Source organism: Centroberyx affinis, unplaced genomic scaffold (genome assembly GCF_046629955.1).
Source record: "Centroberyx affinis isolate AG114_WGS23_722 - 3 ecotype Tasmania unplaced genomic scaffold, CSIRO-AGI_Caff_v1 ptg004428l_1, whole genome shotgun sequence".
NCBI lineage: Eukaryota > Metazoa > Chordata > Actinopteri > Beryciformes > Berycidae > Centroberyx > Centroberyx affinis.
The window spans coordinates 28,891-90,185 of NW_027282104.1; the positions used below are offsets into that span (position 1 = coordinate 28,891).

The window sequence follows — 61,295 nt, forward strand, 5'->3', positions numbered from 1 at the left end:
ACATGAAATTTAAGCAGATTCTGTCAGTATAATATGGTATTTATTATGTTTTAATAATAAAATTGGTTGATGAATCCCAAAATGGAAACTGTGTTATGGAATGAAACCCTTCAATTCTTATCTCAGTAAATTGAAGAGAAGTTTAATTAATTGTCAATTTAACAGTAAACATGAAACTGTACAGTCTTACAAAACAAAACAAGTTGTCAGAAATGCATATTCAAACTTTATTTATATTAGAGTATTTTATTGCGCGGCGTCTTCCTTTAGCCAACATATATTTACATCAGAACGGTTCAGTAACATGTACAAAAATACAAATATGTCTTTTCAGGAAAAAAAAACAAAAAACAGAAAACAGAAAAAAAGACCCAGTTTTCAAGAAAATCCAAAACCTCAAACCCAGAGACCTGGACTCTGTCCAGACTCTGTAGAAAAACCCAGACAGCGTTTCAGTCCGAGCCGCCGGAGCTCCGCCTCTCTTCACAGGAAGCAGGAAGGAGAAACGTTTTGTTTCCTGTGGCGGTCTGAGTCTGAACACTGAGCCGGTGAAGGAGTTAAAATGTCAGAGCCGCTCTTCACTCTCCTGGGTTCAATTACACTTTTCCTATTAATCTCTCTGGAGAGTAAAATGATCCACCGCTGAAACAAGTGAAACCCGCTCTTATAAAATGACATTAAAACAAATAAAACAAATGTTTTATTAAAAGATAGTGTTGAACTCAAGTCCTCGGTTTTACATCCCGGATCCTCCAGGTTTTACACAGACTGAATGATTCAGGTATTATTTAGTTTTTCTTTTCCAAAATTGGAAATAAAGCATTTTGGAAATGAAACTCTTCAATCTTCTACTTCGACCTGTTCCAATACTTCAAGTTTGACATCGGTTATCAAGTCATACCTTTCTTTGTTAAATGAAAGCATATTTCATCAAGCAAGAAAGTAAATTTTTATCTGTCTGAGGTTTGTACACGCTGCCAGACGATGTTCAACTGATTTTCTCAATGAAAAAGAAATTAGAAGTTCACTCGTCTTCTCACTGCAGGAATCAACATTTTGAAGCTTTTCGGTGCATTTTGACGCCTGGAAATCGATTCTGACACCAGGAGTCAGAAACAGTTTGATCAGATGTCAGTTTTCAGCTCCCAGCCTGACCGGAAGTAATCTCAGTTTCAGTAAGACGGGGTCGGCCCGTCAGACACGACTAATCACTCACAGAACAACATCTCACAGAACAAAGGAGTCTAGTTTAGTTGAAGGTAGTTTGTTGTGTTCGCAGCGTCTCTTCTGAAGAAAGACAAAAATAAAAAAACAGAACAGAAAAGGTGAAGAGTCGAACAGAGGCGGGGCCGTCTCCCAGAGCAACAGACTGCCGTTTACATTACTGACGTCTTTACACACACACACACACACACACACACACACACACACACACAGACACACACACATACACACACACACACACACACACACAGACACACACACAGACACACACTTTTCTTTGGATATAAGAGAGGCACTAGATGAGCGCTGCCCTAAGAAAAAAAAAAACAGACAGAAAGTGACGTTAAATTTTTCACATCAGTTGTCTGATCCCTGATTGCCACATGAGAAGGTGCTGACAACAGTTAGTGTGGGGATAATCAAGGCAATTTTTTGGGCAATGTAGTTGGGCAATGCCCCCAGCAACAGGAAACAACATGAAACAGAGGGTCAAATATTTCCTGGCAACAAGATGTTCCTATGGGATTAAAGCCACAACACTGAGGCAACTCCTTGGCAACTGTTGCCCAAAAGTTGCCCTGTGTGTTGCTGCTTCTGAGCCACCTGACGGAGCGGATGGAGCTGAGCTGTTTCTACACAAAACTCATGTGTTAACTCAGCTGGAGAGGACAGAAGAAACACAGAGAAGCAGAAAAATAAATACATGTAAAAACAGAAGTGAACATGCAGGTTCACACTCGTCAGTAAACCAAAATCAGGCTCGTTGCTGAATTTCTGCCGGTCTGTCACGGTGGGAGCAGCGTCAGGTTTAACTTATTTAACTGACTCAACTGTCAACACACTGAGAAATGAAGGAATAATAATAATAATAATATGAGTAAATGAACACAGACTGTAGTATTGCTCGCGAGGCAGCTGCACCTGAACATGAACCGGTATTAAATCAAATTCAAAAGACACAACAAACTGTAGTTTCGTGGGCTGCAACAGTCCAGTACAGTCCAGTACAGTCCAGTACACATCGCCTCTGCTGGGTGAAAAACTTGCATCTCTAAAATGTCGATTTTTCAGGAGTGAAGAAGAAAAAAAACAGCCTCGGGGTCTGAGCTGAACCACCAAGCGTCTTCAAGTCGATCCAAAGGGTTTTGAAGAACTTTCCTGACCCATACAGGACCGAACCGATCCTTCAACTAAAGTCAAAACATGAAAATGACCATGATGGTCTTCTCCTCCAGGTGGACCAGGTGGATCTAGGTGGATCTAGGTGGACCAGGTGGATCTAGGTGGATCAGGTGTGCTGGTTGCTCCTCAGGCCCAGAGGAACCAGCCTAGGCATCGGTCTCCAGGCCACGCCGCCCTCCCTCCCTCCTGCTTTCTCACTGCTGGGTTCCACCGCCGTGGCTCCGCCCCCTCCTCCGCCCCCGCCCACCTTCATCTGCAACAGCGGGGGCGGGGTCAGGGCGCCGCCTTTCGCACTGCATTGTGGGTTTTGTAGCTGACCGCATCCGTCGGCAGGGCAGCCGGATCCTGGCCGTTCGGTCCGAGTCTCCGTGTGACCGTTCAGCATCGCCTCCTTCTCTGCGGCGCTCCCACTCAGGTCCTCATCCAGCTCCAGGAGCAAAGGACTCTGGGAACGCCCCGGCTCCTCCGCTCCTCCCACAGAGTCTGTTCCTGGAGAAGCGAGAACGTCCCGGAGGTCCGGGACAGGGGCCCGGCCTCCTGCCGCCTCCTGCCCCGGCGGGGCGGAGGGTTTCCGGGGCGGCGAGGCCGGAGCTCCGCCCTCCGCCGCACAGATCTGCTGGTTCAGGAAGACCAGCTCGTTCAGGAGCGACGTCAGACTCTCTGCATCGCTGTCCTCATGTGCCTCCTCCTCCTCCTCCTCCTCCTCCTGCTGGGAGGAGCTGAGCTGCTGACGGTGAGAGGAGCCGAGGATCTTCTCAGACGCCGTCACCTCCTGCTCCTCCTGCTCCTCCTCTTCCTCTTCTGGAGGTCCTGCTCCAGGAGGTCCGGCCCCTCGTCCAGCGCTCTGGCCCAGTGAAGGTGAGGGTTCGGTTCCTGGAGCGGAGGGGCCAGACGGTGAGGAGGTCCCAGGTTTGTGGACTTGTGTCTGGGACAGAGGCTCCTCCTGGTCCTGGTCCTGAGTTGGGACCTTCTGGACCTTGATCAGAAGTTTAGGATACATTTTGAGAGTCTTAACAGTCTCAAATCCTCCAGACTCACTGGAGGCAGAATGGGGGGGTGGCGGAGGTTCTGGTGGAAGTTGTTGTTGTTGTTGCTGTTGCAGTTGTTCTTGTTGCTGTGGTTGCGGTGACGGAGGTTGAACCAGATGCAACATGGTGGGGAAGTTGCGGGCTGCGGGTGAGAAAAACATTTAGATCAGCTGCAGTCAGGAAGCGTCTGCAGTGCTGAGAACAGGAAGGAGAAAACACCAAAACACCAAAACACCAAAACACTCAAAGAAGAAGAGGAGCGAAGGATCCTGGTTCAGTCTGGTCTGGAAACGTTACCATGCCACCTAACGGCCACTAGGGGGCAGACAGGCCGACTGTGAATGAATGAATCAATCAATGAATCAATCAATAAATCAATCCTCATAAAGCTATGGTTAATTTATTTTTGCATACTTTTCAGTCTTACATTTCTAAGTGTTTACTACCTCTCATTTCCTCGATTCTTAATTATATTCTTTTTTTTTTTTTTTGCTGCTGCAGCGACCGGATTTCCCCACAGGATCAATAAAGTTTCATCTGATGTGATCTTGATATTAAAGGAAGGTAACACCACAAAAACAACACACACGTAATATAGATTCTTAGGTGAACGTCTGAGTTGAAATACAAACTCTGCGGCTGTTTTTTATCCATTTTTTATTTCTTAAATCTGAGTTTAAGGATCTGCGGCATCATGAATGTTAGAGCGAGGATTTTGAAAACTTTATTGATATTAAATGTGTGTTTTGCAATAATGAGATTGAACCTGTATGACATTTGTTTTTTTGAACATCTTATTATTTTGCACAGCACTGTCTGTCTCAGGCACCCAAGAGTTTATAAATTTTGTCTTAGATGTTTATTTTTTTTGTTTTCTGCGTTTTTGTAAATTTTTTGATATTTAGAAACTTTTCATTTCATTATTTTTGAAAGCATCTTCACTTTACAGAGTTTTGCACAGTACTGTAAAGCAGCAGATATGGTGGTCTGCTGGGTCAGCATCAGAAACAGCTGCAGTCTGTAGAGTTTACAGAGAACACGGCCTGTTAATGAGCGAGGTCAGAGGTCAGAGGTCAGAGGAGAGGAGGACAGACCGGTTCAAGCCAACAGAGAGACAAATGAGATTAGAGTTGTTCCGATATCAGTATTGGAAATGCCCCCGACGCCTAAAATGGATCGGGTATCGGCGAGTCTATGCACCGATCTGATATCACGTAATTTATTAGCCCTGAAAAAAATCCACTTTAAAGTAGTTTCACCAGGATAAAACGGCCGTTTTCCCGGAAATCTGTACTTATATACTAAATTTATACTGTTACTGTACTATTTAAAATTTTAAATGTCTTTTATTTTACTAAATTGTGGCTGCACTTTCACAGTTTTTTAAAGGAATTGTTATTTATTCCTAGATTTATTTATTTATGTTCTTTTTCAGTTATGACTGACTGTCAAACTAGATAATAAAGTTCTATGGCGTTCATTCTCTGTATGTATTTGTTCATGTTTTACAAAGAGTCTAACCTGAGCCAGGCCATACAACAATGATAGCAATCATATCACATCCATACAGGGTTAGTAGTATACTGCTGTTAAAAAATAATATTAATATATATATTTGTTTTAACGCACTGGTATCGGCCGATACGCAAGTTCAGGTATCGGAATCGGTATCGGGAAGGAAAACTGGTATCGGAAAATCTCTAAATGAGACTGAAGCCTCATCTGTATGAGGTCGTCTCTGTATTCAGATCGTATTTCTGCAGAAGCGTCTCAGTCTGACGCTCTGGACGGTTTCAGTCTGTCCTGCAGGAGTCACATCCAGAGCGCCAGAAACCAAGATGGAGGCGAGGCATCGCTGCAAAGCATCACTGTGTTTCTCTCTCCTTTCTCTCTCCCGGCCGAGAGACCAAACATCTCCGTTCTGCATTTGCAGATTTTTGTTTTGGTTCCGTATTTGAATAACAGTTCAAGTCAGTTACCGTGCGTACACGCGCCTACGCCGTTCCCACGGCAACCGATGCAGCTAGCTTAACGCCGCCTGAACACGCAAATCCGACCTGATCGCTTGCAAATACCAGCGTGGACAGTCAGAACTAAAGATCGGACTGGAGAAACAAATCGGATTTACCTGCAGTCTGAACAAAAGCCTCTGTCTCAGCAAGGAAAATAATCAAAGCACAAAGAAGAACCTCAATACTCAAACTTGCACACATTTTCTTTATTGTTTTTGATCCAAAGATATACAGATGTAAGAGATACAAAGAGATACAAGCACAGAGTCTCAGCATCCGGTGTGTCATGCCTCCGAACGGCCACTAGGGGCAGGCAGGCTCACTGTGAACGAACGAATGAATGAATGAATGAATGAATGAATGAATGTGTGTGTGTGAGTGGGTTACTTTCTGGATCCACGAGGAGCTTTGCACCTAAACATTTTTTACATTTGAAGTCCATACTTTGATTTACAACAGCATCACACAACTATGTACAGTTTTACACACTTTTAATTAAGAGTGTATTTTTTTTTTTTAAATAACAAGTGAACAGAGTCGGACCGGCTGCAGCTCAGTGAAACTCTCCTGGCTAAACGTCACGCTGTGTTTGATGCAGAAATTCATTTTGTCAGGTTCGTCCAAAAAAAGGACATTTTGGTTGTAAAAAGGAAATCCTGCTTTGGCTTTGGACTCCGATTTTCTGCGTCTTCACGATAATAAAACGGCGTCTAAATCCTCTGATCCCTCCTCCTGCTTCCCTGTGAGATTCTGTCTCTGCTCCTGGTTTCCCTCGGTCATCTTCACCTGCCTCCATGTAAATAAGCAAATAATATGAAGCCAGAGCAAGTTGTAATTTCATATAACTATATAGACCTATATGTCTGTTTTTATACTTATTTATGAACTTATTTATGTGAAGCTATGATAACTGCCATCAAACATAACAGCAGATTAACACCTACAGCGACTTCCGGAAGAGTTCTGCTCAAATCTCCATCGTCTTCAACTCGAGCCGGACTGCAGCGTCCCGGGTCGGTGGATTCTGGAGGAACGACTGGTACCTGCTTTGCTGCTGTGTGGGGAACATCGTGCTCAGGACTCCAGAAAACACCTGGAATTAAAATAAAGATTGACTGAAATCGTGAACCTTTAACCGTTTCAGAGTTTGTTGTCTGGATTAGTCTGTTCTGAGAAATAATAAGGACACAAACATGTTTCTTTCAGAGAATCTATTCGGAAAAACTGAAACTTACTTCCAAAATCCTTTGTGTCGGGCTCGCTGGCTCTGACCGGGTGTCAGCAGGTTTGGGTTCCTGGACCCCCGACTGGGCCCCCGACTGGGCCCCTGTGTCCGCAGGCTGGAGGGTTTGTGTTGAGCTGATGTTTGTCCTCACTTCTGTTTTCTACAACAAAAAGGAACCAAGGTGAAGGCAAGGCAGCTTTATTTGTACAGCACATTTCATACACTGAGGCAATTCAAAGTGCTTTACAGAGCAATATAAAATACAGTAAAGGTAAAAAATTTACAATTAACAAGTGCAAAAGTACAGACAAGAGATCCACAAGATAAAAGACTTAAAAAGTAAACTAGTGCAGTTCAAATCAAGTGAAATGAAAGAAAAGAAAAGACAGTGCAAGAGGATTAGAAAAGTGAAAAGTGCATTAAAATCACATTTCAAAGAAAATGAAAAAGATATAAATAAATAAATATTACAGTGCAGATGAGTGTTGCCCTAGATTTCTTAAAAAGCCCTGGCAAACAGAATGAGGTGAGGTGAACTTTCCTTTGAAAATGTTACGTAGCACAACAAAGCTCTGGTACGTAATGTTTCCTAATGATAAATACAGCTAAGTAACTTTCCTCAACATATGTAAACACAACATTAGTTAGCTAAGGTTACAGCTAGCGGTTTGTCACGGACAGGCAGGCGGGTCAGCGCTGACTCATTTACCTCTCCAGGCTTCTCTCGTGTCTCTGCCGGTTTCTTGCTAGAGAACTTCTCCGTTTGAGACAGACCGGCAGTTTCTGCAGTCAGCTGCGTCCTTTGTGACTGAACTGAACGTGGAAACACAGATGAAACCAAACGGTCCTTTAGAGAGTCTGCGCTTCGATCCACCGAGCGAGTCCGCGCTGAAATCCAGCGGACGATCCTCCGGTCGAAGGTGCGGCTGGCGGCGGCGAAGGAGGCGAGGTAGAGGTAGAGGTCTTCACGGGTCCATCATTTTGGACCCGTGAAGACCTCTAAACTAATTTTTAAAAATATATATATACCGACCCGTTTCTGCCCGAGATATTACAGACCCGACCCGGTGCATGTCCGAGAGGAGAGAGGATCGGGTCTGGTCTATTTTATGGACCCGACAAACCCGGTAATTAAAATTGCTGCTAAAAATGCCGTTCTGCTGCTAAAAGCGTTTATCATGTCAAATACAACATATGGTGCCTAATGAAAGGAGATCAAAACAACAGAAAGACTTGCCAAGTTGTGCCGTTCTACAGTTTGTCCAGTAGATGGCAGTGAGACTCCATCATGGATCTAGCAGCTACAACAGAAGAGGAGCCGCTAGGTTTGACCTCTATATATACATTTTCTTTTATCTTATTTTTCACCTCAGTGAAGAAGGTTTCCATCTTGCTCCTTTCCTCCGCTCCGACTCGCTGGCGCCGCTCAGCGTTTTTTTCACCTTATTTTCGCTCTTGTAATCTGATCCTAGGTCAGCCTAATCCACTCGGGTATTACACATAATGATAAACAGACCCGGGACCCGCGGTAATAGAACGGGACCCGACCCGGACCCGATTGACCATAATACAACGTCGGGTCGGGTCTCGGATCCTAGGGTCCGGGTAGACCCGTGAAGACCTCTAAGGCGAGGCGACGCCGGGGGATTCGTCTACTCCTTTATCCAAGAGGATTAAATCAAATTTTCCCCCACATAGAAACTCAATAGGTTGCTGATCCTGATCTTGACTTTTAATGTGAAAAAGATTTCACTGCGTTCAAAGAGTACGGCCTGTTTCCTTGAGTCCAGCATGCTAGTGGACCAAAGGGGACAGCAGCACTGGGATGAGCGATGAGCGCTTCACGGTTCCCCACCAAGGAAAAATAAGAACAAAAAATGTTTTGATTTTTAGAGGAATACAGAAAACTGTAAATACAGTGTGAAGCAAACATTAAAGCAGGATTGAAGAAGAGCAGGTAATCTGTGTCCCCATCTTCCTCCACACTTGGTTTACAGTGGCGAGCGACATCACCATGTGCAGAAGAAATATGTCAATAAACTAGCTATAGGTAACGTTAGTCTCCCTAGCTATTTTAACACTCATGTTAGCTAAAGCATAAGCTAAGATGCAAGCTAATAGAGAGAGAGGTTCAGTTAAAGGAAACCAGAGAAACCAGAGGGAGGAGACAGAGGACAGCAGTCTGCTTCTCCACACTGTAAACATCATGAAGGATCCTCCAGCTTCACATGTAAAGACATGCAGAGCAAGATCTAGGAAGAGCCTGCTGTGTTGATTAATGCAAGACAGAGACAGACAGAGAGAGAGAGACAGACAGAGAGAGAGACAGACAGAGAGAGACAGAGAGATACAGACAGAGAGAGAGACAGACAGAGAGAGAGACAGACAGACAGAGAGACAGACAGACAGAGAGACAGACAGAGAGAGACAGAGAGATACAGACAGAGAGAGAGACAGACAGAGAGAGACAGACAGACAGAGAGACAGACAGAGAGAGACAGAGAGATACAGACAGAGAGAGAGAGAGAGAGACAAAGAGAGACAGACAGAGAGAGACAGAGACAGAGACAAAGAGAGACAGACAGAGAGAGAGAGAGAGAGACAGACAGACAGAGAGAGAGAGACAGACAGACAGACAGACAGAGAGAGAGAGACAGACAGAGAGAGAGACAGACAGACAGAGAGAGACTCCTCACCCCCCCCCTCAAAAAGGGATTTTGATGTAAAATTACAAGAAAATAAAAATGTTAATTTTTTGGCATTTATTGTTAAATAGGGGGACATTATGATAGAGAATTAGCTAACATGGTAAAAAAAACATTTTTCATTTCATCATAACTTTAACTTAGTTCCGCGTCAGCTGCACCAGAACATCGCCCCCTAGTGGGCGTGAATATGATGGCAGTTGGTGTTCATTGATTAATTGGATAATGGCGACCTGAGTGAGACGACATGCATCAGCTGATCTCTGTGAATAAGGCCAATGAGTCAAAGGCCAAATCAGTGATTTGTTTATGGTTTGATTCATCAGACTGAAGACATTTTTCACCTTCCTGTGATGTGTTCCTGATCAAACTACATTAGTCATTAGAGTTTTAAATACATTTGAATCTGTATTTGGTTGATGAGTTGAAACTTTATTGATCCCACTGGGTTAACTGGGTAAGATGGTTTATGAAGAATGAAGCAATATTTTGAGTCGTGGTGGAATATGAAGGCAGCAGGTCCAACCTTACAAAGTCCTGAACATTTACTGTACATCCATTAAATGTATATATACACACAAACATCTGATATCTGATCTATTAGCTATATCTAATCAGCTCCAGTTATTTGGTGTTAGCATGCTGTACGTCAGCTGATTAGCTGGTCAGTCCATTTGTTAGTTAATTATGTAATCAATTTATTAGCTAGATGCTCTGTTAGTCAGTCGTTTAGTTTTTCACTTCATTAATTAATAGTTTGTCAGTCTGTTAGCTTTAAGTTAACTCATTAGTTAATTAGCCAGTCAGTCAGTGAGTCAGCTAGCTAGTCAGGTTGTGTAGTTATTGAGTTACCTGTGAGGTTAGTAGCAGTGAGCAGTGCTGTGCTGCTGTAGATCTTACCAGGCGGGGGGTGGGGCAGCGAGGTCAGATGGATTTGCTGATTGGTCAGATTGGAGATGTTGAGGGTGACCGACGCCACGCCTGCAGAGTCCACAGAGGAAGAGCACATGGCTTTACATTATGCCAAAAAAAATTAATACTTGGAGCTGCTGAAAAGTATACAAGAATAATTATACAAGTAATTTAGAGTCATGTGGGAACCGCTAAACAGCATGGCTGTGTGAAAAGGAGCTTCCCAAAAACTCCCTGAACTCTCCTTAAATCAAATCAAAACATTGTCTTTTCAGTGCTACAAAGTGTGATTTGCTTCTAAAATATTTTAGATCCAAAGAAAAGTCGGTGAACTTGAAGGAAAGGCGGATGGCGGCTTCAAACTATTCCAAAACCAGAGCTGCTAGCAAGAACGCTGAACTATGCTAATGCAGCTAGCAAGTTACAAGAAGTAAGTAATTTAGATGTTTTCCCATAAAACTGTGAATTGTTTTGAAGTGGGGGAATTGAAACTCCAGAAACAGTCTCCTGTTGAACACTTAAAGTCCCGTTCAGAAGTGTTACACAGTGTGCGTCCGGCTACCTGCCATGTGTTTGGCTAGCATTCAGCTTCCCTCGCTAGTCACATGGCTGCACCCCGAGTGTCTGTGTGACCTCCCCTGGTGTCAATACGTTTCATGAACAAAGCTCTATATTCTATACAACTTTTATTTGAAAGACTATAGGAACAAACGTCGCAAAAACAAAGCTTGGAGAATTTTTTCTTGATGTTTGATTAAGCTACCTAATTAGCGGTTGCTAGCTAGCTGTGTGAACTTGATAAAATGTAATATTATAAAAGGCAATACCAAAACAGGGAAAAATACATGATATACTTGAAAACACATGAGATGTTGTCTCTTTTATTGAGACTAATGATGATCTAAAGTCATCTGGAGTATTATTTTCTGGTCAAATGTAAACTTAATCTGTGTGTAAAACTGTTTTTTTTTTACAAGCATTTACATTTGTAAATTTCATGCAGACTGACCATAGTAAATACAAGAGATACAACAAACTTGAGTATGGGATTTGGAAAATAGTATAGTATTTATACAGTTTGTACTTTTTCAGTACCAGTACTCAGAGTGTAAGTAGCTGCACTGAAGCAGTCAGTACCTGGTGTGGGAGAGGTCTGAAGCAGGGTCGGACCCGGGACCAGGGGGCTCAGGGTCAGGACCTGTTGCCCCGGCAACGAAGCCCCGACCAGCGACAGAACCTCAGCCGGTACCAGGGCCTGGATGGACGGGGGGTCGTCTGGAAAAAACACAAAAACACTACAGTGCATCCCCAGTTCGGCTCGTTTTTCTACCTGAAATTCATTAGTCGACATTTCAAAAGCTCAGATTTGCTTTAGAGACACTGATTGTCTGCGGCAGGGAAAGCGGAAGAGGAGGAGCTTTTCACTGGCGTCCAGGATACTGATATTATGTGTGATGTACAGACAATTAAATGAATGCTGTGGCTCCCTTCGCCCAATTAGTGCAATTTTGAAAATGCCGAAGCAAAGAGACACATCCTTAAGTTTTGTCAAAATGTGATCAGTGGCGTCGGACATACTGTGTGTGACGGACGGACGTCCACAGTCCCTCATCGTGGGGGACAGTCCTCCCCTGATTCGGGGGTCTTACCCTCGACAGGCTCCGTGTGCGGGGGGGGAGGAGGCGGCGGCTTCCTGCGGGACAGGATGTTGGGAATCGTCCTCGGCCTGTCCCTCACCGGCGATGGATTGTGGGATAGACTGGGAGGGGCCAGGAGGGGCGTCGGTACGAGCACGACCCTCTGGCTGTTCGTATTGGACGGCTGGGCGGGCGGGGGGGCGGAGGTCCGGCTGGGGGTTACAGAAGCCTGCTGGGCCTGCGGCGGGGCGGCGGCCGGAGGTCCGGGGCTCGAAGCGTAGTGACTGTTGGCGCCGCCTGGAGCCTGACTGGCTGCTCCGCCTGCTTGTGTTTTTTTAGCTGTAGCGCCTTCTGGTGGTTTGTCAGCTGTAGCGCCCCCTGGTGGTTTGGCTGTAGCGCCCCCCGGGGGTTTGGCTGTAGCGCCCCCCGGGGGTTTGGCTGTAGCGCCCCCCGGGGGTTTGGCTGTAGCGCCCCCCGGGGGTTTGGCTGTAGCGCCCCCCGGGGGTTTGGCTGTAGCGCCCCCCGGGGGTTTGGCTGTAGCGCCCTCTGGTGGCGGCCTGACGCTCTCCTGCTCCTGCTCCAGTCTCCTCTGCTTGGCAGACAGAAGCTGAAGCTTCCTCAGGATTCGCTGCTCGCTCTTCCCTGCAGGACGGACAGAAGAAGTTTTGCTAAACTTTCCTAGTTTGGTGGCAACTTCTGGATCAAAATCACTGCACTGGATCTTTAGTGATTAAACAAGTCAACAAATTGTCCCCCATGTAGTCACACTGGACATGTTTCAATTAGACAGCCTTCATCATCATCATCGTGGAGGTCTAGTTGAAACGTGTTCACTGTGACGTCTGGATGGAGACACGTCAGTCAGGTTCTGCTGGCCTGGTTCCTGGTTCTAGATGGCGTTCCTTACCGGACCGAAGGGAGATTTCCTTGATGTAGGCGGCTCTCTGCTGGCTCAGACAGGACTTCAGACTCTCCAGCCTTCTTTCCTGATTCTGCAGCAGCTGGATCTCCTTACAGGCCTGAAAGGCAGCAAACACCAAACACCGCTCTGTCTTGAATTGTTCAGCTCTTTTTTACCAATCCACAGCAAGTGCTTCAGAAGATTAGAATTGCTAGTCTTTGATGTGGATAAAGTTTTCACACCTGCACATAGACTACAGCTCACCACTATATTTTTGTCCTTTATCTCAAGGAGGGAAAAATAATGTCTGTATTTCCAGGACAGTAAGCTCGTGCCTGACTGAACTGTCGGCCATTGTGTGGCTAAGTTACCGGACTGGTAGTCTGTTGATTCACTTGATCATAAACCGGATAATTCCCAACACTGATTATACTCATCGGTAACCCCTCCTGGTCTTACCTGGTCCAGGAGGAAGACCTTGGGAAGGTGTTTAGTGTTGATGTTCAAGGCCGAACTCAGAGCCTTGAAACCAGCTGCCATCTGCTGGTAGAAACTCTTCTTCACACTCAAACCGCTTCTGCTGAGAAAATAAAGGACGAGGAATTTATTTCCACCGAGTCAGACTGCTGAGGCTGAGATGCTTTCATTTGGGGTTTTTTGGTGTTATTTGGCATAATGGCTAATGACTGCAACAGTAGAATGAAGTTCAATTCCTACATCACCAACATTACAAGCAACCAACAGTAAGCCGGTCAAGGGTCAGAGGTCAGAGGTCACAGCACCCAGACAACAGATGGAACAAATATTTCTGTGACCAGAGAATGATCAAGATGATAGAAAAATGCTGGAGAAAGACAGACGATCAGGATCAATATTCCCCAGAGGCGGGGAATCGAATCACATGACTTGGACTCGAGTCACAATTGTAATAGCTTGAGACTGGACTTGACTTGGGTTCTGGTGTCTTGGGACTTGACTCTGACTTGTACTCTGATGACTTGAAAAGGTTTCTAAAGTCTTGACTTGAGATCTTGTGTTTGTGTAAATGACTTAGATTGAAAGTGATGAGATTTGTTCCAGCAGACGACTGAATTTAAATTCTGTTTTCTGAATTTGTATGGAATGATTGAATTTATTGAAGTTGAAACTGATTATAGAAATCAAACTCATGATGCTCTTACCGAGTTTTTATCCTATTAAAACCATATTGCATTGAAAAGTCCTAGATATTTAGTTTTCTTTAAGATATTAAATTGATACTGGACTCTTGATTTGTCCTGACTTGACTTGCTGTTCTACATTTAGACTTGAGACTTGACATTAATGACTTGGACTTGACTTGGACTTACTCTGAGGTCAGGCTCTTCTTCATCAGCAACAGCATTTTTCTCTGAGCCGGGTACAGCTGATCGCGTTCCTCCACCGTCTCGATGTCCACGCTCTCCACGCTCTCCGCGTCGCTGACATCATCATCCTGCGACAAAGACAGGAAGCAGAGTGAAGCAACATGGCTACCGGCTCCGGAGGTCCCGGTGTTTGTTGGTGGAAAACTTTGGATGCACTGGTTTTGTTTGGTTGGTGCTGCGTTCAGGTCGGATCAGGAGAAGTGTTTTTTACTGTGTTTTTGTGCCCACTTTCCCTCAACCTGCCTCGCCTACTTCTACTGTACTTAGTGATTTCCTACATTTCCCAGAATGCCTTTTGACAACCCACAGACAAGGGATGTGAATTTGTTGCTTTCAGTCAAACCTGAAGTTACGGGCAGATAAACAGCTTCTGATCATTCAGCTGCTGGTTTAGCGGCCGCCATTACACAGCCTGTCTCTCTGCTGCAGTGCATTCTGGTCGCTCTCCTGCTCCTGCAGTGCATTCTGGTCTCTCTCCTGCTCCTGCAGTGCATTCTGGTCTCTCTCCTGCTTCTGCAGTGCATGCTGGTCTCTCTCCTGCTCCTGTGGTGGAGAAACTGGTCTCTCTCCTCTTCTCTGATGGATCTCTCCCTGTATGATTGTTGAACGTCTCTTGGTGCAAAATGGCGGCTCTAGAAAGAAGCCCTCGCTCTTTGATCCTGAGGGACTGACACCAAAACCTGACGTTTACCGCTGAGGTTTTACATCTTGAAACATTTTCTCATATCAGACTGGAAACATCTGGAGGTGACGTCACCTCGTCTGTGATTGGCCGGTTATCCACCAAGAAGAAAAACACAACAGACGACTGGATGGAGCCAGAGATGAGAAGAACATCAATAGCCGATGCTTTTAACAGCTGGAGTTTTCCTTTTACTCACTGGAAGAGTAAAACACACACATACACAAACACACACAAACACACACACACACACACACACACACACACACACACAGGTGTAATCCTCCTTACGTTGCTGATGTCGATGGCGTTGTTTTTCGTGACGACCACGTTCTCCTCGTCGGAGGAGTTGTCCGTCTGCTCCTCCGTCTCCTCCGACAGATCCACCACTTCTGTCAGATTATCGTCCAATGGCGTCGCACTTCCTGTCCCGCCTGGCAGGAAGCTGTCACCGGGCGTTTCCTCTGACGGCTCCGAGACGGACTCAGATAACTTCTGAGTGAAGATCGACCTCTGGACCTTCCTGTAGATGATGTCAGCAGTCTCTCCTGCAGACACACACATACACACACACACACACACACACACACACACACACACACACACACACACACACACACACACACACACACACACACACACACACACACACACACACACACACACACACACACACACACACAAAACAACACCCACTGTTGATGCAAGCCGAGAGGTTACAGAGGCTTGTGACTGAAAAGTTGCCGGTTTGAATCCCCAGACCAGCTATGATGATATAAAGTGTTTTGTAGTTCACCTGTCCTTTGAGCGATAGCGGCGATGTGCTCTGCTCTCGTCTTCCTCAGGTTCTTCTTCTTCTCCCTCAGGTTCCTCGCGGTCTTCCTCAGCAGGTGGATCTCCTGCTGCGCCTGGCAGAGCGACACACCGGCTCACATTTTGTTTTTGGTTTGGACCGAAATTTAAGTTAAAGCAAAGCTCAGAAAAACATTTGTTTCTAAGGACGGTCTCCCATCTGTGTGTTGTAGTGTTACACTTTGTCCAAACGCCAAGTGCGAGGCTGTGAGCAGAACTCGATCAAAAATCCTCCTTAGGTGTGTGAGCAAAGACGAATATATGAAGAAAGAAAAGCCAGCATGTCCTTTCATCTTTTAATAAATGGGCAGCTATAGAGCACAAATGACGATACTTTTTCTGCATTAATCTGCGAAGGTTTGTTAAAGTAGTTGCTTCAACTCTGATCATGTGTGATATTCTGTGAACTTATTCACTATTTTATATGCAAACAAAGTAAACTGCATTCTTGCAGTTTACTTACGAACAGGCTACTCTAAGGCAAGTCAATAGGAGAGCAGTGGTGGAAGAAGTACTCAGATCTTTTACTTAAGTAAAAGTAGAATTACCACAGTATAAAAATACTCTGTTACAACTAAAAGTCCTGCATTCAAAATGTTACTTAAGTAAAAGTACAAAAGTATTAGCATCAAAATGTACTTAAAGCAACAAAAGTAAAAGTACTCATTATGCAGACTGGCCCATTTCAGAATAATACAGTATATATTATATTATTGAATTATAATTATTGATGCATTAATGTGTAAGCATCACTTTAATGTTGCAGCTGGAAAAGGTGGGGCTGATTTCCACTACTTTATATACTGCTGGGTAGCTTACAGTAATCTATAATAATACATCACAATTTATTAGTTGATTATATTTTGTATTAATAATCTGAATCTGCAAAGTAACTAGTAACTTAAGTTATCAAATAAAGGTAGTGGAGTAAAAAGTACAATACTTCCCTCTGAAATGTAGTAGAAGTATAAAGTACATCCCATGTTCTACATGCTGAGTATCAGCTGCTGCCCTCTGGAGGAGGTTCAGATTTGTTGCAGATTAAATAGATTTAAAAATTAATTTATCCCTGTGTCAATAAAACTTTTAAATAGCGGCAGATAAGAAAAGGACGAGGCCATTTGTGCAGATCTTTGCTTTTATTGATGTGTTTGTTTCTTCTGTTTGTCTACAGGTGCTTTTAGGAACCTTGCTGTATGTTTTTATTTACTAACATCTTTGTATGTTTTTTGTATGTGGAATGTTTTGTCTTTTACGGCCACAGCATGGGTGAAAACCCAAGCCAAATTTTCCACTTTGTGGGACAATAAAGTTTATCTTGAATGTTGAAAACGGTATTCTGAAGTAACTAGTAACTTCAGGTGTCAGATTAATGTAGTTGACTAAAAAGGACAATATTTCCTAATTGAAATGTAGTGGAGTAAAAGTATAAAGTCTCATTAAATGGAAATACTCAAGTAAAGTACCTCAAAATTCTACTGAAGTACAGTACTTGAGTAAATGTACTTAGTTACTTTCCGCTACTGTCGGCCACCAGCAGCTTTTCCTGGTACTTTGTGTAAATGACGAACTTTTAACTTTTAATTTGTTTATATTGAAACCCCCCACCCTGCGAACGGCAATAATATCGTACATCGCAATATTTTGGCAGGACAGTACTAGAGCTGCAACGATTAATTGATTAGTTGTCAACTATTAAATTAATTGCCAACTATTTTGATAATCGATTAATCGGTTTGAGTAATTTTTTAAGAAAAATAAGTCAAAATTCTCTGATTCCAGCTTCTTAAATGTGAATATTTTCTGGTTTCTTTCCTCCTCTATGACAGTAAACTGAATATCTTTGGGTTGTGGACAAAACAAGACATTTGAGGACGTCATCTTGGGCTTTGGGAAACACTGATCCACATTTTTCACCATTTTCTGACATTTTATAGATCAAACAACTAATCGATTAATCGAGAAAATATACGACAGATTAATCGACAATGAAAATAATCGTTAGTTGCAGCCCTAGACAGTACTGTGATATTACATTTTGGATATCGTCCAGCTGAGTCAGCACCTTTACAACAGATAAAGTCATTACTGCTGACCTTCATCAGGATGTTGATCTTTGGAGTTTTCTCGCTGGACAGCGGCAGCATCTTCCTCAGGCCATGAAACCGCCGGGCCAACTCGCCTCTCCGGTTCCTCTCCAAGGCGTTGTGAATCCGCTTCTGTAGCGAGGAACGGGAAAAGCGGTTCGTCAGGATAACTTTATTCTCCTGTACATACTGACAACCAACAACAAACTCATCTTTTCAAGAAGTGCTCCACAGCTCCCCTCTCCCCTACAGATGTAAACTAAAGCGTAATGTATTTTGTAACTTGCTCTTACACTGATATGCGTAGCAAGATCCTGTTCGCCGTTGTTGTCCGAGTCGTCCACGATGTCTGAGGAGTTGTCCGTCTCATCGCTCGACTCCTCCACCAAGTCCACCACCTCCAGGTCCCTCGTCTGCTTTCTGTCCGGCGAGGGCTTCGCTCCGTCGGTCGGAGCTCCGCCCACAGGCTCGTCATCGATACGCTCCGCCTCATCGTCAACACAGACGATGTCAAGGTCCACCAGGTCAGAGGCCGGCTCCGGGCTCGCAGCGGAGGTGAGGTCAATGGAGGGATGGGGCGAAGGCGTGACTCTCCGGCCCGCCAGGACCTCAGACCCCAGCGGGGGGGCGGGAGGCGGGGCGGGAGACAGGTCAGGAGGCGGGGCCGGCCCTGCTGGGTTTTGGGCAGCAGAGGCTTGAGACGAGGCCTGGGTCGGTTTATAACGAACCAGCTTGGATAAGTCTATCGCTCCACCAGAACCCACCTGGACAGTGGAAACGGCCACCGTTTTGACGCCAAGCTCCGCCCCTTGACCTCCAGAGGCTTTAAGGGAAATCAGGGTCGTGGAGGACGGCTGGGGGGGCTGGAGGAGGGTGAAGGAGCCCGGCGCCGTCACCACCTTGGTCTGAGGCTGGGTAGGAACCTTGGGGCAGGTGACGATTATAGGTTCCTTGTTGCCGGTGGTCGGGACGATTTTCACGGTGCACGTCCCCTTCTGGCCCAGGAAGCCCGAGCCGGGGGGGAGGGGGGCGGGGAGGGGCGGGACAGAGAAGGCCTGCAGGCCGGACAGGGAGGTTGGTGCCATGGTGGTTGTTACAGAAGTCAGTGGCTTGATTTGGCTGCCGATGGAGACCGCTGCACCCTTTAGTGATGAGATGGGGAGGACTGGGGTGGAGGAGGGGGCTGGAGGGGGAGGGGGGGGGCACAGCGGGACAGACCATCAGAGAAGGCACGGAACAAAAATACGAACTTTGCATCCTCTGGCTCTAAGTTTGATTCTGATTCTTGTGCTATAAGATGTTGATAAACCCTTTAGACCTCAAAAAGCCTGCTGAACCTTTTTTAAAGATATTTTTTGTTTTTTATTCGATAGTCTATAGTGAAGAGAGACAGGAAAGATTGGGGGGAGAGAGAGAAGAAACAAAGGTCCCGGGTTGGATTCGAGCCCAGGATGCCGAGGTCACATGGTGTGTGCCTCAGACCACTGAGCCACCAGGATGCCAATGTCATGGCTGCACCTTTGAATCATCTTTTCAATCTGACCATCGAGTCTATGAAAACCCAAGGATTTGGTAAAGCTCTTGCTCTTCCAACATCAAATACCCAAAGGTAAACACAGATCTTCAGGACAAAGTTCACTAGGCCGGAACTGGTTAGGCGCGTCCTTTCATCGATCCACCTCTTATGTTCTTCCTTTATCAAAAGGTGGGAGATCCCATGGTGCTTAATAATAAAAGATCTTTTTCTTTTCTTTTCAACATTATTTTTTGGCTTTTTTCCTTCACAGTAGAGAGGCAGGAAAGATTGGATGAGAGGGAGAAGGGGATGACATGTGACAAAGGTCCTCGGCTCGATTCGAACCCAGGACCTTGCGGTTACATGGTGTGTAGACCACGGAGCCACCAAGACACCCAGAAATCTCACTGACGTTACTGACATACTGATCTCTCCTCAGGACTTACCTCTCTGGACCATCAGGTTTGGGTTGACGGCTCTCAGCTGGCTGACGGGAACCAGTTGGACCAGTTTACCGTCCACTTTCCGGTAGATCTGGGTTCCTGCCGCTGTTCGCACCGTTTGCAGGACCATCCTCTGTGTTGCGGTGGACAGTGCCGGAGCCGGCGGCCGGGTCAACAGGCCCGGCACCGGAACCGTCCCGCCAGTCCCCGGGACTTGAACCATCAACACCTGAGGCTTGTTGAGAGCTGCAGTCGCTGGGGACGGATTTACAGGTGACACCACAGTGGGGGTCAGCTGGGCAACTGCAACCTTGGAGTCTGGAATTCAGAGAGCAACAGGGGGACGCAGTGAGGAGATCTAGGATTAACAGTCAGAATTACCTTAGTACAGCAAGCCTGTGATCCCACCTCCCACTGGCTTTCTTTGGTCTGAACCAGAGTGGAGAAGTTTTGTATTCGGTTTTCTTTGGTTCACACCGACCAATTACAAACCAACCAGGGCTTGTAAACACAAGTCACATGACTCACAAGTAGCGTGTTTATTGGACAGAGTTTTGGTCACCTGTCATCCTGCAGGTCAGAGATTTTGGCGGCGGGGGAGTCAAAACAAATCTGTAACTTTAGCTAAGCATTATGGACTTGTCTGCGCTCTTCTTCTCTGGTGTTCATACCAGAGAAGAAGAGCACATGAAAAAGCTGAATATGAGTATCAGCCCAGACTTCATTTTGTTCTGCTAGGCTTTCCAAGCATTAGGAACTGCATCCGTCTCCTTCTACCCATAATCCCTTGTGTTTTGGGGTGGTTTCCTGTAGTTGATCGGATTACGTTCAAAGGTCATTGATCTCACCTGGACAAACCAACTGAAATAAAGGAGGAAAGGCTGCAGAGTTCAGATAAACCGCTCTGAGCATGTTTGGCTGAACTCATCCTAGATGTTTTGGTGGAACTAGTGCAAAATAGTGAAGTACAGCAATTTTCAGGCCGCGTGGACATTCAGCGATATAATCTCTAAAAATCACATGTTTAGAATTAGATTTCAGAATTACATTAAAATGACAAGTGGACTACAGCCAGAAGGACCAAGCAGGAGACAGACAGTGAAGGTCTGGGGCTAAGACACAGCATGGAGTTTAAAACCCCAAGATCACACTCAATATGTTGAATGCATTGCAGTTGCATATGTTGAATGAACTGCAACGTAAGTCCATTCATTTCAAATGAATGTCACTGCAGCAGGTGTTGCACATTGGATTTACTCTACTTTAATGTTGATAATGCATTCATTAACTAAACTGAATGTTGTTTTTCTGTTTTCACTATTAATGAAAACCTTTCATAAGTGAATCAAATTTGCAATTAAACTGTATGTAGTATTACTGTAATCAATCCGAGTCACAGAATCCTTGTTTACAACTCTGCAACTCTGCTGCAGTTTGCAGCAACATAAATACATTAGAAATATATTAAGTGCGATCATGGAGACTATGGAATGTGCAAGCTGGAAAATGGAGGATATATGTAAAAGTATGTAACATCACCACCACTCATTGGTCCTGGGCTATGTGGTTTTGAATGAGATACCTGAAGAGATACCTTCACATTTTGAATCTTAGTTGGATTATTTGTCTTATAAACCGACTAAAATCCGAACTGTCAAGGTGTCACTTTGCCGCCACACCTAGAAGACCACAAACCACACATGAAGCATGGCCGAGCCGGGGTCAGAGGTTATACAAGACCAGTAATCCAAAGGACAAGACACCATGTTGGCACCAGGGTTCTGGGGGTCATAGGTTATGTATGGAGGAGTCAGTGGGGCATCATGGGAGATTGGTGGGCAAGTCAGGAGCTACTGACACCGTAGGTTTGCATGAGCTTGGTCGCAGATCATCCTCGCATGCTTCCATCTTTTTTGTCTCCTTCTACTGTTCTACTTAAAACATCTATACATAAACTTTTGGTTGGTTTTCACTTCGCAGCAGATGGAAACTCGCACTGTGTAGCTCAACAGCACTAACAGTGTCTGGCTTTGGCGTTTATTTTCCACTGGGGTCACCTATGCTAAAATGTATTCCCTCATAGCAGTGTTGAGTCCGACTTGGGTCCCAAGACATCAACATTGGGTCCCAATTTTGATGTCTTGGACTCAGACTTGCGTACTGAGGAATTGAACTTGGGACTTGATCACCTTAGGCATCAGCTACATCAGCGTTACCCTAAATTTGTACCTGATCATCTGGTTGGTTAACAAGATGTAGAAAGTTTATCTTATAACCACTGATGGGATGATGGTGGAACATATTGGTGAGCGTGCTATAAAATATGTTAATGGACAACTGAGGAAAAGACTGGTCCAGCATTAACTATTTGAACTCAAACTGATTACTTGGACACAGGCTTGGACTTTACTGCTGAGGACATGAGACTCAACTTGGACATGACTTGGATTCAGATTCGAACATTGAGGACTTGGGACTCGAGGTATGGTGACTCGGTGAGCCTTCACTAACTGTGCAGATGTTCTATTGTTACGCTGAGGCTGTGAATTCAGGTGAAATAAATCCATGACTCCAGAACTTCAGTGTCAACATGGCGTCCTTTACTGTTTGACCTGATGAGGCAGTTTTTCTGCTGTCTTGTATACTCCACCTCAACTCTGAGCCAAGCCAGGCTTTAAATAATACCTGCCGTGGGGGCGGAGCTAACAGAGGCCGCAGGCATCACCCTGATGTGGCTAGCCCCTCCCTGAGCGGCCGGGTAGACCACAGTCACCACCCGGTGCCCCACCCCCGGGTGCGGGCCCGGACCCAGAGGAAGGCCCGCCCCCGGCCCACCAGGAGCCTGAATAGGGGCGGATGGGGAAAGTTGGGCTGGAGGGGGTTGTGTGGAGGTAGAACCTGATTGGTCGGCCTTCCCCACTGTAGGCTGAGCCACTGTGAAACAGAGACGGTGTTGAGCGGTTAAGACTACAACTGATGCTGCGTTCCATTCTAAGTTGGAACTGGGAAATCCAGCTGGTAGATCGTAATTCAAACCTTCCAGGAGTCCAGCTTGGAAAAACCAGGCCAGAAACATCGACAGAGATTTTCTTTGCCAACGTAAAATCCTGTTCTAACGTGCTAACCTGTCGATATTTGGCAATGCTTGCTAGCTAGTTACCTTGGAATATTAGCAACTATAAGTGCAACTTTCCATTTCAAATTATGTTTTAATTTTTTATTATTCAAATTTATCTGTTCAGTCGTTTACCACACAGGTGTTTTGATAGATTTTAGGACACGCAGAACTGAACATCAAATTTAGGTGTATTTTAGGGATTATAAACATGTTAAATCTGAGCCTACGAACTGTTTACAGTGTTTGCTGCCATGTTGACGTGACGTCGGGTAACTGCATCTCAGAAACCTCGGGGTTGAGAAATCTCGTCCGTGTTTCCTACTTGGAATTCCAACTTCGAGGGCCGAACCATGGCAAATTTCTTGTTTAAAGTCAGAATTTCGGACTTTCCAACCTCTCTGGAACGACAACCCTGACCGGAAACTAACTTTTCCAGCCAGTGGCCATGGGGACAGCTGGACTCAACCCACCAGCTGCTTTCACCATTTTAGCAGCCAACTAGATGTTCAGAACAACAGGACTCCTGATGGTTGGTCACCTGGAGAGAAGACGAACTTACCAGACAATAACAAACATTTACCAGTGTTTGTCTGGTGGCCGGAGGTCATTTCATAGCCCGTTTACCACAAGTCATTTGTTGGAAGAACATTTCCACTATTTTCCATATTTCGCAACATTTCCAGTCATCCGAAAAATGGGTACAGAACTTTACCTCTCCTGTCCGGACAGGATTAGGAGTTCGAGACCATGCGAAGCACCAAGACCTCCAGGGTTTGATGCTCCACCCAGACTCAAAGGACAGTTCCTGCATTCCCTCACTGTAGATGGTTTTCCAGCTTTTATCATGTTATCACAAGATATTTGCTATTTTTCCTTCATCTTAATTACTTACTTAATTAAAGTAAACATTTTTAACAAACGCTGTCTACATTTAGCAAGTTACTCCCAGTAAAGAAAAAGACAGCAATTTAAAGCTGGAATTGTGTAATATCTACTATTACCAAAACATGGAAATGGGGCAAATAGTGACCTGGAATCTGGATCTTGCCTCTTCTTGTTTACAGAGTACAGAAACCGGATTCCCGAATGCGTTCAACATTGTGTTTAATGTGTTTAATATTAAGTGGTGACCGGAACTTTTTTCAAAATGTAAATGTTTCCGGCCTGATATCAGCATTTAGATGCAGACTGTTGCTTCTCATTCACAGCGGATGGATCACCTTTACCGACTGAATCAGAGTCTCCAGTTCTTTTCTCTGCTGGTTGGAATTGAACGGGAGCAAATGAGCCGAGAGTTTTGACAACACTGATTTAAAAACTGAAATCACACTGGAATTATAAAGGGCAAACTTTCACGGTATTGCAAAGCATTCTGGATAAAATCATCTGGCACCAAATGTCAGACGTGTGTTCTAAGGTTTTCTCCTCACCTGCAGAGCCGGGCGGGGCGGCGGCCGGGCCGGAGGCGGCGGTCCGAGAGCTCGGTCCTGGAATCTGGCTCTGTGGGGGTTTAGAGGGGGAGGAGGAGGAAGAGGAGGAGGCTAGAGTCGGACCTCGCTGCTGCCTGGCGGCTCCCACCCGGCCGGTCAGGTAGGCCGCCAGGCGGTTCGCCGGGTGGAGCGCTCCCATCTCGCCCAGCTGGATCTTGGCCAGAGGGTAGAGCTTCCCGTTCACCTGAGCAGAGGAGAGGAAACGTTTCAGACTGCAGGATCACCGCACCTGGGAAGGGTCCAGCTGACATGGGTTTATGAAGCCAATTAAAATTTTTGTTATTTCCATCGCACATAACTTTCATAATGTACATATTTTCCATTTGTTAATGCTTTGTCTTAAAATGTTCTGCTGCTGTTACTTGCACACCCTGCCTACATGCTGTAATTCATGTAATTTGTGTTGTTTTTAAATACAGCCCCATTTTCTCTATTCGTATTTATATTCTATTTTTCTTTGCTGTATCCTGTCACTATTTGCTTCTGGTCCAATTATCATTAAAGTTTGTCATCTCATGCTGTGAGTTGAGCTGATTCTCCTGAGCTCGTCACAGGGTTTCATTTAGACATCAAACTCAATGACTTTTGAGGTGTTGGGTGAAATTTAAGGACTCAAAATTGGTAATTGGTATGTAGAATTGGTTGAAATGAAAACCTCGGGGGAAATCCTGATGAAATCCTGGGGCCGGATTCACAAAACCCTCTTAAGAAAAAAAATCTTCTCAAGTGCCATTTCTTTCTTAACTTTAGTCTTAAGAAAAAAAAAAGGAAAAAATGCTATTCTCAAAAACAGTTCTTATATATTTTCTTAACTTTCTTCTTATGTTTCTTTCTAAGAAAAAACTTAGGAATAAATGGTATTCTTGAAATGAAAGTTCTCAAATTTGTTCTTGAATTTTTTCTTAACTTTAAGACGGCCCTTCACCTGTCTTAAAACTCCTACAGTGAAAAGGTAAGCCTCTAATATCATATATTTAAACACATTTTAGACAAGTAGGTTATAGTTCAGAGTCTTCATAGGTTCCCCTACACCTAACATTAAGATGAACATTTATTGTAAAGCTTTATTTGGTGTAGGGCCAGGTAGGCCTCTGTCTCATGTCTGTTGGAAATAAGATGCAAATTTTACAGTTACCAACAGCAACCAATGTTTAAATCTTTGCTCTAGTTGCTCTAAATAGGTTTTTCCCCAATTGTTTTGTACATGGAAGCACTTTGGGTTGCCTCCTAGCCTTGTCTCCTAGCCTCCTAGCCTTGCCTCCTAGCCTCCTAGCCTTGTCCTCTAGCCTCCTAGCCTTGCCTCCTAGCCTCAGTGGCAGTAAGCCTAAAGTTTATTTACCAGAATTAATTCAGGCCCTATTTTGAGAAGTTCTTAAGTTGGAAAATTAAAGAAATTCGTAAGAAATGAGACTGTTACTAAGAAAATATTGAGGAATTGCTCTTAAGAGCCTTCTTAAGAACTTCCTAAAATTTCCTCTTATGTCATTTCTTAAGATCTATCTTAAGAACACATTGGTGAATCCGGCTCCTGGTTAGATGCTTCATGTTTAACCTGCAGATCTCCATCCCAGGTGTTTCCTCAGGATGGGACGGAGAGAACTGAGGCAGTTTGGGCGCTAAATTTAAATTTTTCAAGGCCGTACATTCATTTTCAAAAACTGTTAAAGCCTCGTTTCATTTTTCTCAAATCCACAAACTTTCAACAATTTTCAAGTCCTGTGGGATCTGCAGTCAGGACCAAACATGGAGCGCTCACCTGCACCAGGTGGTCCGTGCCGCCCGGCTCCTTCCTGCTGGCCGACAGGAATCCGGCGGGGGAGATCCCAGTCAGGAAAGGAAGCGCCATACTCCTCCGCTTCGTCTTCTCTGCTCTCCCTTTCATTTCCTCTCCGCTCTTCTCTCTCCCATCGTCCTCCTTGGCGTCCGAGAAGTCCTCCTCCTCCTCCTCGATATCTCCCTCCTCCACCTCCCTCTGCCAGTCTTCCAGACTCTCCTCCCCCTCCTCCTCCGCCGCCTCCCTCTCTCCTGTCTGCTCCTGCGGTTTTTCCGGCGTTTCCCGGCCCAGTCTGGGTTCGGAGATGTGGACTTTGTAGTGGACGCAGCGCTCGACGCCGTCCCCCTCCACGTGCTGACTCAGCGGGTTGATGAGGTAATTTTTGACCCAGAAGGGCTGGCCGAGTCGGTCCTGAGCCATCGCCTCGCAGACCTTCTTCAGGACGTGGTTCCGGTCGGCGTCGCAGCGCCACCGACACTCCGCCATGATGGCCAGCCGCTTCGACGGCGTCGGGTCGCGTTCCGCCGGCTGGTCGCACTGCGCCGGCTGATGGGGGGCGGCTACAGCGCCAGGACAGACATTTAAAACTTCACTTTTATTGTACACTTTCTACTAATTTAGCTGGAACTGAGTGACTTACAATGTGTGCAACAGCAGAATAAGTCAATTAAAAGCCATGGAGCCATGCCAGTAAAGTGTTGAGAACGGCTTAACCAGATTTTTGATGAAACTTGGTATTCTAAATAAATCAAAAGCTACCATAAAAGCTTGGAGATCTGCCTGGTATTCCTTAGCTGGTTGTCTTCAAAGTAGTTTGAGTATAACTGCATACTTTCTCATAGGTTAATACACAAGTTAATACATGGGAATAGGGTCATTAGAGAGGGAAGTGTTACTGCTCCTTCTTCTGATAATATTGATGCATCTCAACTCATCTAATGTAAGGATAAGCAATAGGTAGCAACTACACTTGGATGTGCCAAAAAGTGAAAACATCTCGGTCTCACAAGTCAGAAAAAACATCAGGACACAATTTCCCCCTAGGGAGTGATGGAAGGAAGGTAGGAAGGAAGGATGGATGGATGGAAGTGAAGAAAGAAGAGAGTAAAGTGTCTGCCCATCCCTGGACATTAAACCCACCCGGTGGATTGGAGGATTTGATCTTTGTTTTCTTCGGCGGAGCGTCTTTCCTCTTCCCAGCTTTAGTCCGGCCCTCTTTCGCCTGGCCACGCCCCTCCTGGAGGAAACACTTCAGTCTGTTAGCAAACCTCGCTGGAAAACCAGTTTGTTCACATTTATTCCACAATATCTAGTCTAATTTACCAACCACGTCTTAATTTGTCAACCAAGGGACAGTATCATGGTGGATACGGCCTGGACCTCTGGGGCCGTATTCACAAAACATCTTAAGGCTAAAAGCAGCTCCCAACTTGCTGATTTAGGAGAAACTCCTAAAAATAATGGGTGTCAGTCCTAATTTTAGGACTCCTAAATTTTTGGTCTAAGAGTATTTCACAAAGCGTTTTAGCACTAAAACCAGCTCCTAAATCTATGAAAAGTCAGGGGTAGTCAAGAGGACTCCTCAGTCACTAAGACCAAATCACAAACAATCCTAAAATGGCTGCTGCCGGCAATCCGCCTCGTAATCGGGTCAACATTTTACAAACATTTAATGATACTGAGCTTTTAAAAAGGTATCGCCTTAATCGCGAGGGTATTATGATCACAGAGCCCGTCAGGGATGCAGCCACTTCACCAACAAACAGAAACAACCCAATAACACCGGAGATCAAGGTTGTGACAACTCTACGCTACCTGGCCACAGGGAAAATGCAGCTATGATGACATGATTATGAATTATAGATAATAGAAATTATAGATACATTATAACACATTATAATATAGATTACATTACCAAATTTTCCTTTAATAATGTCCTTCCTTTCATGCACAAGTTGGGCAAGAAGTAAAAGCTGTTCTTGCGTCCAGTTTGGTTTTCGTTTGCACAATGTTACTACTCGCCATGGTTATTCTAGTCTGATAATTAAAAGGCTGCTTATATGAATATCCGCTAATTAACGAGCTGCCAGACATGCTGACAATTAGTTGCACATATACTTTCATGTTAAATCCGTGACACTTAGCCTATATTTTTTATTTTAAAATCTTTATTTGAATATGGCAACATGATACCTCCTACAGTATTTCTATGATGAATTCACTGACAGAGACCCAGCCCCTATCAGCCAGTCACTGTTTCATGAAACATGACATCATCCATAACAACGAGGTCAACCCGCCCTTTCTCTTAGCTTAAGATTTCTCCCCATTCCTTAGCAAAAGTTGGTCTCAGCAGCTTTGTGAATAGGTTTTAAGAGGAAACTCTTAGCTAGGATTTTTTAGTGCTATTTGGGAGTCCTCCTAGTGGTAAGATAAAATGTTTTGTGAATACGGCCCCAGGGTGTGAAGCTGATTTTCAAGATCTTAAGTAAATAATTCTGCAGTTTTTGTGATAAACGCATCAACTCTTTGGATCTCTGTTAGTTGCCTCATGTTGCTTTGAAAACTCACATATGAAAGCGGTGATTGTTTTAAAGCTGTTGCTAATAGTAGAAATGGGACGATATACTGAAAATCAATATATCTCAATACAAAAATGTGTGTCAGGAACATGAATGGTGATATTAGCTGCATGTTATTCTGCTGTAGTAATCACAAATGAGACGCTTGACCATCACAGTTTCACAAGCTCTCCATCCAAATTATGCTAATTAGCATTCAACGCAATATGACTGGCCTGCTTACTTCAAAGTTAAAGTCCTGTGTGTTATTTTGTGTTTATCCCTCAACCAGCCAATCAGCAGCTTTACCTTCTGGTTGTGTTGCGGTGTCTTCCTGCTCGTGTAACCTCTGACCCTGGCACAGCTCTTATCGTCCACACCGCTCTCCTGGAGACACAGGAGGGCAGAGAGACAGCTTAGACTTAGACGGTTCTGCTTCTGTTCTGTTTCATGTAAATGTCTTTGTCAATGTCTTATAGGCAAGGCAAGTTTATTTATATAGCACATTTCAGCAACAAGGCAATTCAAGTGCTTTTTTAAGTGCTTTATATAAAACATTAAAAGCATCGAGACAAAGTGAAAAGGATAAAATTCATATAAAAGAACAAGCAAAATGCATTGCATTAAAAGAATCAAATCAAGTAAAATGGAAAGATATTTTTACCCCTAAAGGAAACACAGAATCAAGCGGCGTTACTTCTTGGTATTGAGTATTCACTCTGACACTGCTGACACTGTCAACCAGGATACCATGAAGTGTGCCTTACCTCTCCAAAGATAATCACAACTTAAAAGACTTTTTGTCGGCCTCACCGGACAAAAATATGTATAGCGCTATAACTTTTTGGAGAGTGAACTCCCTCAATATACCTATAAACCTGTATGAGCTGGGCACCAGGACTGGGTGTAATGTACTAAAATAAAAATCAATCAAAAAGAAAATACATGAGTGTCCTTACAGCGGAGCAGGGCAGGCAGACGGGTTCTGGAGCGTGGATCGGGTCTGGATCTCTGTCTCCGCTGTCTTTCCTCCACAAGGTCCGGACCCGCTGAGCAGGCTGGGAAACGCTGTCCGCCTCCTTCAGGACTACAAGTGAAACACAACAGTCAGCTCTACACACACAGACAACTGGTGATGTGTAAATTTGCACATTCTGTAGATAATTTATCAACATGGACTGAGTGAATATGTTGATAAGAGTGATTCGCTTGTACACACAACTGCATAAATTGAAATAGTAAATTGTTACACTACTGGTTACCGGTCAAAGTAAAAATTTTACCATAACCGGTTACCAATTAACCAGACAGCGCCGGTGCAGGAACTTACCATAGGCCATCTTCATTCTCTTCCTCTTCCTCTTCCTGGGCGTCCCCTGGTCCGAGGGGCTGGAGTCCGGTCCGTCCAGGTTCTTCAGCAGAACCACCTTCTGTTTGAGGCAGCTGCAGCCGAACATGCAGCCGGGCCGTCCGCAGTGCGTCAGCCGGGCGCCGTGGGCCAGGCTGACGCACACGCAGCCCAGCCGGCAGAACTCGTTCAGGCAGGGAGGAGCGCGCCGCTTCACCAGCCGGATGGGAGCGGTGGGATTCTCACAGACGAAGCCCTGAGGGACGGAGAGGAGGCTCAGAGGAGGCTCAGAGGAGGCCCAGAGGAGGCCCAGAGGCTCAGAGGAGGCCCAGAGGAGGCTCAGAGGAGGCTCAGAGGAGGCTCAGAGGACGGCTCAGAGGAGGCCCAGAGGAGGCTCAGAGGAGGCTCAGAGGACGGCTCAGAGGAGGCCCAGAGGAGGAGGCTCAGAGGAGGCTCAGAGGAGGCTCAGAGGACGGGTGGCGGTGCAACACTGCTGTGTTCCGATACCAGATCAATATCAGCTCAGCCTTCGTCAAATCGAGAGCGCTAAAAACTCCAGTGCAGTCTTGCTGCATAGTATTTGACTAGTAAGTCAACTTTTGATGTCATTACAATGCTAGCTAGCCAGCGAGGTTAGATTTTGCCAAGAAAAAAAAACACTGTTTACATTCTAGGTCATATATTTTTGTAATTCCTCTTCCGCGGCCGGCAGAGGGCCACGACCACGAGCACAAATCCAGCACAAATCGCAGATTGCTGCTTTAAATTTAATCTTTTCTTATTTTATCATAGACATGGTTAATTTCTGTCTGTTTCTGACTGAACTGATCATTTCATCACTGATCCATCTCATTGATTTAGTGTTTAGATAATGTCAGCTTGTTAGCTAGCTAACCATAGCATCTGGTCAGCTAACATCACTGTCTTGTTAACACATCTGATTAGCACACTAGCTAATGCATCTAGTAGCAGCTAGCGTTAGCATGTTCACATTAACATCAGTGTGTTTGCTTAATGAGCCTGCTGGCTTAGCAATAAAAAAACAAAATTGCTAGCCATATGTAGCTTAGCTTTCCAACATTTCATGGCTTTGTGAAGCGAGGATAACAACATCTGCACTATGGTTGTTAGCAAAATCTTTTTAAAAAATTCAGTACAACATTAGAATCTGTAATAACTTAGTCATATGTAATTTCTAAGAATAGAACGATTTGCAAACAGGATCCAAAAATCCCATTCATTTTCACCATAGGCAAAAAAAAGATGGATCCGGACAGATTCTGAAAACCCCGAAATGACGACAACACTTGAGAGGACGATTACCGCTGTATTATCTTACCATTAAGGTGAAGAGTGAGGTCAGAGCTATGGCTGCCCTCTCCTCGGTGATGCAGGTCCTGGGCCGGCCCTCCCACACCACCCCGTCCTCCAGATCCTTCTGCTTCAGCAGGGCCTTGGTCACCAGGGGTTTGCCGTTGGGTTTGGACGTCTCACCGCTCTGGTCGGCAGCGTCACCGAGCTCAGAGTCCGACTCCAGCGGAGCCATGTCCTCCGAAACCCCCGGCGGTGCGGTCTTTGACGGGGAGGGACTGAGGGTTTGGGATGAGGCCTTGGCTTTGCGTTTTCGTCTTTTTCTCAAGGTGGGATCACTTGAATCATGGGTGATGGGTGCTGTGTGATCAAACAGGGGTAAAGCTGTCTCTGACTTGGTGTGGTCGGTGTTTGTAGCCCTGGCTTTGAGATATTTCTTTGATCTGAGTTGGTCAGTTGATGAGTCAGTGAAGGGAGCTGTGTGTTCTGATGGGGGTGTGACTGCCTGGGTCTTAACGGCTTTAATGGGAGATGGGGACGGGTCCATGTGTTGTGTAGGGGCAGGTGTCACTGTAGCAGCCGCTGAAACAGGACTCAGTGAAGGCGTTGAAATAGCAGCAACTGCGATTCCTGGTTTGGGTTGGTTCTGCTTAGAACCCACCGCCTTCTGCTTCCTGTCTCCTCTTCTTGACTTCTTCAGCCCCATGGGGGTCAGTTTGGGTCTCTTAGAGGGCGGGACGAAGCCAGATATGAGGGCCGAGGTGGGGGAGGCGAGGGTCTGTTTCTTGAGGACGCTGTCGAGCGTGCGGACGTAGCTGGTGCTCCGGGTGGGAAGCTCGTACACCACCGGCTCCGCTGCCGCCTGGGAGAAGCTGGCGGCGCGTTCGTCAATCAGCTTGCCCTCATTTTCTAGATACTCATCCAGCATGTCACTGCAGAAAGCTGACAAGTTCTTCTTGGGGACATCTGAGCTGGGACCAGCTGGAGAACATAACACAGATGAGAAATAAAATTAAATATAACTAAATGTCCTCAACGGTATTAAGGCTTTTATACGATGGTTACCAACACGTGTACTGTCTGAAAGGTTTTAAGAATTAAAAAAACAGGAGAAAATTAATATTACTATCTTGCTCACTGGTTACAACAAAGTTATAGCAACTAATAAGGCCCGACTAGCTGTGCGTTATGGAAAGAAGTGACATCACGTTTGGAATATCTTTGTTTGGAATATCTTCGATCAATCAGATTGCTTGTTTCATTGTTGGATTCAATCATTTTATTGCCATGTCAACATAGTTGATAGGAATTTGTCTTGGTTCACTCTCCTACAACAACAATGCAACAGCAGCACACAATATACACACAGTAAACCAGTAAACAGCAATATACAACACACAGAATTTACATTTACGGCACAATACCCAGAAAACAGCATGTTATCCAGCATGTAGTAAAGTGCATACCGTGTTAAAGTGCTGGTTAAGTGCATTTAGAGATAATCAGTGCAAGTTCAGATGCCTGATGGCTTTGAGGTAGGTGCTATCCCTGAAGTGAGATGTTCTACACTTAATGCTTGAAATTAATGTTTGAAATACCCGTTGAATAATGAACATTCAATATATCAATAACTTAATTACCTTCAGGTTTGGATGTTGAAGGAGTTGGCAAAGGCTCTGATGGAGCAAACTTATCTCTCCAGCCTTTAATCTGGGTGACATCTGTCGTCTTGCCTGTCCTGGACACGAACGCAGCAGAAACACCTGGAACAAACAGGAACATGGTCAGACCTGATGGAACTTTATACTGATGACCACTTTTTACATTTTAGTGTTCATTTATCTGGACTAGTGCTTGTCACATTATATTACAAAGTTCAGACATTTGTCCTTCAGCTACTATAAAATGGCTTCTTGTTATTGTTAGCATTTCTTGCCGGCTAGCGTGCTTCCAGCTGGATGATACACAAACTTTTTCACCATAATGTGGCAGGAGCCTGGTGGAGATACAGTAGATAGCATGACATTTTGGAATTTTAGTGTTTTGTTTCCAGTCACTCAAATCATAGGAGGAATTTTTTCTGTCCTGTATTTCCTGTTGAAACAGGATGTGGGGGCATGGGGATGTGGGGGCGTAAACCAATGGGAGATCAGTTAGGGAGAGAAAGGCAGCTTGATTTGATAGGAGGGGCGGGACTGTTCAAAAATCTCTGATGTTTTATTGGCCATAATTTTTATGTTGCCTCCTGGTGCAACATGAGGTCACAGTTGGTGGAGGTAGATGTCAGGCATTACACAGATTTCGGCTTGGTGTTTAGTTACTCTTTAAACATATCAGCCCCCAAGCAAACGAAGTATGACCATGTCAAGCTTCAGCTGAATGGGAGGCAGGTTAGTCTGAGGCTGAACGGGAGGCAGGTTAGTCTGAGTCTGAACGGGAGCCAGGTTAGTCTGAGGCTGAACGGGAGCCAGGTTAGTCTGAGTCTGAACGGGAGCCAGGTTAGTCTGAGGCTGAACGGGAGGCAGGTTAGTCTGAGGCTGAACGGGAGGCAGGTTAGTCTGAGGCTGAACGGGAGGCAGGTTAGTCTGAGGCTGAACGGGAGGCAGGTTAGTCTGAGGCTGCTAACTTTGCGGCGGTGCCAGAGGTTCAGATAGCGGCTCCACACAGACTCCGGGCGGAGGGATCGGCAGATGAACTCCCAGGTACTGCAGGTCGATGGCTTGTGTCGGATCCAGCAAGCTCATCTTCAGTCCAACTGGATTTTATAGATAATGGACAGAAAAATTCTGTCAATGCATTAAACTGTGGGAAATCACAGTAATTTAATTAAATGATGTACAATAAATGATGTCAAGCTGCCAATCCTTTATTAAGCATATATAAGTGAATACTAACACTTTATGATCTTGGTCTGCAAAATGCGACAAATTATCCAAGTAGTTACATATTTCCATAATTCCACATCCACTGTGAGCGTACCTTCCTGCAACACAGGATGGATGACTTGTCTGTGTTTCATCAGCTTCACGTCCCTCAAAAGAAGCTTCTCACAGGCAGCTATTCTCTCCTCTAGGCTGTCTGCAGTTTCAACTGGAGAAAAACAGCTTCTTAAGATCCATGCTTACTGAAGTAAGGGAAATATACGGTTTCCCACTGGGAATATAAACCTTTCTGTCACAGTATGTCTACCAATTGTTGCTTACCATTCTGAGTTGCCTCGGTGAGTTGCTGTGGTTCAGTGACAGCGGGCCGCTGAGGTTGTGCGATCGTCTCTGGGCCTTCAGAGGAATCCCCCAGGTGAAGCCTAAGGGCTTCCTGAAATGTGACTTATGCTTTTAATTCTCTGTATGCATGTTATGCGTTATGCATGTTATAAAGTGAGACCTTAAATTATTCCTTACAAATAACATTAACATCATAGGCAAGCTAATGATTGCGATAAAGATAAAACTGAATGAGATAAAACCAAATTTAGATTTGCAGTTCAAACAAACCAAAAACTAGAGGGTTACCAAAGAGCCAGGCCCTGTTCCTCACACATGGATAACTGTGTTAGCTGGATAAGTTAGTTGACCATTTGACATAAGCCTGGGATTTTCTTTTCTTGAAGCAAGCTTAAAATTTTGTCTAACTTGTTACCAGAGCAATAAACCTGCAAAAACACAGGCTTAGTCAGTTAGCTGGATGTTAGAATGTTGAAGTCCTGCCAACTGCCAAGAGAGAGGTAGACAAGAGTTACCATAGAGAAAAACTAAAAGTCTGTATCTTCTTATGAGCAAACAATGACACAACCTCACTCCCAAAACGATGTTTTCAAAATATCAGTCTATAGAAAATTATAATTTTTAATTTTATCCCAAATGTACAATTTTGTTTAATATCTACACAACAGAGAGGGCAAACAGCGCAGATGCATAACCTCAATGCCTGTTCACAATCTCTGCTGCATTCTCCAGGTGGAGAGGTAATGTTGGAAGGCTAGATTAGATCCACTAGATCTAGATTCATTAGATCCAGACTCCCTACTTTACCTACCATTGCATGCGCAGTCATCTGCCATCTCTCTCCACCACCTAGCTGAGGCACTGACATAATACTTCCACACTGTTTGCCCTCTCTGTTGTGTAGATTTTAAATTAAATTGTAAGTTTGGGGATAAAAATTAGAAATCTTTTTGGGAGTGAGGTTCTGTCATTGTTTGTTAATAAGAATTTTTTTTTTTTAGTTCACCTTTATGATAAATCACCACTGTGTAACTCTCTTCTGAGTCCAGGCATGTTTTGGTGGTAGGCAGGACTTCTAACACTATGACCATGCCTTTTTAAGCTTACCCCATCCATGAACTAATTTCCAAGGTGCTATAAGACAAGCTTTAAGAAAAGAATGTGTATTGAGAGATCAGGGAGTTCCTTTGACTAACTCAACATTTTTTATTTAAAAGACAAGTTTTCTTCCAATTTTTTCCTACGACTGCTCTCTCATTTTAGAGGCTTGACAGTGTTGCATTTTATAGTTAAAATGTGTTTTTACATAAGTTTAGATATAGATGTTCCTCTCTTGCTCAGCTGCAGTAAAAAAAAAAAAAAGCGTCTTTCTTTTTAGCCATGCTGCCATAGCAGCCAATCTTATGATTCCTGATAATGGTTTCAACTCTCGACTCATATTTCCTTTATTTCAAAACGGGACTGAGAAATTATCCAAGATAACTACATCCCTGTTTAATAAATCAATCCACTGGTCTGCATTTGAGGAACTGAAATACATAGAGGCAGATTCGCAAGATATTTGAAATGGCAGGCATCTAATTAGCCTGAATTAACTAAATGATGTACGAGGTATCAAGCACACCAAATTGCAAAGAGTTCCGCTGTATTTCTACATCTGGTGGCATACAATGGAGTTCACCTTTCACACCACTAGGTGGCACATGAATCCACCATCCACTGCACTAGCAAATACAACAGTTTGATTTTACCTTTGATGTGAAAGAGACAAATAACTGCTCCTCCACTTCCTCCAGGTTGGGTTGCATGCTGGTATCGGTGGCGTCGACCTTGCTCAGAGCCTTGTCTGTCTGAGGGGGCCTTCCCCGCCGCGATTTCTTCTTGCATTTCTGGGGCTTGTCGGCTATAGATGGCTGTACTTGCTGAGAGGGACCCTGTGCACTGGCTGTTAACGTACTAGGAGTTGGGCAGGGAATTGGCGCTGCCTCAGTGTTTGAGAAATCAACCTCCATTCCAAGGTCATCATCAGTAGAAAAAAAGTGCACAAGGTCTGCGATTGAAGGCGTGGGCGACAATCCTTCCCCGTCCAATGAAGAAAAGGTTGGAGACAGTGGTAACTGAAGTACGAGGGGAGACAATTCTCCTGGAAAGGGTAGCGACTGATCGTTTTCTTGAAATGGCGTAACTGGGTCAGACGAAGGCAAGGATATGGCAGTGCCAAGAACCTGCGGATCAGGGTGCGAGGAAGTCTGGGAAGGCAACAAAGGTTGAGTACTGGAAGATAATAGAGGACCTGGTTGTGGTGTGGGTTGAAATGATGTAAATGTGGTTAAGAATGGGTCAGGTAGAGGTAACACTGTATGCCATTTAAACACAGATGCGGCAGAATCTTCACTGTGTGGTAACTGTACAGGTGGTACAACTTTTGAAGTCGGTACCGAGGGAGGAGGGTTAAGCTCTAATGCTAAAGCAGAAGGCAGGGAGGGTAAAGGTTCTGGCGAGCTCGCAGGTGACAAAGACTCAAAGCCAAACGGTGAACATTCAGAGTCAGGGAGCAAGGGGGCAGGCCTCATGGTGGACGGGCTTAATGGTAGTGTGGTAGACTCTTTAAAGGTCTGTGTTTGGGGTGCGTTAGGGATAGGTAACACTGTGTCAAAGGTTGGTGACGACATAGGAGATGCAGAAGAGGTAGTAAGACATGAGGAGATGGTAGATACAGTTGTCCCAGGGGTATAGAATGGCTGATCCGAATTGGGTAACACTGGTGCACTATCTGGTACCACTGGCTCTGGACTTTCAGCAACTGGAACTGAGGCCAGACAATCAGTTCTTGGTCCCCCATGATCTGTAGTGGCAACTGCAGCAAAACATGAAGCACTGGAAGCCTGGTGACCTGTTTCAGTCGCTTGACCAATAACATTCAATACCTTTCCAGCTGGATGAAGATCTGAGCTAGGGCAACTGGAGGCTTGGCTGCCCGGTGTGTTGACTTCACCTCTGAGATCCTTTGAAGGATCAGTTGGTTTGCTGGTGTGATCAATAAGTGGACCAGCAGACACCACAGTAGGAGTTGCTAACAGGGATTCAGGTGGTAATGCTGGAGGAGACTTCGGTCTGGTCTTGAGCTGCCTGGGCTTCAGTCGATGCTGTTTCAGAAAAAGAGCAAGGGCTGGCAGAGGCAAGGGTGCAGGCCGTTTATGTGGCTTCACATTCTCCTCAAGTTGAGCTTCGGGCTTACTTTTTCCGTCAGAGTTCACAGAGGAGTTTAGGGACACTGCTGAAGCAGGAGCAAGCACTGCTGATGACTTATCGACCACAGTACAGTCCGCCATAACAGTATCCTTCCAGTTCAATGAATTTATATGGTGCTTGTCGTCCTTTGAAGATTTCAAACCATTTTTCTTTGTTACATTTTCACCTGTCTTTGCAGATGATATTTCAGTATTTGTTTTGACAGACAAACTGTCATCAGCAACATCTTTTCCTTTCCTACTTTTGACAACTGTGTTCTTAATGTCGGTTTGCTCACTTCTGCAAGAAGTACTGTTATTGATGCACAATTGCTCCAAATTGCATCTTTTCAGTGAAACATGAGCCTCCCGAATCAGTTCAGAAAATAACTTCTGAGCAGGACGTGCATTACTGCTGAGGAAAAAAAGAATTAACAACAAATTAGTGATATCAATCATATAACCAGAACATTATATCCACTTGGAATATGCACTATAGGTTATCACACCACATGAATATGCTAACATAAACTACATTGTCAGATACTACAATGGTATACCCACATTTACCAATCAAAACCAAGCTTCATGTATTGACTAATGCTTGGTCTCAGAACAAAAGTACTAACCTATTAATTGATGGTCCAACTAGCTTATATATTGACATCTGAGGGTTGTCATGAAAAGAGATTTACATTCATGGTGTCAAGGCTTTATGCGGACTGGACAAGTTCTCATTTAGTTATAATGCATCTTATTGATTGTCCACACGCTATTGCCCTGTGTCACTGATTAATTGTATTCAAAAGTTTGTCTCATTGAGCTGGTCCAAAAGGAAAATGCATCAACCAAGGACAAAGACATTTTGATGTTTGCCAATTTGTGTAACCATAAGGCCCTTGGTCTGGAAGTCACAGTCTTTTATTTAAGTATTTTACTTGACGTTTCATTATAGTGCTCCCATCAGGCAAATAAGAGTAATATTGGTTGTAAAGGGGATTGGCACATTATCAATCATAGCGCAACATTTCAACACTCTAGCACGTTGTATCTCATAGAAAACTAACTAAACCCCAAATCCAAATTTGTGGTGAAGCCTGACATCTAATGGTGAAAAGTAGGGTACTGAACTGGCATTCTGCTATTGGCTGGTCTTTGGTGCTAGCTGATGTCACCACCTGTTGTACTCCATAGAAGTTGACATCAGCTGGCACCAAAGACCAGCCAATAGCAGAAGAATAACAGTGGCTGGATATGAATATAAACCCACAGGAACTCAAAACGGTTTGAGCCCCTACAGGGCTTGAACTCCTAGTGAAAGGTATAAGATATATGGAGCAACATTAGCTGAAGACTAAGAGAACAAGAGTACAACAGATGCAGTATCTGACAAAACACCGTCAGGTTATAACATTCAAGTTGTGCAATCAGATCTTGGCACATTAAAAAAAACACGGATATTCATAAGATGCTGGTCTTCAGTCTTGTACTTTCCTCCAAATTTGAGGTTTGATAGAGTTGGGAGAACAAGGCATTTTTCCCACTTAAGTGGTGCTCTTACCAAGAACTTTCTCCAGTGGCCTTGGCAGCTGACTGGTCTTTGTCTGTAGTGCAGGTTTTCTGGACATCTGGAGTCGGGGGTTTCTGGTCCACTACTTTTGAGCTTCTAGGCTTATGGTTTGCAAGCAATGACTTCAAGCTCTTTTTCACAGGATGTTGCTCGTTGGTTGTTGTACCTCCCTCTTTGTGCGAGTCTTTGCCAGTGATTGATTTCAGCTTCAATGCCCACGAACTGGATCCATCCTCCTTCAGTCCTTTAGCAAAGGGATTGTAGTCAACTTTCAGCTGAGCAAATCGCGAGTTCTGGTAAGCTGTGACCGCCATAAACTCAGTCTGGGGGAAAGTGAATGTTACAACATGGGGCCCATTTAGCTTTATGTTTTTAGCAGCTTTGTCAGACGGTATTACATGCAGTCGTGGCAAGTACCGGTGCATCACATGCAAGACAATGTTCCCCTCTTGGTCTGAGATGTCATTGGTGAGCTTAAGTTTGTAAAAGGACACTGGATTCTGCATCCAGTATTGCCCCGTTGAGGGAGACTCAGGATGAGCAAATGGCTGACTCTTTACGTGACGCTCTGCCTTCCCAGCAACTTGCCAGCTTTGCCCAGTCCACTTGTAGCGACTGTTGTCCACAGGTTGGATATCCATGATCAGAGAGTACTTCTTGGATGGCTCCAAGCCAGAGATGCGAAAACGGCAGTAGGGAAACATCCTGCTGCCTTGTTTAGTCAGAATCATCTCGGTTTTGCATCTGAAGAATTCGTTCCACATGCTGTTGTTGTCCAGCGTTACTTTGATGCCTTTGCAGATGCTATCGGGTGACAGGTTGTCCGATTGAGGATTCGAACCGGTAGGATGTTTCATCATGGGGAGTATAGCAGACACCTTGATGACTTCCTTTGTTGAGTACATGTTGGATTTTATCATCATGTCTGCCTCTTCGTTGGTTACAAGGTCACCTTGTTCCAATCCGCCTTCACTCGCCTTGCCTGGTTTCAGGACAACAAAGCATTTAGGCGGAGGGGCAGCTGCAGGCGCCGCTGTTGGGGCAGTCGCCCCTTCCTCATGAAACACCATGCCTTTCTGCTTCTTCTTAGAAGCCATGAACAAGTCACAGACATTTAAAGGGCAGGAGGGCCCCGCTTGTTATACATCTGTACGATGGTTCAAGTCAGCATCCTGAAAAACAACAGACTGTTATTTAGAATTATAAACTATGAACCACTTGTCATTGTCTACAATTTCTAAAGAAAAACCAAGGCAAGACCACAATGTCATGCTTTTATTCAAATGTTGGAAAGATGTCAATTCTTGGTATTGAGAGATATGACTCTACTGCTCTACTGGTGTCCCTATCACTTTGAGTTTTGAAAGGTATTTGGATGGAACCAATAACTCAAACTTCTGATCGGTTTACTCCTTCTTTGAATTCAGGAAGGGTCATGTTTGTTGTTGTTGTTGGACCCCAAACGTCAGTATTTGCATTCATATTATGCTTTAATTTTGAGTGACACATGACTGGGTGAAATAGAAGTTAAACCATGCTACACAGATAACTTCCCCATCAAAGAAAACCAATAACAAGCTCAGAAGCTTTGTTATTTAATTATGACGTTATGATTTAACGTGTAAATGGTTGAAAATATGATAAACAGTTGAGAAATAGGCTACAATATTCGTTTTTGTTGGTAAATAGTGTTGTTTGCAAACCAAATATTGGCGCGCAGGTTAGTGCACATCTATCTAAAAGCTATATTTAGGCTACACCCTGATTAAGGTGTTGATTTTGGGCTGCAGTCTTCCTATTTTGAGCCAGAACATCCTTCCTCACTTTATGCTCCTGAGAGGCTCTCAGTTCCCATTTAACAAACACTTATTCTTACCTTTTATTTTCTAACATTTACATGCTCAAAATTCAAAGCACAGCATTATTTGGAGGCCTGCTGCTTAAAAAGTTCATATTGCGGTTTCCCATCACATTGTAATCTTTATTGCTGCTCTTTATTTTGAGCAGCCTAGCTAATAAAATATACAAGTCAAAAGTTAATACATCACAAATCTACAAACACGGCATAAAAATGTGATTTTCCAGCTTCTATATCCAACTTGATTTTCACTTTCTGACAGTGTGGCAAAATTATTATTATTTTTTCTCTATTTAAGGTTAAGGTTTGGCAAAACATTTCCAGTGAAGTTAGAATTTTCTACAAGAGGAGAAACGTTGGCGGACGTTGGCCATAGCATCTGGTCTCCTTGTTAAGGTTGATTTTTTTGTGTTAAAGTGCCGCTGTCGCTACGAGCATTTGTAGTTCTATTTTGGTGATTCTACGCGTAGACCTCCGAAACACTAGATGGCAGTGTCATGCTTTGTTAATACAGAAGTAATAACAACAGTAGTAGTGTTTACTTTCTCTGAAACTTGTGTTCTGGGATATTTCTCATCACAAATTCAGTAATCTTTACAATTTGTGGATGTGCTGTCGTACAAATGAACATATCTGAAGCCTCTCAGCTCGTCTCTCTTCGATCTGCTCCATGTTGTCTTCACTATCGGCAGACATCAACCAGATAGGAGGAAATACGAAGCGGGCCAACCACAGGTTTTGTGGTCCTGCGTCGCTCTACACGCAGTCACAGCCTCTGCGGGCTATGCCGGCACTGCAAAGACCTATGGCGTAGCTCCAGAAGTATAAAGTGGGCTTAACAGGGATCAGCTGTTAAAGATGGCACCACCTTTTTATTAACTTTTGTTTGTTTTTAATATCATTTCTATTGTCTGAAAGTACGCTAAGGCAATGGAAGTTACAGCTACAACTACTTTGGTTTGGAGATTCAACCGAGCTGCCAAACAGTTGTATCTCACACTCAGCTGTTCAACAGCTTGGCTTGAGGAAAACATACGCCATTATAGTAGTTTCTGATTGGCTATCTTCACAATATAGTGTAACATGTCATAATAACGTATACATTATGTTCTCACATAATATGTAAGAAAGACGGCTTTTTAAGGTAGGCGTACTCCTTTCACACAGCACATCAGTGTGAAAGGGGCTTCAGATAAAGCAACACCATGTAGACATAACCTTTATCGCAGCCTGTGTGTTATGCTAGCAGGCTAGCATCCTCCCTCCAAATTGAAGTTGTAATGTAAGTCAACTGATAAGCATTGCGATCAGTTCTGATCAAAAAGACAGAAAAAATTTAAAGCTTTTTTTTTAAATAGAAGTGGTGTTGCGTTGGGTTAAAATTTCCAGTAACCTGTTGAGCATATCTCAAGCTGTTAGCCACTGAACTGTAGACCTTTTGTTTTCGCCCACAGGCATTACAGCAACTAAATACCACAAAGTCGTGTTGTGAACCAGCCGCTTCTCCATCGGCAGCACAAAGCATAAAGATATGTTGCAACTCTAGAAGTTTGCTCCAACACGACATGAACAGAGCCAGTTTTCCTGAGAAAAAAACCCACTCAACCTACAGTCTCCAACAAAAAAGTACAGGGCCTCCAAGTTTGACATTCCCTGTTTCAGTTTACTTTTTACATTATAGTGAAACATTTGTATTAATAGTATCAATTCCATAGTTCTTTAGTTTAGCTAGCTGTCCTGGTTGAAACACCAACAAGCCGCAGAGAAATTCCAAAAGAAGATGACCTGATTGATGCCACAGTGAGCACACCATACCATTACAATTCAATTCCTTGGCGCATTTAATGCGTTAGTTTCCAATGGTCCATTCATTTCCAATGACGGAATCAGTTACCGCTGTGATGCAGTGTGTATGCATTGGATTAATTATACTATTCCTTGATAATGCATGCATAAACTAAACATAATGTTGTTTTGCCCCAGATTTAACAGCGCTCTATTATGCTTTAAACATCTCATTGGTGAAACAAGTCAATTAAATTGGATGGTGTAAAAATGACCATGTCTGATTAGTTTTATCTCAACATGTTTGAACCTGTGGATCCTGCACATAGTATGTAGAAACATGTATGCATTACAGATTACATGAGATCCTTAATCAGCATTGCTGCTAGCTAGCAGGACCAGGCCTCGGGCTGAGCCCAGTAATGGCTTCCTAAACACCAAAGCTCTCAGTCGGTCTGTATCGTCCCACCGTGACCATGTGCTCTGGCACGCGCACGGATTACCTTCTGCATTGCCGAATAGATCGAGTATTTCGACGGTGTCACTTAAATCCAATCGTTATCCTGTATTTTCCCGTCCAGCACCCCAACAACATCGTGTATTTTCTAGCAGGGAGGAAAAAAACAGCATGCGTCCTTGCACGGTAACGTCACCGCCCGTTCTCATCCTCTCCGGTTCTGCGCAGCCTCGGCCGCCATCTTGTTGTCGCCACCTGGTTCAAAACAAGTCCCGGTCCTGACAGACTGGGACGCTGGAGGATCTGATGTCGTGTTTCCACAAGGAGAGCGGTCTGGGGAGACAGGGGGAAGCTGTCTGATGTCCTGTGGGACGTGATGTCAGGTTTACCTGTTGGATCTGACGAGAAGACTGTGAGCACCGGGATGACCGACACACCGAGACCTGGATCAGATAGACTGCTGCTGGCTGGGCTTTGTTAGCATAGCAGATACAGTTTGATGAGGGTTAGGCTACGTTTTTGTAATATAAACTGGATATGATGTTCTCTATAGACTGTGAGCGGTGGTACAGTCGGTATGGGACCGTGTACTGTACACGCTTTAACCGGAGACAGGCAGACTGCTTCAGGCAGAGCTGATGGACAGTTTTTAGTAAATCCTATAGGCTTCTTTAGTTTGTTAAATGTCAGGCTAAATATAGTTGAATAGACTCAACATCTGGATCGTTATGGCCGTGTGAGGAAACGCTCCGACAGCCATTACCCAGGTCTGTTTCAGATGCAGTCTGTAATGGAGGCTGTTCACGGTATCCAGCAGTGTTTTTCCACATCGTATCTCCACTTGACAAAGTCGTACGTTTTTGACGTGGATGGCGATGGTTTTACGTTAAATCGATCCGTTGTGATTCGTCAGGATCCCGCATTTCAAACGCGTGAGATGAATCGTGTCGGGCGGGCTATGATTGTGTAACAGCAGGCTTTCATTACAGCTTTAACTCCATGATGAGATGTTATGAAGAAGCCTCCAGATGGAAACTGAAAAGGGGCAAAACAGCGCCGGGTTTACTGTACGTTAATATAATTTGCCCATGCGTATCAATGCAACGTTTGGATCTGCAACCAGAATGACTCGGTGGTTTTAATGGATTCTCATCGAACTGCGAGAGAGGAAAACATTTGGTCCCGCCTATAGCAAACAAAGGCTTCAGTCAGCCAGGCTGGAGCTGGGCTGGGCTTCAGTCAGCAAGCAGAGAGAGAGAGAGAGAGAGAGAGAGAGACAGAGTAGAACACAACAGGACAGTAAAACACAAAAAGAATAGAGTGAAATGGACTTTAGATTGACGGAAGCCGTCCTGGCTAACAGCTGGAGTTTATTTGTGGTCATTTACAGACGAGGGGAAACATTTAAAGGCACAGCAGCTTTTATAATCCTTAAAATAGTAGTAGTATTAATCCAGATTTTAACTAATAATTTGGCAGTAGTGGACGTTTATTTTTCCGCGTGTCAGTCTTGTTTTAAATCTGGGTCTGCGCCTGCACGCTCGCACCACAGGGTCGCGGACAATGGCGCATGCGTAGTATGGGAAATAGCAGACTGCTCAGTTTTCTACAACAAAAATCACATTTTGAACGTGTCGTTTGCACAGATATGTCTGGCGGGGTATCAAAACACTTCTGACCAGCCTCATGTTTTTACATTGTCCGCGTGCAGACTGAAGATGGAGGTGAATACAGCGACATCTAGAGGCCGTTGAGGCTCAGTTAGCTCCAAGGCTAACGGCTAACAGCTAGGCCATGATAAACTATAGGAGGCAGCTAGCTAGTGTAAGTTAGCCAGGTGACTGTGCCGAGCTGAGGTGCGGTCCGTGCCAGGCTGTCTGATGTCTCATATCATATTACCGAAACTAAAAACCCTCGAAAGGTCCTGGAAACAGTCAGTCCAGCGCTTGAAGTGTTAAATTCAGTGTTGGAGGTCTTAAAGCTGGTTCCTCGGTGATAATCGCAGCATGTCCTCCAGGTCTTTTCACGGACGCTTTTCAGTTTCACATGTTCTAATTTGCGAATGATTTGGTTATGAATTTAACTGTAACTGGCATTAAAATCCCCTCAGACGGAGCCGGGTGGAGCCGTGTGTCGGCAGGCTGGGGGCGGGGAGTCTGTTCTCCATCTTGAGGAAAGATGAAAGGTTTTTCTTGGAGGACATTTCGCGCTTCCTGACCCACTTTTTCCTCCGGAATCCAAGATGGAGCGGCTCTGATGACAGAGGGGGAAAAGCAGATCCAGTAGCTTTTAATTACCCGCGACGTAGATGAAATTCACCTAGACTGTAACCTCCAGGTGCAGCTTTTCAGTCTGTCGACATGTGGCGGTGCGGACCGAAAGTTAATCAAATCATTTGTCTAAACATCACAAATCAAGGCCTGTGGAAGTTTAATGAACCTTTAAGATGAAATAAACGTCATACTATACAGAATGAAACTGATCTAAGCTCTGAGCAGGGTTCCTACGCAGGTCTGGAAGGTCTGGAAAAGTATTAAAAATGAATTTGATCATTTCCAGGTCTTGAATAGTTTGGGAATTTGAAAAAATGTCTGGAAAAGTATGGAAAATGTTGTGGTTCAGGTCCGATACACACATCATTCTAGCTTTTATGTTGTTGTAGAGCCACTTTGAGTCCACAGTTTTTGTTGATGTGCAGAATAATGTTCAGATAGAGGGACGCTCTTATTACCCAGCCGCTGTCAGCTGCATTATATCAAATACCCACCAAAATCAAATCCGGTTGAGAACATAGGGTCTGGGAAAAATATGGAATTTTAAAATGTAAACCGTGTAGGAACCCTGCCAATCATCTCACATATTCTGATATTTGTGGCTGTGAAGAACAATCTTCATCTATACAGTGATGTGACCTAGTTAGCAGGGGCAAGATGTCTGTCTGCGTAAATCATATTGAACACCAGACAAAATCTTCAAAACAAATCAAGGTCTGGAAAAAGTATGGAATTTTTTAATTGAAAATGTGTAGGAACCCTGTCTGAGGATAGGGGTTGTAAAGGAATCATCTCTTAAAGGATCATTGATTTATATTTATATTAGTTATTTGCTTTATGGTCTTACTTTACCCTGTTTTTATTTGCCACTACATGTCTGCCCTGTTTTAGTAGGTTATATAATACTGGCTTTTATAAGAACAGCCTTCAGTTTGTCCTTAGTGGCTCCTCGTTCATTTCTTCCCTGTTGTATGGATTTGTCCTTGTTTCTTTAGTTGCACATGGTTTTATTTTCCAGGTGGCCTGAACCTGCCGCTGGCTCTCAGGACTGCTCATCGGCAGACTGTCTACCTCTGCGCTGGATGTGAAATGTTGGTATGATATGAAGCCGGAGAAAACATGAAACACGACACAAATAATACTTTATTCGTTTGTCATGAGTATTACGCATCTGCCTCTGTACAAACCCCCAGCACAGATCTGAACACAGTAGACAGACACACAGGTAAGAACGTCACAACATGGACACAGTCTGCTTCTGGATAAATCTAGGTTGTATCTCTGGAAGGCGTTTTTATAACAATATACAAAACATCTGAAATATTAAAACTTTATGTCCCTTGATATCCCAACACAAGGAATGCTCCAGAAAGCTAAAAAATTAAAAATCTGTCATTTCAAACGTCAGGGCCTGAAACTAACTGTTAGTCGACCGACTACAGTAACTAGAGGTTTGAGAACTTCTTAGCCGCCAAAGTGGCTTTTAAAATATTGTAGAGCTGCATCGATTAATCGATTAGTTGTCAACTATTAAATTAATCGCCAACTATTTTGATAATCGATTAATCGGTTTGAGTAATTTTTAAAGAAAAGTAAGTCAAAATTCTCTGATTCCAGCTTCTTAAATGTGAATATTTTCTGGTTTCTTTCCTCCTCTATGACAGTAAACTGAATATCTTTGGGTTGTGGACAAAACAAGACATTTGAGGACGTCATCTTGGGCTTTGGGAAACACTGATCCACATTTTTCAACATTTTCTGACATTTTATAGACCAAACAACTAATCGATTAATCGAGAAAATAATCCACAGATTAATCGACAATGAAAATAATCGTTAGTTGCAGCCCTAGAATATTGTAGACTGATCAACTCGCTGTTGGCTACCTGCTAAAATGAATTTACAGACTGATCAGGTGGAACCGAACCTGAGCAGCGCTCGGCTGGTAGCTTGTGTTACTGTCAAGCCCTGAAACATCCCAGATTTCTAAAATACAACATAATTACATCTTTATAGTATATTTGACTCAAATACATAGACATCTGCATATTATTTAGTGTAAAATTCAGTGATATGCGCCAGAAAAAAAATAATTCACAAGGCTACGGCAATATGGTCCCATGAAATGCTTCTTCAAGTTAAATTAAAAATAGATTATTAGTAACTGTGCTAAACATCATGAGGGGAATCCATGTTAGAGCCTGAAAAGCACAAGTGAGTCTTTTTAAGCAGCAAAATTCAACAAGATCCAAACATCCACAGCACTAAAAACCACGGCAGCATTTGTTCAGTTGATGAATTCACAGAAAGGATCCATGTGCAGAGACGCTGACAGACAGGGAGAAGTGAGTTTCCGTTACCGGTTCATAGTCATAACCCAGAATAAATCTCATTACTACAGCACATGGTTCAGATCAGCTCAGAGGGAGGATCGCTGTGCGTGTGACAGGAATTCAAAATGGAGGGCAAAAATGAGGACATGAAAGAGGACATGCGTCAGAGCTGGGCGACGGTTTGAAATATCCTCATAGTCGGCCGCCGGCGTCTGATTGGCCGATGCGTCTGTGTGGTCAGTCGAGGTTCTGATTGTGTGTGGAGGGGGGGGGGGGGGAGGGGGGGGCGCCGCTGTGTTTCACTCATGTGCAAAATTCAAATATACTTTATAAAAACCATTTCCAGTGGCTGTAGACTGAACTTCACGTACCCAGGAAATAGCCCGGCCCGGTTCAGTGTTTCTGCCTCAGACCGGCTGACAGTCTGTCGCCCAGCAGGAGGGAGCGTGGCGATTGGCCGGTCTCCGGGCCAATCAGAGCTCACACGTTAATGACGACGTCGTCGTCTTCGTCCCTCGCCTCGTCCCGTAAGGTGTCCGCGGACTCCCTCCTCCCTCCCCCCTCCCCCTCCTCCTCGGAGGCGCCGCAGGGGCCGATGATGTACCTGTAATCGCCTCCGATGGCGAGCGCCGCGCCGGACGCCACCATCAGCCAGTCCTTCTCCTCGTCCTCCGCCCCCCCGCGCTGCCAGGGGACGCCCCAGGCCGCCGCCGCCGTCTCCTCCGGCCCCGGGGCCCCGCCTCCCGCCCCGGAGGCCCCGCCCGCCTCCGCCTCCTCCCCCTCCAGGTTGACGTACAGCAGCGGCTCCTTCGGCGCCGCGGGCGACAGGCCGAGCCGCAGAGCCTCCAGCTGATCCATCAGCTGCTGGAAGCTCGGACGACACTTGGGCACCGGACTCCAGCAGCTGTGCATGATCTCATAACTGACAGACGACAGACAGAGTCACGCTTCAGTCACATGACACATGACCTCATAACTGACAGACAGAGTCACACTTCAGTCACATGACACATGACCTCATAACTGACAGACGACAGACACACAACACAAACTGCTCCGATAAACATGAAGGCTTTCACTCCTGAACGCTCTACATCCATCTGGGGAACATGTTGCTTCCTGAATGTCATCAGTCAGTAGGGCTGGACGATATGGGTGAAATCAATATCATGATAATCATAAGGATTTTTTTTCAATATCGATATATATGATGATATGGCTCACATAAGTGAAATCACGCTAAATAATCAAATTAATGTTCATCATATTGAGCCGAATGGTAATGTTTGGTGTGATGTCAAACTAAACTGAAATTTACACATAATATTCCTACCATACTTCATTTTGTCCGAGTTTCTAAATAAAATGAGCTTGTTCTCATCAGTTCAGACAGATTTGTGCGTCTCGATATCCCAAAATCACCACATCATCACATCATCACAATATAATCCCACTGAAAGACGATAAACGTTAATATTGAATTATCGTCCAGCCCTATCAGTCAGTATTTCAAACCACAGAACTGTTTTGTAATCAAAAGTCTCGAATATTAACCATGAAGGTGTTTGACCTGCGGCAGAAATAATTCTCAAGTTATGAATCATCTGAAGCCTCATCTGCCTGCTGACAAAACTCCTTCAGATGGTGAAAGTCTCATTTTGTTTTCCTGATTCAGTTTCTGTTCCATAATACTGACCAGGATGTTAAGACTCTTTATCACACAATATAATATATAAACAAATGAGTAACACTTGCATTCTACTGTATAAACATGGCTGCCTCCTGGTGTGATGTCATTTGCACATTAATCCTCCCACAATGCAAAGCATCAGATCAGACTCCTGCACAGGAAATTCACCTCCGCTGCCTCTTTTATTTATACTTGTTTCATACAAGACCTTCAAGACATTTCTCATGGCATAAACAGTGACGACCCAATGTGTATGTATATATATATACAATACATATACAGTATATATACAGTATATACTGTATATATACACACACACACACACAGAGTATATATATATATACAGTATTGTGCAAAAGTCTTAGGCACATGTAAAAGAAAAAAACTAAAGTGAAGATGCTTTCAAAATATCAAAAAATGTACTATAGAGCTACTAAAGAGCAGTCTGCTGACACACTAATGCAGAAAAAAATGAATAAACATCTAAGACACAATTTATATAAAAACTCTTGGGTGCCTAAGACTTTTGCACAGTACTGTATATATACTGTATATACAGTATATATGTATATATATGTATATATATAGAAGACCAATTCAGGTGATGAGGTCACACCTGGAGGAAGGTGTTGAGGTAACAGGACACATCAAGGCCCATTTCCCCTAAAGGTCCCATACATACAGGACACACTGTACTGTGTTTATGCAGGATGGGTCGTCACTGTGTATCTGCTGTGAGAAATGTCTTGTTAAAGGTCTTTTACCAAAACCTAGACGAGAAATAAAAGACGCAGCAGAGGAGAAGTGTGTGAGGGAATATTCATGTTTTCTTCATGGGGATCCGGATCTGGATCTGGATCTGGATCCCAGCACCATTCTGAAGAAAGCCTCTGTGCTGTTCCATATTTATTCTAAGATTTTAAGAGATGTGTTGCTTTACTACAATTATCCATCTGGTAATTAAAGGGGAATGGCAGCCATTGAAAGAATTCACATGTTTGTGTTCAGTCGATAGTTGTGAACTTGCAGCGAGATCACAGAACCACCTGGACTGTGATGTCACCGGGGGGGGGCATCAGGGGCGGCTCCATGACAATGAATGAGGATCTGAGTCTTTATTCTGCCCGAGGGGAAATTTTCTTTTCAGCGGTGGTAAAAAACAAAACAAAACACACTAACCACACAGCAGTCAACATGTAGAGGAGACAGTGAAGAAGAGAGAGCCTCCTCAGAGTATCCTCATACAGGACGTCCCACCAGCAATAATATAATGAGACAGCAACGTTGGTTCTAAAAACATCACATCAACATCAGGAAAAAAAAATCATTTCCTTGTTAATGGAAATAGACTTGGCCTTAGATGCCGAGTTGAGTTGTCGCACCAAAATTAAATTCATATTCTAGTATTGCCAACAGGTGTGACCCAGAATTTAATTTGGGTGAAAGAACACAGAAACCTCCACAGAGTCAGCGCCCCATTCAATGTCAGTGGAGCAGAACCAGATTCAAGGACCAGGTCCCATCCAGAGAGAAGAGTTCACAAGCACCGACTGACCTGGGGCCGGATTCACAAAACCTTCTTAAGAAAAAAAATCTTCTCAAGTGCCATTTCTTTCTTAACTTTAGTCTTAAGAAAAAAAAATAGGGAAAAATGCTATTCTCAAAAACAGTTCTTATATATTTTCTTAACTTTCTTCTTATGTTTCTTCCTAAGAAAAAACTTAGGAATAAATGGTATTCTTGAAATGAAAGTTCTCAAATTTGTTGTTGATTTTTTTCTTAACTTTCAGACGGCCCTTCACCTGTCTTAAAACTCCTACAGTGAAAAGGTAAGCCTCTAATATCATATATTTAAACACATTTTAGACAAGTAGGTTATAGTTCAAAGTCTTCATAGGTTCCCCTACACCTAACATTAAGATGAACATTTATTGTAAAGCTTTATTTGGTGTAGGGCCAGGTAGGCCTCTGTCTCATGTCTGTTGGAAATAAGCTGCAAATTTTACAGTTACCAACAGCAACCAATGTTTAAATCTTTGCTCTAGTTGCTCTAAATAGGTTTTTCCCCAATTGTTTTGTAGATGGAAGCACTTTGGGTTGCCTCCTAGCCTCCTAGCCTTGCCTCCTAGCCATGTCTCCTAGCCTCCTAGCCTTGCCTCCTAGCCATGTCTCCTAGCCTCCTAGCCTTGTCTCCTAGCCTCAATGGCAGTAAGCCTAAAGTTTATTTACCAGAATTAATTCAGGCCCTATTTTGAGAAGTTCGTAAGTAGGAAAATTAAAGAAATTCATAAGAAATGAGACTGTTACTAAGAAAATATTGAGGAATTGCACTTAAGAGCCTTCTTAAGAACTTCCTAAAATTTCCTCTTATGTCATTTCTTAAGATCTATCTTAAGAACATATTGGTGAATCCGGCCTCTGGATGGATATTATAAAGTGGCATGAAGCTTTAAGTGCGTAACATCTGCTCTTTAGTGGAGTCTCAGGTCCAAAGTGCCCATATACATATTTAATATTTGGGGAGGAGGGGAGGTGCAGTGGCAAGTAGCTGTGCTTGTGTTGATTAAGATGCAGCTAAACACACAGGGATGAAGCCATACAGCTGCTCATTAATAATGAATAAATGAATATTCATGTTTGTTAAGTCTCACATGTCGTCTCTGCAGTCCGCCGGCTGCTTCAGCCTCTCTCCCTTGATCAGATATTCGTAGATTTCAGAGTTTTCCACACCGGGATACGGAGTCTGTCCCCGAGCCATGATCTCCCACATGGTCACCCCGAACGCCCACTGAGACACACACACACACACACACACACACACACACACACACACACACACACCACAACACAGTCAATGGGTGTTTACAAAAACTTATACCATGGTCTGGGCGATTCTGATTGGCTGCAGGGTGTCAGTAAGGGATAATGCCCGACGAGGTGTCCATCATCAGGAATTAATGGACACCCTGCAGCCAATCAGAATAGAGTATTCAACCAGACCATGGTATAATTCCTGATAACGGACACCTACTAAGTAGTTCCAGTGAAACTGTCTGTTCTCCGTTCTAAATGAATGCGCTGGCTACGTAGCATCAGCCTGTATCTAACATGAGTAACCATAGCAACAGGGACGCAGTCAAAGCCTCCGTTTACTCCGTTCATTTGTTCGTGAAAATGTTGATATTGATTTGGGGACGATGACATGGCTGATAGCTAGCTAGTCTTGTTGTTAAACATACTGTCAAATTATATTTACTGTTTGTTATTGACTCTGAATGTTGCAGCATAACGTTAGCATAACGTTAGCATAACGTTAGCTTTCTGGCTCCTAGCTGAGCCAAAGGGTTCTATGAGCTGAGCGGACTAGAAATATCTCCTGCTGCCAAGTCCTATCTAAGGTTCGTCCTATTTACTGGAGCAGTGAACAACGTTTCCGTCGCATAAGAACCTTATGGGACGGTAATGATTGTTCCAGGTATTAGTCAAACCCTCAGGTGTTACCATGACCATGGCATTACTGTGACCATGGTATAAGTGGGATGCTCTTTGAGGAGTCCAGTATCAGGAAGTAATGGACTGTGTGGAGGCAGCTGTCCTGGCCTCCCTGTCCATCACTTCCTGATACTGGACTCCTCGTCGGGCGTTGTCCCTTAACTTCCTGAAGGGCTTTTCTCTCCTTCATGACTCTGTCAGTCTCTTCAGTGTCGGAGGAGGAACTCTGACATCAGCAGCAGACTGACAGCTGGTTTACATTATATTATACCATGTTATGCTATATTATACCAAACCACACTTTACTACATACTACACCATATTATACTATACCAAACCACATTATACTACCATATATATAGTACCATATTCTACTACATACTATATTACACCATATTATACTATATCATACTATATTATACTATACTATATAACAGTATACTATACCATACGATACTATACCATATTATATTATATTATACTATATTATACTATCTTATCCTATAGTACACTATACTGGCTGACAAAGCTGAAAGCAGTAACACTTCATGTTGAATGGCATCAGTCAATTTGCAACAAACAATTTTATTTTGAACTCAAATGTGGTTGGCCTGTGTGTGTGTGTGTGTGTGTGTGTGTGTGTGTGTGTGTGTGTGTGTGTGTGTGTGTGTGTGTGTGTGTGTGTACCACGTCACTCTGGGTGGTGTACACGTTGTCAGCCAGACTCTCCAGAGCGATCCACTTCACCGGCAGCTTGGAGACGGATCCCTGCCGGTAGTAATCCCCACTGTAGATCTTCTTAGACAGACCGAAGTCTGCCACACACACCGTCATGTTCTCATTCAGCCTGCAACACACACACACACACACACACCGTCATGTTCTCATTCAGCCTGCAACACACACACACACACACCGTCATGTTCTCATTCAGCCTGCAACACACACACACACACACACACTGTCATGTTCTCATTCAGCCTGCAACACACACACACACACCGTCATGTTCTCATTCAGCCTGCAACACACACACACACACACACTGTCATGTTCTCATTCAGCCTGCAACACACACACACACACACTGTCATGTTCTCATTCAGCCTGCAACACACACACACACCGTCATGTTCTCATTCAGCCTGCAACACACACACACACACATACACACCGTCATGTTCTCATTCAGCCTGCAACACACACACATACACACACCGTCATGTTCTCATTCAGCCTGCAACACACACACACACCGTCATGTTCTCATTCAGCCTGCAACACACACACACACACACACACACACACACACACTGTCATGTTCTCATTCAGCCTGCAACACACACACACACACACACACACACACACACACTGTCATGTTCTCATTCAGCCTGCAACACACACACACACACACACACACACACACACACTGTCATGTTCTCATTCAGCCTGCAACACACACACACACACACACACACACACACACTGTCATGTTCTCATTCAGCCTGCAACACACACACACACACACACACACACACACACACCGTCATGTTCTCATTCAGCCTGCAACACACACACACACACACACACACACACACACTGTCATGTTCTCATTCAGCCTGCAACACACACACACACACACTGTCATGTTCTCATTCAGCCTGCAACACACACACACACACACACACACACACACACACACACTGTCATGTTCTCATTCAGCCTGCAACACACACACACACACACACACACCGTCATGTTCTCATTCAGCCTGCAACACACACACACACACACCGTCATGTTCTCATTCAGCCTGCAACACACACACACACACACACACACACACAGGTCTGAACATGAGCCTGATGTTCCTCATTAAATCTGAACTTTGCTGCTTCTTCCCTGTAGACAGAATCTGAAGAAACAAACGTTCACTCTGCCTGAGACTGAATTTAAAAACAAATTCAAAACCCAAAGTAAAGAAACGAAGCTGTCAGAGCAGCTTCTGACCCAACAGCTGATCAACACAGAATACATGGGCAGAGTGAGAAAAGGGAAAGCGGGAAATTACTAATTAAGTCCAACTGTGTTTAGTAATAACTTCTGCTAACACTGTTCTGTCAGTCTGAGACTAACAACTGACTAAAGGATCAGCTCAGTGATTTAGTTCCTCTATAACTCCTCTCTTCCTCCTGTAGTGTTGGACCCACAGACAGTCTCGTCTGTAGCTGTTGGACCCACAGACAGTATCGTCTGTAGTGTTGGACCCACAGACAGTATTGTCTCCAGTCAGCTGTCAGTTGAAGCTCTGCTGCCTCTTGCTGCAACAAAGAGTCCAAACTGTTTGTCAGAATATTCCAGAAAAGTGGTTTGTGAAAACGATCCGGAGAGCGACCGACGTATTTCTCTCCGCGGCCCGGAAAGCGGCGGCACCGACCGTTTCCCCTCGGCGGATCGTCTTCTACCGAACTCTACCGTTTACGATCCGACCCCACCGTCCGGAACCGGATCGCTCCGCCGGGAACCGCCTTTCACCCCCCAGCTCTGTGCTGCGGAGAGGAAAATAGTTCTGTGGTTTCCTGGAGCTGAGTCTGTTTCCTCTCTGCTGTGGGACACAAACAGCTTTTCTGGAATATTCTGACAAACAGTTTGGACTCTTTGTTGCAGCAAGAGGCAGCAGAGCTTCAACTGACAGCTGACTGGAGACAAGACTGTCTGTGGGTCCAACAGCTACAGACAATACTGTCTGTGGGTCCAGACTGCAGGAGGAGGAGAGGAGTTATAGAGGAACTGAATCACTGAGCTGGTCCTGGTCAGTCAGCTATAGCTGAACTGGTTCCTGCTGGACTGACATGCAGTTCCGGGCGGCCAGGTCTCGGTGGATGATGCTCCTGCTGCTCAGATACTCCATTCCCCGAGCGATATCCAACATGAACTGGATCAGAGTCTGCAGAGCCAAGTCCTGATGGAGAGAGAGAGAGAGAGAGAGAGAGAGAGAGAGAGAGAGAGAGAGAGAGAGAGACAGAGAGAGAGAGAGAGACACACAGAGAGACAGAGAGAGAGAGAGAGAGAGAGAGTTCAATTATCTTTGTTGTTATTATTGCTACTTTTTCTTGATTATCACTGTTTTGCTTTGGAAACAGATACTGTTGTATTTAATGCCAATAAAGCTCATTTGAATTGAATTGAATTGAGAGAGAGAGAGACAGAGAGAGACAGAGAGAGAGAGAAAGAAAGAGAGAGAGAGACAGAGAGAGAGAGAGAGAGAACAGTGAAGATCTTTACATATGAATCTATGACTATCAATCTAAGTCCATAGCATTGCATATAATCATATCTATCATGAACAAAAGGAGTTCCTATAATAACTGAATTTGTCTATCCTTTAATGTTCCATATTCATCTGTATTGTACCTCATTTTATCCTGTACTGTTGTAATATGATTCGACAAAACTCAGTTCTGATTCCTGCCAATAAATCTTTCTTTGAATCTGAATCTGACTTGTCCCTCTGTCTGTCTGTCTGTCTGTCTGTCTGTCTGTCTGTCTGTCTGTCTCTCTCTCTCTCTCTCTCTCTCTCTCTGTCTGTCGCTCTCTCTCTCTCTCTCTCTCTCTCTGTCTCTCTCTCTCTCTCTCTCTGTCTCTGTCTCTGTCTCTCTATAGACAGGATGGTGTTAGATGAATTAAATAAGGATCCAGTACATTAGATTGTACTGGGTCTCATATGTAATAAGGAATAACGACCATCATCTCAAATAATCCCTCAGTGCTTCTCATTATCCTGCTGACTGCATTTCATTCTGTCCTGTGATTGGTCGTTGATCAGTTGGATCTAGTCGGGCTCGGTCTGTGTGAAGTCCTGTGACAGACTGGGATGAAGGTCTGGAGAGATAATGGACCTGCAGTGACACCTTCTGCCACAAGGAGGCAGCAGTTAACAACAACAAAAAGGAGTGGACTTGTTAACTGTGATGTGAGAGAAGAGTGAGTGAGAGTGTGTGTGTGTGTGTGTGTGTGTGTGTGTGTGTGTATGTGTGTGTGTGTGTGTGTGTGTGTGTGTGTGTGTGTGTGTGTGTGTGTGTGTGTGTGTGTGTGTGTGTGTGTGTGTGTGTGTGTGTGTGTGTGTCGTACAAAGGGCTGCTCCCCCAGCCTGGACAGCAGCAGGAAGGTGTGCAGGTCTCCGTGCTTCATGAACGGCAGAACGACCATCGGGATCGGCAGCCGCTGGCCGGGCCGCCGGTGCAGACTCACTCCTATTGGCAGAACAGGCTGTCAATCAAACCACACCTGAACCTGCTCCACCAATCACTGTGGAGACGCCTTTACCCTTGGAAGTCCCCAGTCAGTCTCAAGTCTTGAGGCACAAGTCTCAAGTCTAAATGTAGAACAGCAAGTCAAGTCCGAACAAATCAAGAGTCCAGCATCAATTTAATATCTTAAAGAAAACTAAATATCTAGGACTTTTCAATGCAATATGGTTTTAATAGGATAAAAACTTGGTAAGAGCATCATGAGTTTGATTTCTATAATCAGTTTCAACTTCAATAAATTCAATCATTCCATACAAATTCAGAAAACAGAATTTAAATTCAGTCGTCTGCTGGAACAAATCTCATCACTTTCAATCTAAGTCATTTTTTCAAGTCATCAGAGTACAAGTCAGAGTCAAGTCCCAAGTCAGAACCCAGGTGGAGTGTGTGTTGTCGTACCGATCAGCTGGATGACGTTGGGGTGATGGAAGTCCTTCATGTAGGCCGCTTCCTTCAGACACTGCTCGATGTCACAGGAGGAAGTGATGTCAGCTAAAGGGGGGGGGGGGGCAACAAAGTCACTGGATTTAATAAATGGCAGCTTTAATTTATCCAAGTCCAGTTCTCTGGTATCTGACTCGTTTTCATTCCAGTCTAAGGTGACAGTTGTTGTAGTTGCTGTAGTGTTTGGTTGCTGTAGTGTTTGGTTGCAGTAGCTACTGTAGTGTTTGGTTGCTGTAGTGTTTGGTTGCAGTAGTTGCTGTAGTGTTTGGTTGCAGTAGTGTTTGGTTGCAGTAGCTGCTGTAGTGTTTGGTTGCAGTAGTGTTTGGTTGCAGTAGTTGCTGTAGTGTTTGGTTGCAGTAGTGTTTGGTTGCTGTAGTGTTTGGTTGCAGTAGTGTTTGGTTGTTGTAGTGTTTGGTTGCTGTAGTGTTTGGTTGCTGTAGCTGCTATAGTGTTTGGTTGCAGTAGCTGCTGTAGTGTTTGGTTGCTGTAGTGTTTGGTTGCAGTAGCTGCTGTAGTGTTTGGTGCAGTAGTTGCTGTAGTGTTTGGTTGCAGTAGCTGCTGTAGTGTTTGGTGCAGTAGTTGCTGTAGTGTTTGGTTGCAGTAGCTGCTGTAGTGTTTGGTTGCTGTAGTGTTTGGTTGCAGTAGCTGCTGTAGTGTTTGGTGCAGTAGTTGCTGTAGTGATTGGTTGGGGTAGTTGCAGTAGTGTTTGGTTGCTGTAGCTGCTGTAGTGTTTGGTTGCAGTAGCTGCTGTAGTGTTTGGTTGCTGTAGTGTTTGGTTGCTGTAGTGTTTGGTTGCTGTAGTGTTTGGTTGCAGTAGTGTTTGGTTGCAGTAGCTGCTGTAGTGTTTGGTGCAGTAGTTGCTGTAGTGTTTGGTTGCTGTAGTGTTTGGTTGCAGTAGCTGCTGTAGTGTTTGGTGCAGTAGTTGCTGTAGTGTTTGGTTGCTGTAGCTACTGTAGTGTTTGGTTGCAGTAGCTGCTATAGTGTTTGGTTGCTGTATTGTTTGGTTTCAGAGGTTGCAGTAGTGTTTGGTTGCAGTAGTTGCTGTAGTGTTTGGTTGCTGTATTGTTTGATTGCAGTAGTTGCTGTAGTGTTTGGTTGCTGTAGTGTTTGGTTGCAGTAGTTGCTGTAGTGTTTGGTTGCTGTATTGTTTGGTTGCAGTAGTTGCTGTAGTGTTTGGTTTCTGTATTGTTTGGTTGCAGTAGTTGCTGTAGTGTTTGGTTGTAGTAGTTGCTGTAGTGTTTGGTTGCAGTAGCTGCTGTAGTGTTTGGTTGCTGTAGTGTTTGGTTGCAGTAGTTGCTGTAGTGTTTGGTTGCAGTAGTTGCTGTAGTGTTTGGTTGCTGTAGTGTTTGGTTGCAGTAGCTGCTGTAGTGTTTGGTTGCAGTAGTTGCTGTAGTGTTTGGTTGCAGTAGTGTTTGGTTGCAGTAGTTGCTGTAGTGTTTGGTTGCAGTAGTTGCTGAAATGTTTGGTTGCAGTAGTGTTTGGTTGCAGTAGCTGCTGTAGTGTTTGGTTGCAGTAGTTGCTGTAGTGTTTGGTTGCAGTAGTGTTTGGTTGCAGTAGTTGCTGTAGTGTTTGGTTGCTGTATTGTTTGGTTGCAGTAGTTGCTGTAGTGTTTGGTTGCTGTATTGTTTGGTTGCAGTAGTTGCTGTAGTGTTTGGTTGTAGTAGTTGCTGTAGTGTTTGGTTGCAGTAGTTGCTGTAGTGTTTGGTTGCTGTAGTGTTTGGTTGCAGTAGTTGCTGTAGTGTTTGGTTGCTGTAGTGTTTGGTTGCAGTAGTTGCTGTAGTGTTTGGTTGCAGTAGTGTTTGGTTGCAGTAGCTGCTGTAGTGTTTGGTTGCAGTAGCTGCTGTAGTGTTTGGTTGCTGTAGTGTTTGGTTGCAGTAGTTGCTGTAGTGTTTGGTTGCAGTAGTGTTTGGCTGCAGTAGCTGCTGTAGTGTTTGGTTGCAGTAGCTGCTGTAGTGTTTGGTTGCTGTAGTGTTTGGTTGCAGTAGTTGCTGTAGTGTTTGGTTGCAGTAGTGTTTGGTTGCAGTAGCTGCTGTAGTGTTTGGTTGCAGTAGCTGCTGTAGTGTTTGGTTGCTGTAGTTGCTGTAGTGTTTGGTTGCAGTAGTGTTTGGTTGCAGTAGCTGCTGTAGTGTTTGGTTGCAGTAGCTGCTGTAGTGTTTGGTTGCTGTAGTGTTTGGTTGCAGTAGTTGCTGTAGTGTTTGGTTGCAGTAGTGTTTGGTTGCAGTAGCTGCTGTAGTGTTTGGTTGCAGTAGCTGCTGTAGTGTTTGGTTGCAGTAGTGTTTGGTTGCAGTAGCTGCTGTAGTGTTTGGTTGCAGTAGCTGCTGTAGTGTTTGGTTGCAGTAGCTGCTGTAGTGTTTGGTTGCTGTAGTGTTTGGTTGCAGTAGTTGCTGTAGTGTTTGGTTGCAGTAGTTGCTGTAGTGTTTGGTTGCAGTAGTGTTTGGTTGCAGTAGTTGTAGAAACACGGAGCTGAACGACTGAAACTCACATTTCAGAACCTTGACCGCCACTTTCTGCACCGACGCATCGTCCATCTTCAGGAAGGCTTCTCTCACCGAGCCGAACTCACCTGCACACACACACACACACACACACACACACACACACACACACACACACACACACACACGTTATGGTTACTATGGTTACAGCACTGAAGTCTCCACAATCCCAGTAAGAGCGCCATCTAGGGGATTTTGGCTTTAACACAGCAGTTTACAACATGTACTGACTGAAGTTTCCTCCAAAGAAGTGAACAATACTGAGTCTTTGACCAATCAGATCGCTTGGATGAAGCTTCCTGTCTGTCTGGCCTGATCACAGTTTGCTTATAAAACCCACAGAGGGACTGAGGACGCCACACTCACTATGGTCAACATGGTTGCCAGTCACCTACAAAAGACTAACACATACGCACGGATTTTATTTGTTGATTTTTAGTTCGGCTTTTAACACGATGCAAATCCATGTAGGCTACTCCTGCAACGGCTTCTGGACTTCGGGGGGGGGGGGGGGGGGGGGGGGGGGGCCTTGTGCACTGGGTCAAGGACTTTTAACTGACCGTTTTGAAGAAGTCCTCTCTGACCAAGTTGTTCTAAACACAGGGCACACAGCTGTGTTTTATCTCAATGTTTATGTTGTTTATCTTTAATGTTGGAAAAACAAAGGAACTTATTCTAAACCGAGCAGATCCACATCACTGACACTGTGACCAGACTGTT

At 44.3% G+C, this 61,295-nt stretch overlaps 2 protein-coding genes across 2 annotated transcripts; both read right to left on the reverse strand.

Annotated features, from left to right (window-relative positions):
• Positions 1-2,512: 2,512 nt before the first annotated feature.
• mgaa (MAX dimerization protein MGA a) lies at positions 2,513-43,655 on the reverse strand. Its single transcript, XM_071543967.1, has 26 exons — positions 43,585-43,655; positions 39,430-40,610; positions 36,390-38,283; positions 34,618-34,729; positions 34,394-34,504; positions 34,041-34,169; positions 33,055-33,204; positions 31,443-32,395; positions 30,086-30,359; positions 29,715-29,842; positions 29,065-29,142; positions 27,335-27,431; positions 26,177-26,754; positions 24,361-24,604; positions 19,816-20,130; positions 18,147-19,036; positions 17,863-17,985; positions 15,711-15,822; positions 15,206-15,462; positions 14,176-14,300; positions 13,286-13,406; positions 12,833-12,944; positions 11,938-12,567; positions 11,426-11,563; positions 10,277-10,357; positions 2,513-3,576 (listed from the first exon to the last, which is right to left on the reverse strand). Exons 2-26 carry the CDS (start codon positions 40,533-40,535, stop codon positions 2,513-2,515), a joined length of 9,822 nt encoding a protein of 3,273 aa, XP_071400068.1. The 5' UTR covers positions 40,536-40,610; positions 43,585-43,655.
• Positions 43,656-46,941: 3,286 nt separating this feature from the next.
• Positions 46,942-60,643, reverse strand: tyro3 (TYRO3 protein tyrosine kinase; the record flags this gene model as incomplete). Its single annotated transcript, XM_071543968.1, has 7 exons — positions 46,942-49,066; positions 52,486-52,622; positions 54,014-54,173; positions 56,179-56,288; positions 57,458-57,579; positions 58,036-58,128; positions 60,563-60,643. Coding segments are annotated over 7 exons (1,145 nt in total), but the record flags the coding sequence as incomplete, so codon positions are not given.
• Positions 60,644-61,295: the final 652 nt, after the last annotated feature.

Coding starts and splice junctions, on each gene's coding strand:
- mgaa (XM_071543967.1), bottom strand. CDS start 40,535: ATGGCTTCTAAGAAGAAGCAGAAAGGCATGGTGTTTCATGAGGAAGGG. Junction 34,505..34,617: donor CACCGAGGCAACTCAGAATG/GTAAGCAACAAT, acceptor GTTTTTCTCCAG/TTGAAACTGCAGACAGCCTA. Junction 19,037..19,815: donor AAACCTGATGGTCCAGAGAG/GTAAGTCCTGAG, acceptor CTCCCCCTCCAG/CCCCCTCCTCCACCCCAGTC.